We start from the raw sequence: 68,242 nt of genomic DNA on the forward strand, positions 1-68,242 counted from the left end.
GAGATAAATTAGCAGTGTTATGTAATATCATGGGTGACAAATTACTTCTTAATTTTGGCGCGAAATTTCAGCATTTTTAAAATTTATAATTTCACATGTGAAATAACAAAATTATTTTGTGAAATTACTTTTGGCGCGAAATTTCTCGATACAATAAACAAGTCAAAAACCCAGGATTGTAAGCATGACTTGTCATCCATGATATTAAAAGGAAATCAAATGGTATACTCGTGAAATTAAAAAATGAGGGCTCGGAAAATTATTAGAGTTTTTTCCAAAACGCGCGTGAAATTATTTCCTGATTTTACTCGTCGTCACCATTTGATTTCCCAGACGTATTGCGCAGTTTTAGAGAAGTTTTTTGTAATTATGGAAGGTAACAAAGTTCAATCCAGAAACTCTTTTAACTTATTTGGTAAATCATACTCTTGGAATTCCTGAAGTGAGCTGTTCAACCACAAGGAGCTTTGGGCCATTTCAATGAGGAGTGCGGGGGGGAGCACAAACCGAAGAACGTTAAAAAGCGAAGGAATCATTAAGAGAATAACGACACAAAACAAACCCCTTAGAGAGAAATTAAACGAATCATATTTCATTCGTCATATTTCAGACAGAGCCTCTGGATTAAATCTCTATCCTATTTCAGACCTAGTCGTCCTTAGAACTCTACACATTGTTTCATACGCTGGAGAGGTTTTCGGAACGCGTTTTATCAAATTGCAAATCGATCATTTTTTCCTTGTTACTTTCTACTTCTCCCCTGTTCGTTTGAAGAACATTCACAAATGTGCTGACTGTGCGAGAATTTCGAAGTGAAAGAAAATGAAATTGAACAAATTCAGCCAAAAGAAAAACTGCTCGACCCAACTTAGAACCCAATAATATGACTCAACCCTCAGGTGGAAAGGCTGTAAAAAAGGTTTTCAGTAGTTTACTACCCTAGGTGGAATGGATTCGTGGTTATGTTTTAGCCGAAGATAAGCGATGACATTTAACAAAACATGAATAGTTAAGATTCCGACAAATTGTTTAGAACTGTACCGCGATCTTCCCTTCGTTCAGTTTTTAAGCCCCGGCCAAACAATCGCAACATTTCAACGTACATTGTTGGGCGCAGCATGTTGCGCGCGTTTGGCTACCTTGTTGCGACGTGTTGCGGGGGCTTTAAAACACTTTAAATTTATAATATAAACTCTTGTTTTTTATTCATTTCTTATAATACTTCTATACCGTAATTAACCTGATGACTCCCTCATTTCCTTGTCCCTTACGCGTTGGAATGTGGTAGGCCTCGAGCTAGGGGACTCGTTCCTCACCCTTCCTCCACCCCGGGCCTGGTAATGAAGAAGCACGGAGAGTGCGCATTACATATTGCTGGAGCCTGGTCCTTTAACTGAGAACAGTGATGGATTCCCGCTATTCCCCACCACACCCACCTCCCCTTGGGATCCCCTTTCCACCCCGACCAATGGCAAAAGAGAACGAGGCCCGTTGAAGCTCAAACTCTCATTGAATCTCAACGTCGTCAAAATTTTCTTGGAAGTAAAAGAGGGATCTTTTCCGTGTTTGATTGGCAGATAATGTCAATTCTCGTCAATTCTCGTTAGCAAGTGCGCCAAAGACACTGATAGCCAACCAGAGTTGGAAAAACCGCCTCCTCCTCCTCCGGGGATGAGAGTATTCCCGTTTAAACGTGATGGGATTTTCAGTGGAAATTTCGGAAAATATCCTTGGAATTAAGGTATCACACTCCTCTTTCAATTTTTAAAGAGGTGACTCTAGTTTATTTTTACCCAACCCTAAGATAAAAACCACTTCGTGGAAACTAGATCCCGTTTATTTCCAGATACCTAAAAAATGGAGCCCAAGAAATAGAATAATATTTAGCCACTTTGAAAATTTGAAATAGAACACCCTACGCGGTACCGCACGGTTTTCAACTGGCTTTCTTAGAAAATTTTTTGTTGTTAGAGAATACCGTCAATTATAGTTTTTCGCCGATTAAGAAGAAAATTAAGGGGAAATGTTGACGCTCATAAGCTTTCATGGACTCTCCCTTCTCTCGTCTGGGGTACAAGAAATAAACTCAGTAAAGTTTGGTTTCAATTTTGTTTTTTTATTTTAAAATTTGTAGTGTTTTTTGTTTAGTATCTACCCATTAAACGCGGCTGTCTCTAGTCAGACATACTTTTAAAATAAATAACACATTGTATTTCCACAATTACCTCCACAATCCACAACTGTCTAACTTGTACAGTTGGACAGTTGGTAAAACATTGTGACATTCAACAACTTATATTACACAAAATGGTATTACTTAGTGGGCGATAGATTTGGTTTGCTAGTAATCTAGCTACAACAGATCAAATGAAAAATAGCATTTCATGCCATACTTTCATTCATAACTAAAGCATACAACTCTGTCTGAATAATGTTATTTTTTTCTTATAAAAATTTATAACTCTCGGTTATATAATAGTTATACCTTAATTTTAGATAATAACATTTAAAGTCAATAAATTATTAATATGCTTTTAATTAATTTGAAGCATGACAACGGTCTTAAATAGAAAGATATCTTTGGTTAGTCCTTAGTAAACTGGTAAACACGATGTAATTTTCGTTATGGCTTCAAGAGTGCTTTATCAACCTAAGAAATTACCGGTCGTATGATTTCTATCATTTATAAACGGGTTTAGTTTTAACTAATACCATAAATTATCTAGACTGTTCAGTGTCTCTTTGCAGTACGCGAAATCCTCTTTGAGGTCTATTTGGTCACCAGAGCATTCGAATTTTCTTCCATTTAATAGAAGATTACAGCGAGTGCACACGGCATTGCCATATAGTCTAACCTGTTCACGAATAGAAACAATAATACTTGAAACTTGTGCCAACTCTAGCTAGGTTTACTTTCGATAAATTACATTTCTATAACTAGCTGTCCTTTAATCTCGTCCGGTGTTGAAGATTCCAGCGGTAATATCGCTGGCATATCTTTACTTAAGTTCAAATCTTTATCCCAAAGGGCATTTTCTGTAATTTGCACAGAGCCATGTACGCCATCCCTGGAGAGCAAGAGTTTCTTGAGCCCGTCGTTGTTAATAGCAGTGGTCGGTGGTGCTGGCATGGAGTTGTTGTGAAGGGGTATGATGATTAAACGAGGAGAGGGCCTGGAAAATTGGCGGGAAAGCTCGGCACACGCGTCTCTGAAGAACCACAAGTCGACGGCGGCGAAGAAGACCAGGCTTAGAAAGAAGAAGGCCAGAGGAACGTAAGACATTTTCAAAAGTTCGTCAAGTGACGTCAGGAATGCAATGACAATGAGAGAGACTGGGAAGACTCCTTTTATGGCAATAGCAAGCAGAAAAACCACGACTGATCCAAATTTCCTCATTTTCGATTCCTCTCGAGGACTGGCCACTTGGCGGAAATACTCTCTCTCATTCTCCGCAAATACCAGACTTCCCTCGACAAGCAGCATGATCACGCCCATGATGGCGTTCTGTTCGTAATGCAGAATCGTGATGCAAGTTGCCATAGCAACAAGATGATGGACAAGGAGGGGCTTGAAGTGGAAGATCTCTCGATGGAAAGTGACAACTTCCGCTGTTTTGAAGATGTAATGACCCAAGGCGATGGAAAACACCAAGCGAAACGAGCCGTTGAATGCGGAGAAAGGTTTCTGAATGACGTCCGAGTTCGTTAATAGGACAATTCCGCATGCTGGTAATGCCACACAAAATACAAGGTTGGTAGCGCTGGAAATAAGAAAATAAACAATTAGTCTTAAAACATTTGAGACCAGCAATGAGAAGGGAAGGTTTCAACTTTACTATCTTGATCAATGATAGCTAGAGGAAATAATTTTTTTAATATTATAACTAGTCAAACAAAGTTGGTCAGTAAATGTCTAAAAAAAAACATTTTCCTGTTGTCATTTTTTTGGTAAACTCTAATTTTTGATCAGTTGCCTTATTTTAAAACTTCAAAAGGCCACTGATTCAATGCCAAAGAAGTCCAAAAACGTTTTAACAGCTTCGATTGGAAGTTTGCTTTGGGAAAAAAGCATATCCTTGGCACAAATACATCCTTCATAAAAACAATGACGACCAATCACTAGTAACTGGTTCTTTGGATAACTTTTATCTTATTTTTAGTTTCTATTTGAACTGAAATTTATAATATCTCACTTATTACACTTTTGACCTTGCTTTTCGTGTTATCTATTTTAAAAACATTGATTTCCATTTTTAGCCCCAGTTTGGCCAGCACCTGATCAAATCACATTCGAACAGGAAGACCAAAGAAGCATGAGTGTTTTTCTTTATGCCCACACCAATGAATGCGTCATAAGTCGTATCTGGTGTCGAAAAATCAAGTTTAACGAGCCAATAAAAGATAAAAGCCCTCCTCTGTCTGTAAATAGAAGAGTTATTTACCGTCTCGTTTTCTCAGCTGAATGAAATATGTTTTGTTCATGGTATGTCAGTTTTCCTGTTTATCCTGTCAAGCGATTGAAATTTGCCTGAAATGACGCATTAGGTCTAACAATTTGGAAAAGGTGGAGGAGGAAAACTTTAACAAGAGAGTATTAACGAATATATATCGAAGGAAGAGCGAGAAGATTGCCTTCAAATGTCACCGACTGTGAGAGAATCGGACGTTCGCGTTTTAAAATTTGAAATGTTGCCATACAGCCCATTTTTCGTGGGCTGAGACTTTGAAATGACTAGTTTTCACTTCTAACAAATTATGGAGGGTTTTGAAACTAATACGTAAAAGCGTGGGCCCATATATCTTAAGCTTGATGTTTTGGTCAGAAATATTGAATTCCTTTTTACTTCGTTCGTCACCAAAATGGTGAAAATATAACTTAAAATTTTCAAGTACCAGGCAAGATTGATTGTCAGTGAGTATTACATAACGACCAACAAATTTTGCTTCGAAGTTCAACTCTTATCATAGAAAAAGCTGTAACAAGCAAAGAGAAAAGTCGCTTTTTGAATCATTAAATTAACAAGCCATTTCATAAAAGCCGGCAGTTGTTCGTACGTTGGTTTACTTTTGCGTTGAAGAGCGAGTTTGAGTCTTCCGTTAAATCTCCCACACCGGTTTCACTTCTTCTTTTGCTGAAACTTCAGTCATGTTTCCCGATGACGAAACTTCCTAAAATCTGAGTCGAAACTGGGTAAAATTAACCGTTATATAAGTCAGTCGAAAGCGACAATGCTTCGTTGAAGGCCATGAAGTAATTATAGCATTCCTCTTAAAATAGTCCGTTTACTTAAAAACAATATGACATAATGACGAGAGAGAATGCAAAATCGGGAATATACGAATAAAATAGAGCAGAAGCTTGTAAAATATATAATAAAATGTAAAAGCACTGGGAACTTTTTATGGGATTTTTTCACTGGCAATATAAATAATGTTACTGATGATGCAACAAGGCAGATAAATGGGAACTGAAGTTACAGTTGATGCGACATACTCCTCTTCCTGTCAAATTCCCTTTTTTATTGTCACAGCATAGCATTAAAAAATTAAGAACATGATATTGGACCATCTGCTGACTGAGTAAAAACCCAGAAACGTTTCCTGTTAGGGGAATGATTTGGTTACCAATGACCAAAAACATATGTTGTGCACCGCATTAAAATATATGTTTCACTGTCAAGAAGTTTTGAAATTCAGCCATTCAAGAAATTCACTGAACCTTTGCGAATTCCCCTAACTGCAACGAAACTAACGAAGTTCTAAATCCCCTGTGAAACTGAAAGAGGGTTTCAGCGAAGAGTGCAAGATTTTCAAGCTTTCGAAACATGCGTTTTGACGACAGCAGAATTAAGCTATATTGCATTGCGCAAAACTACGGTGTTTTTCCCCTAAAATCATTATTTCTCTCGGCCTTTCCACAAAATTGGACTCAAGTTTACGAATTAAAAACCATCTCAAACGAAATGGATTTTAAAGCCAGTTTTTGATGCGAAAATTGTTTGGAGCAACCATTTCAACTACCCTAGTAACCTTTTTCCCAGCTTGTTAAAAAATTAGTGTCCCTGAACTATTAAATATGCAAGGAGATAAAAATAATCTTTGGAAATTATTCTATGAAATTTTAATTAAATTTAAAAACAGGACGATAAAATTTTTTCTGTTTAAATATGTTTAAAATGGCTGCCTTGCGTTGCTGGAGAAAACTTCATAAGTATGTAATCCTGCTGCATTAGAAATACCTGGAAATTCAATTCGCAACATTGCTGTTCTGGTACCGTGAAATTGAAAAGTTCTGTCAAGGAAAATTAAGAAAATACACAAAACTTTTCTCAACAGAACTGTAGATCGGTCGAAATAATTTTCTGTGACCTGTTTTGAATCGACTGCCGATTCATATTTGACTTTAACTGATAGAGAACAGTCTAAGCTCTTGATAGTTTTGCTCGGTCGTGTTAACAACTTCAAAACATTACCTTTAACGCTAAGCTGTCTTATGTACTGCTTAGTTCAGCGAACAATCGTAAAGACCGGAAGTGCGAACAGAGATCTAGCTATTCAACGTGCTGAGCTGTTAAATCTTTTGTTGTACATAAGACTCAATACTTCTTTAATTCTGAATGGATTTCTTAAGTAAGCTTCTCATTTCTCCTCTGAAATATTTCTCTATAAACAAAATATACTTACAATCGCCGACAGAAGGACGGCATATCATCGGCTCGTTCCTCGATTTCTTGTTCTCGCTTACGTCCAAAACCTCGCAGAACAGTTCGGCACATTTTTGGCAAAATAACACTCCATGACACGCAGAAATTTACAGTCACTGACACAATAAGAAGGATTTCTAGACTTTTGTAACTCAAAGTTTGAGTTGGGGCATTTTCTTGTGCTGTCATCTCGTCTGTCTCTCAGGTCTCTAAGTTTTCGGTCTCGCAGCCTGACAATATACGATTTAAATTTTTCCGCCTTCAAGCTCTGCTGTCTGAGGTAGAGTGGCAGTTTGAATAACTCGGGGCAATAATAACCCCTATGCAAACGTCAATTTTTTTATCAAAGCCAAAAGGGGGAAGTACCGTCATAGTCTAAATATGTCTTCTCTACTCCGAAAGAAAATCCCGGAAGCGGAAGTTGAAGTTAACGCAAGAATGCCCGCCTTTGTTATTGCCCTGTCACGAGTTACCAGCGTGGCAGTGTACATTCGAGTTCCGGTGTTAGATGAAAAAGCCTTAAACGTTTCATTTTCGCATACAGCGCGGTTTTTTATGAGCTCTTTAAAAATTCTTCCATGACCAGCGGGATGCCACTCTTTTCACCAAGTAATTGAGGAAAAAACAATCGAACTTATAAACTTAGCTCAGCCGCCCACTTAAAGTTTATATTATTGACATTGTGTCACAAAACCGAGAAAGTTGTTCTTCCCTTCCAACTTTTCCCTTTTTCAGACATCCCGTATTGACCAGGAAGTCAAGATTTATCAAGAAGCGCAAAGAATTCTACGTCGATCAACAATTCTCATATTGTTTTTACGGCATGCAGGGATCACACTTGTCCCAAAAACTGTCTAGACAACGAGCTGGCCGAAACGTCACGCAAAGTGTTGAGAGAGAAGTTGGGGTTAGATCAAACACTTTCATGACAACATTTTGCGTGGTTTGTGGGCAGTCCTTCCAACCTGAGTCTGGATGTCTTAAAAACCTTGATCGTTTCTAGCTAGCCAGAGTTTTTTAACTGCGATGGTTCGTAAGGGAGCCAGGCGAGCATATTTAGTCACGCCACGTCACTCTAATACTTGGAACTTTGCATCGCGCGTACTGAAAAGTTATTGGTAATCTAATGTTTACTGTGCTTTTGTTTCGATGCTTACGTTCATTGCTGAAGTTATAAGTTATATAACACCAAGATATTCGCCCATGTATAAATAAACTTAGATTCCGTGCAAAGAACTACCGTTCGTTGATTCTAAGCTCTTCCATTCGCAGGCATTTGACACCATTTCCTGCCCAGCCCGGGGGTGGGGCATTGTCAAAGGCAATTTGATCTTTCACTTTTTAAAATACGTACATTCTTCTTTGTTTATTTTTTAAAATTTTTAATTTCCCTCAACAAAAAAAAGCGTATAAAAACTGAGTTGATGGGGACCTCTTTGGAGTCCCGCGCTTCATTCAACGGACCCGAGCTTCACTCTCAAACCCACAGGGGCAAACATTTGGAATGCAGGGCCAGGGGCTTGGAATTGACAGGGCCATTACCATGGATAACTTCTTGTCTAGCCCCCTCGCCCCCCACCCCTCCCCCTCCCCGTCCCTCGTGGTTCAGTAAAGCTAATGTCATGTCACGGTAAAAGACAAACCAATGAGGGTAAAAAGTTATCTTCACAGACTTGGCATCTAAGCCCACCCTCATTTACAACTCGCTGGAGTTCTCGGAGGATCGCGGAGAACACCCACGATCCCACTCGCAAGCTCCTCCGCGCGGGAGGACCGTGGTCCCTGGATCATGTGGATGGGTGAACGTTAGTGGCACTCTCCGCAATCTTCAAATATTGAGCTGGGAAATTTAGATATAATTCGCCTTGATCGACTAGCCTTGCTGGTTAGCTCAGCCCATTCTTGCATTGAGTTTACCCTTGCACAAGTTGATGATTTTAATCACAAAATTTCCATTTCTTATTATAAAACTTAAAAGTTTTATAATAAGAAATGGAAATTTTGTTTTGAAACTAACAACCGCACAACAGGAAAAACTACTCAAAAAGATTATTCCCGGGATAAGTTCTCGAAAGAGAAATTAAAACCACCTTGCACAGCATGATAACCGTGCTTCATAATAGTTAGATTATTAAGCAAAAATGTTTATTTCTTTTGTTTTGAAACGAATTCACATTGCTCTGCAGTATGTTACTTTTTTTTTATTTATATATTTATTTTTGCTCATCCAATATAACAGTCATCGTGGAAGGCGGTTTAAACTCTCTTTCAGAACCTTTTATTTTAATCCAATAAATGATGAAAGTGAACTAAATGTTCCTCGTGGTGACGGGGAAAATGAAGATGACGTCATTCTGAGCTGCACGACACACCACTTTCGAGCCAGTTGATTTATTTCCACAGAGATGCTTCAGTGAGGCGTATAATTGAAGGTTGAGGTCTGTTACAGTTGTTTCAGCGTATGTCCGTATTAGGTACTGAATTGTTGGTTTCATGTGACTGGATTTGTTGGAACGAAACGTTGTAGACAGGATTGCAAAACTTGAAGCTTCGGTTACCTGATCCAAGATTGTAAACTATTCGAGTTGTTAGGACTAATAACGTTAACATTGAAGGTTGAATTGCTCAGTTGGGCGTTAGACAAAGGGCGTACAAAAGTGCTAACTACCCCCAATTTTTCCGGTTTTTAAGGGGCAAAGTGATTATTTTCATTTAGGGAAGCCACAAATTTTCCCAGATACTACGTAACGACATAAAAATGTCGCAGCCAAATCCTATCTTTAAACGAATTCGCTTCCTGCCTGTCGATTCCAAGGGAGCGAGTGTTTTGTTCGAAATTATTATTCGAACCAAACGCTTCTTTGAGCCGATTAGCTGTTCGCGAGTCACAGCACTACCGGAACTAACATTTGTTTGGGAGAATAAATTTTTTGCTCTGGAGGAAGTCATTTGTACAAGGAAAGGGTACATAAATGGAAACAGCATCGAAAACCTTTCTTGTTAATTCAGTTCCTCTCAAACCTAAACGGGGGATTCCTTTTTTTCGCTGAACGGAAGTGATTTCGGTCGACCTCGTTTCCAAGATCAGGTTTACTTCCGGTTTATTTGTTGTCGTTTTAGCGGGAAACGAAGCAAGCGAACGCACCGTCGATCGCGCAGCGTTCGAATTATCATTTTTTCCTGTTTATCTGCCATTTTGAACTCTGGCTTTCGGTTTTTTGCAGTTACGTTAAAGCGAAACCACGACATATAACACCGATGCAGAATTTCATTGGAAAAATCAACAAAAACTCTTCGAACTAATCAAAGTGTTTTGTTTGAAACGAGGCAATTTCATTCATTCATTTGCATGAGAGTTTTTCCTTTGTTGAGTTGAAGCCCCAAAATTTCGAACCTCTTTCCGCGAAAATAGGAGTTAGTGTTACGTTTTGCATCATTTAATTAGCCGCAGAGATTTAAAAGACTCTCCTGACGCTTGGTCCAGCTCGAATTCTTTTTCGGTCGTTGCTGCGAACCTGTGGTTCATTTAGTGCGCAGTCTTCAAACATGGCCCAGATTTCATTCATTCTAACCACGTGTTGGAAACTGCGCTCATAAATCGCTTGCAGAACAACGGATTTCGCGGAATTTGGAACCACAACTCAAGAATGGACGGTACAGTGTTGGATGCGGCCCGAAAATCGTCGAAAACTTGCCAAATAGAAGGATGCCATGAAAACACGGTGGGATCAAGGACAGCCCTGTGTCGCAAGCATAGGAACAATAGGTACAAACAAAATTACAAGAAGAAAAAGCGAAGAGCGCAGGGATCAGACGTGAGTAGCATAAAAGTGTTTAAATATTTCAAGAGTCATCAATTATGTATTGTTCAGAGCTTGTGATTTTGGATTTCGACAAAAAGCAACTTCTCCCTCGACACAAGTCACATGTCTTTGTGAAGCTTATTTCCATTTTTCATTTCACATTGTTTTAACACCGATTTCAATTCAATGGTGTATTTAACAGGTTTCGCTTCTAAAGTTCATTAAAACACTAATCAATCCTGGAAGTATATTTGCGCAGCATTTCCCAACCGCAGCAATAACACGAAATGTTGAAATAATATCCTTACATGCGTTAATCTGGAATTTAAATAATTTTCCAAAGTGATCTTTAATCACGCTTTTGTGCTCGTAAAGTTCGGTCTTTTTCTGTCATGAATTTTAATTCTCTGAGCATGAAAAGGAGACAACTCATTTGATTCTGAGAGCGATAGTCGCTAACAAGGGCATATGTTCCTTTAAAGCGATCACTTCGTACAAATTTCCATTGCGCACTGATTAACATAAACAAGATTACTTCGTTGTCAACTTGAGACAATTATGTGTATTTAGGCAATGATCCGTTTTTTGCCTCGCATGGCCAAAAATAACGTATTGCCATCAGAAAAGTTTTTTTCTGTTGTATCAGCTTTTGTTCCAAAAAGGCTTTAGTGGGTATATGTGGTCAAATAATCATGATCTTTGTGTGATAAGTTAATATACAATTTGTTTACCCAAGTCTTGTAATGTTTTTTTTATTACATGGCAAATTGGCCTGCTTTGAAAAAGAGATTTCTGATTGGTTCCCAAAGGGGTCCGAATTTTGGGGAAGCAGACTGCTAAGATAGACTGCTCAAAAACAATTTTGCTGAAAGGCTTTTGCAAAGCATTGTACTTAAGAAAACAGTTTGGTGTTAAGTAGAAATCTTTTTTCAATCACAACTGGTGGGTAACTACAGTTGAACTTTCACAAAAGCAATAGGAAACAATGCAAATAAATAAATAATATTAAAGTAATATTTTATACTAGGGGTGTACAAGAAAGAGACCAACATTTCCCCCATACATGTACGACCCTCATACCAATTATATGGCAAATCAGTTAAAATCATTGTCAAAAATGCAAAGTAAAAAGTTTCTTATTTATCTGTTCTTCAAGGTAGGTTGTCATGCTTTTCTTTCTTGATGTTGAATCTTCATGAGGATGAATTTTATTACAGTAGACCCTCCACTTATGGCCATGTCCTTACTATGACCATTTTTTTCCTATCCTGGCAGTCAGCCCATATGTTCACTCTTATTTTAACCTCCCGACAATGGCAACAGTCACCTAAGTGCATTCTAACCCGGCTCTTAGCCAGATGGGTGCCAGGCGTCCTGTGGACTGCCACTTATTAGAGAAAATTGTTTTATTTTTTCATATGTTGACTTATAATTGTTCATTTCAGCAAGCCCTGTAGTGCATTTTTGTCGCCCACTTTTCAAATCCTGGCTAAAAGCCTGGTTCCAACTTGGTAAAATAACCTCTGGACAATGGTCAGTTAATCCATGACTGGCAAACGGTACATACAAAACCCCATTTATTTTGTAAAAGGTTACCAAACTTGATCCATGCCACATGTCATTGACCTCTGTTACTGTTTGGTTTCTGTTTAATCAATACATAGTGTCATATTACAACCTTATCTCCCCTTAACGGCCACCTTTCTGCGTCAGCCACTTTCCCCTGTACTGAAGGTGGCTGTTGTATAGAGTTTCAACTGTAGTAACTAAAGTACACCTTTTCTTGAACCCCAAGCCCTCTATTGCTCCATAAGTAGACATGTAGTGGTGAACTACCTAATTTACAAGTGCTGATGATAATGCATTTATGTATTTAAATATCCCCGGCAAATATTTTTGTATAATTATCAAAATTGATGCATTTAGTTCCATACATGAGAATGTTAAATAAAACTGTTGGAGCGATCTGTGCTCATAGTTCTTTGAAAAAAACAGTTTAAACAGATCTAAAAAAAAGAGTAAAATTGTCTCTAAATTTTTGACCGCTTTCTGCGGTCTTCTTCAGAGAATGATGATTTTGCGCGATTCACAGAATTTTAGTAAGCTGGGATGTTATTGTTCGTTGCCCCCTAGGGAGGCAACCAGTGACGCATAAACCCTTGGGAAGGGTGCTCTTTCATTTATGGAGTTTTTTGTCTAAGAAAGAGTGCAAGGATTCCAGAAACAGTCTTTTGTTCTTGCTGCTCACACCTGTTTCAAGAATGTTGGCGTAACTAGGATGTATAGCGTGGCCCATTTCCGCATGCTGTTTAATTGCGGAATTGCCATTTCCATTGGTTCCGGGCTTGTGTTTGGCCCCCCGAGATTTCCAATTTCTTCTGCTTTCCCCGACATATGTGAAAGAACATGTCCTACAGGTCACTTTGTACACAATGCCTTTTAATTGCGCTTTTGTCGGCCGGTCTTTGGGCTTTTTGAAAACATTTCCCAATGTTTGTACTGGTTTGAAAGCTGTCCTGATGTTTTCGTGGCTCAAAAAAAGAGCAATTAAAAGGCTTATCTCACTTGCTTATTTCCCGTGATTTTTATTTCCGTTCGTGAACCATGCAAGAGATTCCCCCTGTACCACCCTCAACTTTGGCTCAGGTTTTCAAAAAGTGTATCACCTGCAACTACAGTTATGTTGAGAACTAACCTCTCCTGAACAATCACACAAATATACAACCTACAGTTAGTGTAAAACACATTAACATAGAAGGCAGGTCAATTTATCATTGTAATCATCCTTTTGTTCAGGAAATGCAAAGTGAGTCTATTGAGAGTCAACTTGCAGAGGAAAAGTGTCTGATGGAACAAAAGTATGCCAGCATGCTTCAACAAGTGCTGGCTGAAAAACAACTGGTGAGATTTAGTGGAGAAATTGTTAACTAGGTGATGATAGTTTATTGAACATTTTAGAGACTTATGGAGAGGTTTATGAATAGTCGAATGGAGTGGGCTAAATCATCTTCAAAGCCGCTCAATTTGCCAGGTGCCCATTCCTTAATGAAACCCCTGTTTAAGGTGGAGGTATGAATAACAGGATTGGTCGTGGATTATTTACATCGTGATACAGTGGAATTCCGATTTCTCAAACCCTCAATTTTCAAACCTCTTGATAACTTGAACCAAAAGTTGTTTCCCCTCCTCAGTCAAACACTGTATATTTACCCCCAATTTCTCTAACTCTTTGATTTTTCGAACCAATTTTTGTTTCCCTTGGAGGTTCAAAAAATTGGAATTCCATTGTATTTGCATTCATAAAGGATGGAGCTTGTAATCACTTTTAAAAGGAATGTGAGGTGGGGAGGGGGGGAGGGTAGGGTATTAAAGGAGTAGATATACTGCTGTAAATTTTTTGTAATTTGATAAACAATACATTTTTAAAGGAATTGTTGCAATCTGAGAAAGTCATCCAGGCATTAAAAGCCCACCAAAAGAAAGTGAAAGAAAACAAAATCAAAGAAATGCAAGAGAGAAAAGTCAAGAAGGAACAAGAACCACCCAAGGAGCCTACAGACCAAGGTAAAATACCTGCTTGTTTAATCACTGGTCTCCTGGAAAATGCGTAGAGCATGCAGTTTCACACTTAGTAATACTGTTCTTCTGAAATTTTTCGGGGGGCAGAGTGGAATCTGTGATGTTTATTTATTAAGCCAGCTGACCTTATTTTTATTATGTGGTTGTTTATTTTTTTTTTGGTGGAGAGGTAGGGGGGGGGGGGGATGGGAAGTGATAAGAGGTACCTCCAGGCAAAATTGAAATTCTCTAGATTTCATCATTTTTTCTTCTTCTGGCTTTTCTGGGTTTTATTCAGTGCTTATGAAAATTAAGGGCCACCAAGCTGAGCACCATGCTCATTTAGGAAAGAAAAGGAAACCCATGAGTTGACTTTCTCATGGTTATCATGGCTAGCGGTATTACTCATGGACATATACACATTAGACGACCATGGGGTTGCACAACATGGTGGCCATACTCCAGCCAATAGGTTGACCAAGACATGTAGCCTTGATTTATAACGTATTTCTTTGATATTAGACATCCATATTATGGTCAATTGACACCTGTCAAAATCAGGTATCCACTGACCAGTATCACATGACCATATCACAGGCTCAAGTTTAGAGCTCATCGAGATCATGTGTATAGTTTGAAGTTGACTGCTCACCTGGAAGCACTGGTTTTCAATTGGATAGCGGGCTCAAGCTAGGTTAACTTGTTGTAATCAGTGCCGTGTTGTTTGGAAGTTAGTTAACGCTAACCCTGGACAAAAAGTTAACTGAAGTATAAATTTTTCTTGTATAAAAAATTTTCTCACTCCAAAACTTGTGTTTTGTTTGGTTTGAGATTAATCAAACTCAAAACAGAAGGCAATACAATATAAGCAGAAAACCTCACCACAAAGTTACAAAAATGTATTAAATTGAATCAAACAGCTTGTGCTAGTTCTGTGTTTCCATTGAGTTATAGAAGCACGATTTTTAACCGATCGGCACACGTATTTCCTTAGGACTGTTTTCTAAATTAGCATATTATATGTTAAGTAAAACTTGAGACATTCTCTTGCTAAAAGTATTTTAAAACACCTGCTTTCAACTGTCTAAATTGCTTAAATGGTGAAATGATGAGCAAGCTTGACTTGTGGTTTAAAATATTTTTAGCCAGAGAATGACTTAAATTATGTTCTACTATGATCTATCCTGGCTGCAGTGTCTTGGCATTTTCAAAGTTATGCTAGTTTGGTATTGTGTCTCACAGGAAGGTTTTGAATATACAGATGCCTATAAATTTTTTAACAGAGCCTAGAATGAGGTCCAGATTGAGGGCTATGTTATTTGTAATATCCCTTTAAGGAGAACATTATCTTTTAGACTCATCTGCAACACTCATCGGTGAAGCAAAAGATTGCCACGTCACAGAGAAGGCTACTTCCAAGACAACGAAAACTTCCAAGAACTCTGGGAAAACAAACCACAATAAGAAAAGTCCAAGTAAAAGTTCATCTTCAAAGGATGTGCATGTTGGAAACAATCTTTCTTTTTCAGGGAGCATGGCAAATATATCAACACCTTCTTCATCAGATTTAGTAGCAAGAACTTTATGCACAGGAGTTAGCATTTCACCTTTTTTGGCAAAGAGTAGCGGAGGCTATGTTGGTCAAAACCCTTATAAAGTTTCGCATCAAATGGCTCCCATGCAGCCAGTAACCATGGCAATTCAGCATGTTCCTAAAATAGATAAAGTGTTTACATGTAGTTACCAACAGAATGTGTTGAACAGTGTTAGTAATTCAGGTGTAGCTGTGATTGACTCTGTGAAAGACCTCTCCCTTGGACCTCAAAGGAAGGTTGCAACATCTGTCGTGAGTTCTTTCAATCAGCCCAGGTCAGCTCCTGGCTTTATTAAGCAACAGAATGTTCACACTAGATTGCCGCAGAATCCACTGCCATACCAAGCAATCCAGAAGGTTATCTTCCCAAGTGCAAACATCGCCTCCCAAGCCGAACAAAGGGGGCCATCTTTTCAAAGTTTGATGTTGTCAAGTTCATCAACACCACCAACAACTGGAGGAAACCTTTCAACTGTTGTAGGAATGGCACACCAAAGTCAAATGAGTTTTCCTGTCACAAACTTTAGCCAGGCATTTTCACTGCCAACTAGTTGTCAGATTACGACTACACAGATGTCTGCACCAGATCCTCAAACAAGTCAGGTAAGTGATCTAAATAGCTTAAGCTAAAATGATATTTGACAGTTTCTCAAGTAACCCATGGCCAAAATTTTAGGTTTTATGAACAGCAAAACAGATTTCTGTTCGTACTAGATATGAACATTTTTTTGGTCATATTAGCTATGAACAGAAAATTTTCTCAGCCCAAGGTTTCTCAGCACAAAAGTTAAACTAAACTACAACAGTATCTTTGAAATTCATATATTTATTGATTTACACTTAATTCACAGTATGTGTTTAAACAAAGACACATTGAACAAAGCTGGGCAAATCGTGAATTCAAACCTGTTTCAGAACTGTAAACATAAAAGGTTTGTTAAAGGGAGGATTTCATGGTTCAGCGCATGTCCCTAAATCGAAATACTTTTTCTGCTTCTTATCAATGTTATTGCTTTAAAAACCCCATGTACTTCAGTAATCGTGTGCTATAGTTATTCGTGGCAGAATGACAGATGACCAAAATTCTCAGAAGATTTCAGTCAATTTTACCAAGGTTGTCAACCATTGAATTTAGTGTTGACCCTTATGACCCTTTTGACCCTTTTGGCTACTTGTATGCAAAATTAGGTAACTTGCTTACGATTGGTCCATAAACAACGAAAAACTGGACCTTTGTCAAAAAGCATGCACAGGCAAATTAATAATACAGACGTACATATGCTGAACGGTGAAACCCTCCCTGTAAAAAAATTGGGATTGTTGTAATATTTCGCTCGTACCCACATGATGAACATGTGAACAATGACATTAGCAATATATTAAAAATAATCTTAAATATAAGATTAGTATGATATTGTCTGTGATTTTCAATTTGTTTTGGACGAATACAGAGAACATTTCATGACTCTGGGGATATCAGTTTTATTATTGAGTGCTGATGGTATTTTTTGGGAATGAGCTCAGCAAACAAAGTTATTTTTAGCAGCAAATGTTATTTTCTGTGTGAAAAGAGAAATTCAACTTTAACTTCAAATGTGAAAGGTTAAAATAGTATCTTCATGTCACAAAGAAATCAAATCTTTAAAGAACAAGGAAAATTCCATGTGTCAGACTAGTAAATAAAGTGAGGGAAGAAGCAAACAAGTGACGTATGCCATCAGCACTTGTGAGAAGATAAAATTCGTGTCTCCAAGCGTAATGTTCTTTTTATTCTATGGGATATCAATGAAACATTCAAATCTAAGACATCTCAGATTGTTAGTAATTTTAAAAGCACTGAAAACAGTAGTCACGTTAACTGAGGTCAGGACTGTAAACAAAAATGTTCAAATTAACTAGACAACCATTTTAATGAATTGTACTCAAGAAAATGTTATTTTCTGTGTGAAAAAAGGCAAATTCAACTTTAACTTCACATGTGAAAGGTAAAAATAATACCTTGGTGTGACGAAGAAATCAAATCTTTAAGGAACGAGAAAACTCCCATGTGTCAGACTAGTAAATAAAAATTAGTAGCATTAACTTTTTTTTACAAGTGCTGAGTAAAGCTTCTGTCTCTGACTTAAGCAGGTTGTCTTGTCACAGCACTGGTCAAACCAGATTGTGCCAGGAAGACTGCAAGCTCCAACAATGCAGGATGACTTCTTGCTCCAGATGCTTCAGGTAAATGTTATATTTCAGGTAAATAGTATATTCCATTTAAAAGCTTCCTGTCCTGGGACTGACTCGCATGTTGAAGGAGAGTACACTCCTTGAAAAATTGGAATTGTTCCCTAAAGGAGATTTATCTGAGTGTGGCACAAGCCTTACTTGTCGTCTCAAAGATACTGTACCTTTCTAAAACAGGTAAACAAGGACTATGATAAAGACATTGTAAGTTATTGAATGCTTTCCTCTATGAAGAAATCTAATGAATTCCATGCCTGATATGTTGATCAGAAAAAATATTGATGTTCTGTCCTGAACAGTGGCAGATCTAGGGGAGGGGCCTGGCCCCCCCCCCCCCCCCCCTTATTTTGGGTAAAAAAAACTCGCAGAAGGAAGAAAAGCTGGTAGGGCAAGCACAACCCCCCTCCCCCCTTAGCTCAAGGTCTGGATCCACCACGCTGACTGCCCTAGGTGATACCAAAATTCACAGTTTACAAATAGAATGAAGAATATAAAAGCGGGAAATTATGTTTTCATTTTCCTCTTTCTTTAATGCAAAATGAGCAACAAATAGAGCAATGTGAGTTAGAAAAAATTCAAGTTAGTTTATTGAAGAGTCAAACTATAAGTTTGGTAAATCCTTATCACTAGCATTGAAAAGCATCTTGATTTTCAAATCATGGTGTGCTATTTACATTTATTTTTTCGGTTTTTACATAACAGGAGAACAAAGAACCCCCAGTTCAGCTTGGAGCCCAGTCTCAAGCAAACAGTGCATTGCCCAGTTTAGATCACGTGATAACTGACCCAGCCTGGACGATGGCCATTGGCATGTGACCATAGCAGGCATGGCTGCATGGCTGACTCGCCCACCTTTTTCAAGTAGTGTCTCTCTGCTTTCCTCTTTTTCTACGATTTGCATTTTCATAGAATTCTTTTAAACAGAAATTTCTTTTTAAATAACCGGTTTTTTTTTATAATACCTCAAAAGGTGTTTTTAAAGGTTATTACGTCAACAAATTTTTACTGATTTACAGCAACTTGGAACTAGACAAAATATTTTCTTACTAACAGACATTAAGTCTTACCTTTTTCCTTGATGTTTTAAAAACAAAACCCAAAGAAACCAACTCAAAGTATTCAAGGTTATCTTCTTAGACCAATCAGCTTGTTAGAAACATTTCTTTGCCTCCAAAAAAGGAGTTATTGACGCACCAAGTGACGTCACCAACTCCTTGGCTTATAATTGATGTAGTTAGGATTTTATACCTTGTAGGATTGTACCAAATCGAACGGTTACCCGGGCTCGTGTTCTCATTGGTGTGCCTTATTTTAAAATTTTCTTGATTTCCTTTTTTGTTTTACTTTATTTACGATAGCCGCCGTGTTTGTTTTGACGTGATAATTTTGCGCATGATTTCTGAGGGGGCAAATAAGTTAAAATCAGCAAATTTTACCTGGTTTCTATTATTTCAGATAATATCAACGTAGCAGAATGGAATCAGCACTCCATAATTTGGCTCTCAAAAAAGATTTTGACAGAAATGCCTCACTATTGGGACAAGGCAATTTTCCGAGAACTGTCTTTTTTCCAACGTTATCCCCCTGCGAGACCGCATGGCTAATTAGCACGATAACTTGAAAAACATTATGGCGGCTATTGTGAATATGGTCAGGAGAGGATGAAGAGTGAGAGAGTGTTTATCCCCATATAAGGCTTATTCCCAAGGTAATCCTTCTCAAGTTATTGTTATACATGGTACCCAGTTCTTCAGCAGATATTGTTACCACGCGTGTTGCGTGGATGTTTTCGTGCAGGATTAAAACGCGTGTAAAGCCGCTTGGACTGCCCACGTGAGCAAAATCCGCATCACATGATTGGATGTTTTCTAGACCCCCTTGGGATGACTGGGAGTGGTCTGAAATAATCTGAAAAGGATTACTTTAGGAGTAAGGCGCATATGGGGAATTAATTGTTATCCTTCGTCCTCTCTTGATAAGGTCTTGTGGTTTGTTTTTGTCGCGGCTGTCTTTATCGTGTCTGCCATCTTTATTGTGTCTTTTATGTGTCTGCAATTCACAGCTAGGCTTCTTATTTGTATTTCAAAGTAACACTCTTTTTCCTCAGCAGTGCTTTTGCTTGCCTGCGAGATGCGCTCTTTGCTAAGCTCATCATGGACAATGGCAAAATGCTGAAGGAAGATATATTGAAATAATAAATTTCCAAACATAAAAATATGAAGTTTTTTCATCCTTTTAATCGTCAACGTTCCTTCAGTTGGTGGCCTACTACTAATCTACTAGTCGTTTAAAACTTTTAAGTTGAAAGTAAATTATTCAAATATCCTTCATAGACATAGCGGCCGCCATTTTGCTAACAACCGCACACTCGCAATCTACAACAGAAGAGATACATAGTAACGTAGCCAATCAGAGAACGACATTCGAGATAGAACGCTAGTAGATTCATACTAAAAGGTTTCATACTCGTCCATAGCCCTGTGTAATGCCTGAGATTTTAGGTGTTTAAAAACCTACTCAAACATTTAAAATTTGTTTCTTGTTAGTGTCTTTGCATCACCGTTTGCCCAAACCGTATATCTACAGGAGAAAGTGAAGACTTGCAAGGGGAAATTTCAGTGATGTTAGTCGCACTTGTTTGATTGCTTGCTTTTGTGGTTGGAAGCGGCCATAGCTATAGGAACATATGATTGGCTGTCGGTATTCCAATCGTAGCAAACTCGTGCTCCGTCAAAGGAAGGCCGCTTTTTTCACTATTCGGGAAACCTGGGACCGAGGAGGTTTTGCTTCTTTCGGTCACGTGAAACCAAGAAGACAAAGGAGCTCTGGGTAAAAGAATGCGCGATAGCAAAATGCATGGAAAACGAAAAACGGACAACAGAATCCTGCGTCGGTTTTCAGACCGCAATTTAAAACCGTCAAAAAAAAACCTCACAGCATATAATAATAATAATAATATGATATAATATACAGTAGATTGCTTACCATTCAGCCAGAAAATCCGGAAATTCCGGTTGAAAGTCAAAGGGAACTGTAATTTTTAAGAAAATCTGTTCGGAAATTGTTGACTACCTCCAGAGATGATCTTCCTTACCATTTGCTAAATTTTCCAGTTTCCAGTCTCTCATCAGCCGAAACAATTACGGGAAATCGAGTTGTAAATGGTAAGCGCCATCTCGTTCGGTTGGTTTGCTGATTTGGAAAAAAAGCATTGCCATTATTCAACGGTGATCCCAAACGGTTCATTCTGAGAGTTGGTAAGCACCCATAAACTCAACCAAACACTTTTCTGTTTCATATTTTATTTCTCCATTATTTTCCTGTTCATCGCTTTCAGTGGGTGGCCCACAAAAAGGACTAGCTGAAAGTATGACATGTTAAACTCTCTTTTGATCTGCCAGCAAATCTGAGAGGTGAAAATTGCGTGCTGTCAGAAATCGCACTCTCACCCTCTCTCACGCACGCAAACTTGTGAAACTGTTTAACTTCTAAGTGACACCTATCGTAGAATCTGGCTCGTACCTTAGTCCACTTTCAAATGTTTTCTTTGCATTTCTCACTTTCGCGTGGCAAAGCGCAATTTGGTGTTTTTAACTTCCTTGACTTCAGATTTATCAGTGACATCTTTCACCGTAAGCGCGGCCAGATTTCAAATAATGACAGGTCGAATACATTGAACATCACAGTCACAACTTAGAGTCGTTTTGTCTTTTTAAGGCATGTTGCAGGTGTAATGTTGATACTTCACTCTGAAGAATAGACTCACAAATAGCATGCTTCCATTATCCTAATGAACACTGATTTAAACCCGCCGTGAAACTTGGGGACAAAAGATTGTATCAAGGGACTCTGCACGATTTGAGAAACCTACTGAAATCAGTGACTGAGAACCTAGTTTATTGGCAAAATTTTGATTCGCTGGAATCAAAACTATTATCTATACCGTGCATTTTGTTTTATAAACTCCACCTCGGAGATTTCTTTCTCAATCTCTCAGCCTACTATAAATAGAAGTTCCTGGTATAACGAAGGAACAATGGTTCAGTTTAGCTGGCGTTCTTCGAACCGAAGATCAACGCGATCAGTGTTGAAGTCACCTTGCTTATAGAAGTTAATCTATGATTTCCATTGTGTACCGCATTTTATTGTGTACTAAGAAAGGATTTCATGTTTGTCCTTTTCAAAGTAACATTTTCTGTTGCCATGTGAAAAGTCAGTGATTCCTCTTTGTTCTTTTTCGATGTGATTTCGCTTTGTTCGGGGGCGGCCAAGCACATTTTTTTGTCCATTTTACAGAGCATAAGAGGTGCTAATTGACTGCACCTGCCGGTTACCTCAAAATATTGGAATAACTACATCGAGGAAAACTTCCCCCTTTCATGGGATTTCCGCTGTACCAGTCATCCTGAATACAAGGACAAAACACCCAGCGGTGGAAAAGAAACCATTTTGGGTTTCTAGCTTACGAGCATCGCTTCGCGAACTAATTGAACAAACAAGATTAACCAGTTGGCCAGTTTACCTTTTTTAAAATGCAGTTGTAAACAATCAATCTTTCCTTGTTATTGCTCTTCTGTTTTTGTTTTTTCAACTGCCTAACGTTTAATAAATGTCCTGCTACGTAGTCCATGTGCTTGTTTTCGATATAGTTTTCCTTTTTATCATGTTAATTTTTTGTGCTAAACATGCGGAGCCTAACAACATTATCTCAGTTCAGGAACAAGGAAGCCGTTTCATTCGACGGGCTGTTATTTAAACTGAAAAAATAAAACGGCAAAAGAGCGTTTGAGATATTTGTCTTGAAAAGCGCGAAACAAAAGCTTAATTTAAGGTCGCCGTTTTCCAGGTGAATTAAAAAAAGCGTGTGCAATACAGAGCAACGGCTAGAATTTACAAAAACAGGTATCAAACAACGCAGGCTTTTGATGCAAGCAGCGCAGCCCCTTTTTCCCCGTGGATCCTCCGTAATGCTAATATGGATACTGCCGACATATGGAATTTTTCATTTCGAAACATCTGCCTTCAAAGCATAATATTATAGCGACTTTATTGTTGTGTTTTGAAAAGGCACATTATTGACCTATTTTCCTGTATGCCTTTGTCTTGCCATTCTTTAAGCTTGTTTTTCGCTTGAACAACCGCCATTAAAAATTTACCTTTAGTTCCTCACTGACTATAAACCGATGACTATCGAAAATGGTGCATTTTTTTTGTTCAAGAAGTCATTGCGTATACTCGATACTTTTGTCAATCAGCCGACACCACAGATCGACGCGAAATTTCGTTGTTCCTTAATTTTTCGTCGATATATGATTAACGAACTAAACAAAGACGCTATGTTGCTAAACACTCGTTAAGGACTGACACTTGACTGTTAAGGCTGTTAAAAGTACATTTTAATAATTTGTTGAAGTAATGTTGAGAAAACCACTCCTGAAATTTAAGATCAACTTTGAAGGTAGACAACGTCTTGAGCGACTAAATGATGTAGGTAAAATCAAAGTACAAAAAAAAATTCCGTGAAACCCTTCGTGATTATGAATAAATTATCGTTGAATGACACAACCTTACAAGTAATATGCGAAAAAGGTACGAAATGCTCTTTGACTATTGCATTTTTTGTCGGCTTCGATTTTTTTTTAACATGCGGTCTAAATTTATTTCGTGGGTGTAAATAACTTGAAAGAGTGTGAGCTTCTGTTTTATATGTGGGACAGAGTTTGAGAAAAGCCATTAAAGCAAGAGCTAAACATACAAAATACCACCTGCCGAACGCAATTTACACTTGGCTGCTTGTCCGAATTTTGATCGTTAAAAATAATTAGGAAACCCACCGCGTTTAGCTTTCGCTTGGAATTTTGGTGGTCGAAAATCCTTTCCGTCTCAAATAGCAGTAAATTTCCCTCAAAGTTGAGTTGAAATGGGCTTTTTCTTAATTCTCCAATAACGCAAATAACTGTAGAACGGCAAGCAAGATGAACAACTGTCTGTCACCTTGATCCAACTTGCTTATTTGTCTCGGTGTGTGTGTAGAATTAACAAAAATATTGGAGTGCAGGTAGAGTCAAAGTTTGTCTTTACAACAGTGTATAAGAGTGTTTAATAGTGGTCTTACTGAGGAGGGCAGAAAAAATATGTCTGCTGTGCTGGAATGGATAAATAACTTTATTTTCGTATCAAGTGCGCAGCAAAAACAACAAACAGCAAATAACCCAGCAAAAAAAACATGCTAACGGGCAGTCACTTGACTTTGACAAAAGTTAACGACATACTCGATTTTTGAGTGGTGAAGAACTGCGAACACCTGCCAAAGTCTGTTCTCTGAAAGCTAAAATACCCGACACAAACACACAATTTATTCAGCTTAGAAATGACAGCACCCTTGAGCTGAAAGCTTTGACAAGATGCAAATGGGACACGGTTTTAATTTTGGTATACTGCTAAAATTCAATTTGCAACAGAATAACGCGCGAACTCGCCTGCGGACAGTCGTGTGCGAATATTTGCTAAAAACGCGGGCTATTATTTTCTGCTCGTCCATTTAGTTTAAATCTTTTTCAACCATCATCTCTCGTTGCCCGAAGCGCCGAGTTATTTTTAACCACAAAATTATCATCCAGCTAAAAGTCTACGATGCATTGTCTTAATTCAATGATGTCTACTAGTTTTAGCGATAAACACAAACCATCGTGGTACCATAATTTCTTAAACTGCAGAAATAGTTTTGACAGTTCAGTTTCATCGAGTGCCTGGCGTTATTTTGGGAGAATTTTAATAACATATCTTCCAATTAACTACAGACGATCTATTGAAAGAGAAAGCGATAACATACGACGCATAAAAAAATTGACGATTTGAAGATAAAATCTTTTCCCCGTTCTTACAATTTTAAGCCTCTGCATGCACGAAAAAACAACGCTTTTAGAATGTTTTACTTTGTCTTTAGAAAGAGCATTTTCCTTGTTTCTTTCTCTCAACTGGACCTAAACTGCGCGCAAAAGGTGAACTTGTTAATAAAAACCATGTAATGAAAAATTGATGAGACAGGCCTTTTTACATCTCCACCTCGTGGTATGATAACTCTGTTTAGCGAATTGTTTTGATTTCCTTTTGTTCGGATAAACCTCCTAATCGCTTCTGCCGCTTGAAAGATTAAAGAAATAGCATTCTTAATGTCACAAATAATTTTGAGCGTTTATTTTCCTTAAAGAAACAAAATACCGTATTTATTTTGGGACAATCGTGTGCGCGTTTGAAAACTGCTTTAAACCTTGCGGTTGGGCAAATGGCATACTCCTTAAAAAATAATTACGGCTCTGAAAAAAGCTTAAACAAAGCAGTGATAAACTTGTGATGGCCATTTGATAAGACATGTCTGTGTTCGCAAGCAGCTGTACACATGCCGCAGCCAAACTGCGTCTCCAAAATTTGTGCGAATTCACTTTTATTTGGATATCAAAATATCAAACACAGCACGCACAAAAGGTCTCCATTGTCAAACTGGCCCGGTTACGCAAGAGGAACACTGAAGAAAAAAATCTTGTTTCGTTGTTTAAGTTTAATATATTCTTCAAATATTAAATACAGAGCTACAAGTGAGCTTAATAGAGGTAAAATTGCAACTAGTGTTATTTTTTAATATTCTCTCTGGTCAGAGAAAATGCTAAAATTGGTTCCTTGTTGTGGATTTCTAATTTTTCTTGCCGATCAAACATCATCTCAAAATTATAGATATTGAAATTTTCTAACAAAATTATGCTTTTACGCACGGATCTAACATAAAGTTCAATATTTCGAGTCAGAACATTGGAGAGGTCTTCTTAAAAGGTTATAAACTGGGTATGAGTGAGAAAAATACGTTTAAATTATTTCACATGTAATACGCAAATACAGAAGTCTTAATGCGTCAAGGAAATGACAGTTGTCGATCTTCTAGCGAAGCTAACAGTCAAATTTGACAACCAAAGCAACGTACAGAACTTTCCAATTCCGATATTGCCAAAGTCTTTCGTAATAATTTACAAATTAGTAAAACACTTTTTAAGTGGCGGCAAAATGGAATATCGTCTACAATTTATTGAAATTATTAAAATTGCTCCTAGCACGCGCGTTATGCTAAAAACAGTGTTCCAAGTCCTAACCGAGAATGTTTCGTTTGGTTTTACGAGAGAATATTGTAACCATTTTCGAAATAACTCGCCCGAGTTTGGTTTGCCGCGCTCCATTTAGATGCCGAAAAACCATAATTTCCCCCATAACAGGTAGATGCGTGGGTCGCCTGCCTTTGACTGTAATTTTGCTGCATGTTACAGGCAATGTCATTAACAGTGTGTGAAGTTGCGTAGCTTCTTACGGAAGGGGCGCTAAAATCTTCCGCTTTCGCGGAATTGTCGAACGAAAACGGTACGCGCTGTTCGAAAAATTCGTCCATAGATGCGAGATTATTTTCTGATTCGTCCGAGTACGGTGAATACGGATCCACTGAGGAACTGCCATCAGATAAACTGGCAGGGCGACTTGAATTGTTCGACGCACAATCGCTCTCTTCCGACCAACGCTCAATGAAATCGTCCAACTCGGGACGAAGCCAATCTAGCATTTCAAGTTCAGAGCGCTGCAAATCGTTGTTCGTGAAACTTGCGGTTGGGTGGCGAGTTGCTTGCACAGATTGACGCGATACTTTGGCTGACGATGGCTCGCTCCAAAACGACTCGGGGAGATTTCGTTTTCTAAGTGGTTGCGAAGGCGTAGAAAAAATCTCTTCGGGAAACCTCGCATCGCTTATTCGCTGCTTCCGCTTTATGTCTCTTGTCTTTCCCTTCCCTTGTTCGTGATTAAATGCAGGCGTATTGATTTCTAGCGCTTGTAACTTTTCGGCGCGGTTTTCCTTGGAGTTTTTGGTTGAAGATCGTTCCCCGGAAGAGTTCTGTTGCTGTCCCGGTTTTAAAACATGGTCGAGTACCTCGCCGTGGCTCATCCAAGAACTCTCGTAAGACATCGTACATGTTGTAGAAGATGCCTTGCCTTTGAGCTGGCGTTGAAGGTACTTTCGATGGTTCACTTTTCTCTTCGGTTTGACTGGCTTGTCCAGAGCAAATTTCAAGGTGTTGGTCGCATTGCTGACAAAATTGAGCAACGAGATTGTCGTTGTGTTTTCCTCGGCAGAATTCTTCATCTTGTGTTCTTCCGCTCCTTCCCTGCAGTTGCGATGTATGGTAAAGTACAACGGTGTCCAGAAATCAAACTCTTAAATTGTTTGTGTTTAGTGATCAAACAAGCATTAGCCCTTTGCCCATTTGCCTGCGATCTTCGCTGAGGTCACCAGATCAGTGGCGAGAAGAAATAGCAATTCGAGAATTAAACCGAGGAAATGTGGTGTACTCCGGTGTTACCGCAGCTTAAATGGCTTCTAATAAGCCAAACAGCTGTTGACTTCGTGCCAAAGGGCCTTTTAACTAAGCGAGCGTATTTTTTCCCACTCGTGGGAGGAGTGAGTAAAAACGTGTCTATTATTCACTTCTTTTTTTTTACTATGTGATACGGGAAATTATCAGCACGCCATTGGTCAGTTATTTGTCAATAGCTTTTAAACACGACTGAAGCCTTAAACCTCTCATTTATATGTCAAAACAACTGTGTCTTGGATTGAAATTACCTCAATAGCTAATAAGTCGACCAACATTATCATAAATTACCATTTTTCAAATCAAAACATTTGTTTTAACTTCCCAAAACTGTTTAAAATACGTTTGATGAATATGAGGGCAAATTTTTATAAGGCTGTCCTATCACACTTCAATCTGAAGTCGGTTCTTTCTGATAACAATCAACTTCCTCATTTTCTGTATTTCCCAGCTGTACTTCTTACGCATAAAAGCGACTCGGTGAAGACTTTTATAACATCACGTAATTTTTCCCAATTATATTTAAGAGAAGAGACTGGGTTTATTTAGCGATTTTCTGTTTTTCTTTCGATAAAAACACTATCTAGTATCTTGGGATTCGGTGTTCCACATTGTTGTCACTGCAGTCACTTGCGAGTCTTGCATCGACTAAACGAAACCCTCACAATTTATCTCCGAGTTAAAAATGCTCTACAAAGGCAATTGACATTTAACTCGACGAATCGCTTTGTCTGCTGTCCGAATATCATTGGACAGTATGTTTACTTTAACTTTTAATTCTAGACAGAGTTATTAAATGGCCATTAACAGCAAGACGTCGGCCAGTACTGCACAAAGCAAGTGCTTAATATATTCACGCGCGCTCGTCGAAATGATTAAAATAAAGATTTTTTTCCGTAATATGCCTGCACGAGATCGGGTGAGATGCTTTCTTTTAGCTGTGGGTGTATATTTGGACCTGTGGTTAACACTTTAAAGTTCGTTTTTACTCTTTTTTCGTCTTACCAGGTTGTTGGTTTGCGTTCATGCAGTTAGTTCACTGCTCTTTCGCCGGACCTCGCTACCATCTTAACGGTCTCTAAGTAACATAATATCAAACACTCAGTTTTTGAATTAAAAGGCAAACGACGTTTTACCGAAATTTCATCTTATTGAAACAAAAAACCAAAAACAATATTTCCATCAGTCGAGCTTTAATCTTATTGTTTCCAGTTTAAAGGTGACGCAAGGAAAGGCAAAACAATTCTTTATGGCCGACATGCATGTTTTTCAACTCACGAATTTCGATGAATTTTTTTATGTCTGAAAAACGGTTTTAGGTCAAGAATGATAGAATTGTCAGAATGCATAAATCTAGCAGTGAAGTATTTAGCTATTAGAGAGACTTTTTGGCGTCTTATTGAGAGAAAAACATTTCTACTGTCAGAAACATCTGTTGGGAAAATGAATTGGCAACCTGTCTAAGGTTTTGAGCAGTGATCATAAATTATGTCTTAATGGCCTAAAACGTCTCAGCTTCGTTGTCTATTTTAATTACAGTTTTTTCTTAAATTTTATGGGGAAAAATGTCTGAAGATTATAACCAGTAAAATTTGGGAAACCCTTTGAAGGCCGGGTTTTGCTATGAGTTTTCAGCCACTGAAACAATCTGATCAAAAATTTCATACAGGTATGAAAAAAGTATTGGTCAGTTTGAAGACGGAATAAATCATTTTTTATTTGAATTAGATGCGTCGAGTCTTTTCAAAAGAGCAGCACTATGTTTTAGGTGAAAACGAGACATGTTCACTGATCTAATCCTAAAACACAAAAGAAAAGAAGCCAATATCTAACGCTTGTCATTTGCTCGATTTGACTGACAAGACGGTCTTACTTCATCCCAGCTCGACAAAAGCAAAGCAATTTCTGTTCTACCTTTTAAGCAGAGAATAACGTCTCCCGCCCAGATAATTTGTTGTTTATAACATCGCCGACGGATGTCAAAAAGTCTGTTTAAACCTGGTGTATTCTATTGTCAGTGTGTGCTAAGATTATTTTTCCCACAAACTGCGAAATTTTACGCAGTATTAAAATTCGGCTGATGGTTAATGCCGTCTCCAGAAAAAAACTCTCGTATGTATGAAACGCTTGCTTGCAGAAAAAGTTGAGTGTGGTTGGAAATTTTCCCTAAAGGCAAGCCGTCCATTAGGGCTTTACATAAATATCCGGATATTTTTTGGGATATTTAGAATTTTCCGCGATAGTTAGAAAATATTAAGATATTTAGAAAATTTGGGGATATTTAGAATTATTCGTAGCTTTTTGTGGCTTAGTCCTCTGTTTTCCTCGCTATTCCCTCGAAACAAGACTTAGTTTTATGCCAGAAACAATCCAGCTCAGCGATTTCCCACTCAAAAAATGTATTGGATATCACTAATAGCGCTGAAGGAACAAATTTAACAAATGGCGGATGCTCGTAACATCGAAGCGCCTGAATCTTCTTCCTCAACTCAACTGTCACTGCAAGAAATTGTAAAAATTTCGGCCTGAGTGATTCAAAATCGGTACATTTTTACGACAAAACTGAGATATTTAGCGGGTTTTTCGAGATATTTAGAAAATTTTTGATTATTTATTTAGGAGATTTTTTGAGAATTTCCGCAAAGATATCTAGGCGAACGTGATATCTGAGGAAAGGCCTACGGCGTCCATACATAAAAATTCACACTTGACAGATGTAAAATAACGCATACACGCACGCTAACTGAAGGTAGTTATTTAATGATTCGCAATAACGCAAAGGTCTCAGTTGTTTGTGACTCATATAATAATTTGAAATCAAAATTTAAATGTTTTGGAATTCTTCACTGTTCTGTAAAGCGGTGATGAAAATTCGGCATGCTCTATGGTAAAATGACTGTCAAAATGCAAATTTAACTTGTAAAATATAATTGCAGGACGTACGCCCAACTTCCCCTTCTCTCCTACAAAAGACCTATTTTAACGTTGCACGACGACCAAAAGGAAGTGTGAGTCTAAAATAACTTCTATTACGACTACTTATAATTTGAATTCTATGACATTTGCAACGATGACGAACTGAACACAATTAGAGATTTAAATATGGATTCTCAACCTTTGATACAGACAAGCAACTTTTTTTTTCGTCCAGCTAAAACATGTTATATTGATAGGGCCTGACACAAGGTTAATTCTCTAAAATTTAATTATTTGTTCGCTCAGCTGAACCTTGTCTTTTGTTATAACGGAGACATAAGCAATTTTTTTGATTAATTTCGATCATTTGCCAAGTTTAATCAACGTCCTTGACAAGTGTCGAGTTGTTTCTGTTTGGCTAGGTCGGCGGACAAGCCGCGGAAAACTTTCAAGGGCTTATACGCTCGAAATGAAAATTCGCCATGGTTAGTGCTCGTCTTATTGTGAAATATAAAGCAAAACAGAACTATAATATTCCTAAGCAATTTTGTAGTAATTTCTTGTCACAAATTGTCCCAGGCGAGAAGAAAATACTACCACTAAAGCAAATAGCCTAGGGGACAGAGGTAAACTTTTCACTTCCTTGAGAAAATAAACGTAATTTGCGCGACCCTCACTGAATTCCTTCCCCCGCAAGATGACAGCTACGGCTACTACGCATCGAGAGGGTGTTTCCTCAGGGCGTACTTCTACGAGCACGTTTCACGGATCCTGAAAAGTTTTCGTTTTTCAAATGAAAAATGGCCCGTCGTGTCAATGGAAATTTGTTCTCCCGCTCACACACGAGGAGGACATCAATTTGTTGAAGGAATTTTTTTCAAGGAAAACTCATGCGTGGGGCTGAAAATCTGCTGTATTTTTACAGTTCTCACTTGCGAATGTAAAATCTATAAGTCGTTTTGAACCGCAAGAATGACGGAAAACTACTGATGGTAAATTTTCGTTTGTTCAGCATCGTTCACATTTTCCGCGACAATTTGCAATTCTATACACCATTCAGCAAATCACATACATTTACTCTAAAAATACTTGTTGTCTTGATTGGAGCATCAAAATTTGAAAACTCTTTTTGACGCCGAAAGATCGCATAAATTATTGTCAACTTTTGTTAAAGTTCATGGCAAATAAACGCGTGCGACTTTTAGATGTTTTAGTGACTTAAAATTTTGACAGGTATTTAAACGTGCTAACGGTTAGGTCCCGTCTACATTACGCCGGAGAAATTTAAAAACAGCGTTTTCACTCTGAAGACGCATCAAATGTTTTCCGTCCACACTACGCTGGAGGAAGTTAAGAACGCAACAATAACGGGTCATTTTGGATTTGTGTTTGAGGAAAACTCGGGCAGGGAAATCACGTGATTATCGTGACGTCATCGTTTGAAGAGCGTTTTCGAAAAGCTCTGTTTTCGTGACGGATTAGTGTGGACGGTAGGCCTAACCGTAGAAGTAAAGCTGCGTTTTCAAATTTCTCCGGCGTAGTGTGAACGCTGCCTAAACATACTTGTTATATTTCTCAGTTACTACGCGTATTGTGATTGGTCAAAATTTGAAAACTGTTTTTGACGCCAATATAACGTTCATGTCAAATAAACGTGTAAAACTTTTAGTTTACTTAAAATTTTGACATGTATTAAAACGTGCTAACGACTTAGCAACTAATTCGAATTAAGTCGTTTTGCTTGTGACCTACGTCAGTTATTTAAAGCCGTTCCACGTGACTTGAATCATTCGACACATATCTTACTATCCTCTTCGTCTCGGTCCGTACTATAAGTTACAGATCCTCGTTTTTTCGCTTCGATTCATAAATTGTAGGGAAAACAACTCGGTTCGTAACTTACTCTCGAATCGGTCAGTAAGAGGTATTTACAGTTTATCTGGGCGTCTTGTGAATGAAAAACGTTCCTCAGTTTGCCGTATACATTTCAGTGGTTTTTGTCCTGCTTTGTCGTTTATTCTCGGCTTTATACGTCAACATCGCATTTGGGCGCGGGTGTTATTAAAAGAAGAATACAAAAGCAAAAACCGACACAACGTAGGATGATTTTTTGAAGGTGTACTATATTTCGGCTGGCCAAACCAGCCTTCTTCAGGTACAATGAAAATTTTACATTGGGACGTATTTTTATGTACCTGAAGAAGGCTGGTTTGGCCAGCCGAAATATAGTACACTTTCAAAAAATCATTCTACGTTGTGTCGGTTTTTGCTTTTGTATTCTTCATTTTATATGTAGAGCCGATTAGATCACTATTGATCCAACGTATACCAGCAGGATCATCGTTCCGGTCGCTTGCTTAAACATTTTATAGTTATTAAAAGGGTTTTTCAAGCTCGCACTTTCGTGGATAATGGCTCAGTACCTCGGCCGGTCTTGGAAAAAGTTCTACGTTACGTTTACGGGAAAGAACTTGCTCAGAAAATTAGTTTGATATCTACACCTAATCGTATCTTTTTGGTACGCTTCGGAGGATTATCAGGCTAGTTTGATCGAACCCACGGTTCGATGACTACGTCACTCCACGGTACCCATGGTGAGACCAAACGAGCCAGATAAGCCGCCGGAACGCACCAAACAGGTACGATTAGGTATTTGCCGAACCCAAATTCTGCCAAGTGAGCATGATATCAAAGCTTTATCAGGTCAGTGACTTGATATCGCGGAATATCAGGACAGTAGATGTGGCTTCTGATTGGATAATTGCGAATTTAGTTACGGTAATGCAGAAAAGGGGCGACCTGTACCGTTTACAAGCTTCTTTGTATTTGGCCAATCGAAGCAATAGGTGAACAACACGAGCAATATCCCTGGCCCTAAGAACAAAAGAGGTACAAATTAACGAGAACGAATCAAAATAGAGCTAAAAAAAGACAGGTGCAGGTCAACTGGCGAGAAAGCCAGTCAAATTTAATCACGCCAATCACGAAAATAGCGGAAAAAAACCCCCGAAAGTATCCAAGAGTTGGCTGATTAAAATTGGGATATTTTTAGTCGTTAGTTGTTTCTTCGGTTGCTTCAAAATTCGTATGCATTTTTAGCTTTCCTGATAGGCTAAGAAGTTGGTAAAATCAGTCCGAAAGAATGTAAAACGTTTGAAAGAATTATAAAGCAATAACAGTAGATTTACGTCTGGTCCAGCAAAGACAATTTTACCAAGGTAAATAGTTGTCTTTTTATTTAATGAAAGTGTACTTCATAATTTACAAAATTTGTTTCATTATATTTAAGTGTGTTTTATCAGACTCCCCTGAAGGTTTTTCAGACCAGAAAAAGAAAGAACATTTTTACTGTGAACATTATTAAAAACAAATAAAGTGGCAAGGTAAACAGTTGCCTTTTCGTTTATTGCAAGTGTACTTTATTGCAAAATTTGTTTCATTGATTGAAGTTACACTCCACACACTATTCAGACTTTGAAACACATTCCTCTTAATCTTCAATTACCAATCTAATATTATATTACAATACGTCTTATCAGACTACCCTGGAGGTTTTTTAGATCACAAAACGAACATTTTTTACTGCTAGCTGAGTACAAATAGCATTTCAAAAACAAAATAAAGTAATACAGTCGAACCTCTCCATACGGACACCTCTCAAATACGGACAGTACAAAATTCTCATAAATTTCCTCTAAAATTCTCATATATTTCCTCTAAAAAAACCTCTATAATACAGACCCTCTTTAAAACGGACAACGGACACCAAATCTTGGTCCTGGCCTAGGGAGCAAATTCATACAAATTTAAACTCTTTATTACAGACAATCCAAGGAGCAGGTGTTGATAATTTGCAGTACGTACCATTTCCTGTCGGCGGTTACACAAATATTGACACTAATTGATACCAATACCAAAACATGTCAAAATGTTCAAAATGTCTCTTTTGGGCCTGATTTAAATTACTAAACAATCTAAACTGTCAGTGGAGACTTGAAAGTGACATCATCATACTGACCTCTGCAATATGGACACCTCTCTTATACGGACACTTTGCTCTGTCCCTTCAGGGCCCGTATTAGGGAGGTTCGACGGTACTTTAAAACAAAGTTTGCATGTTCTGGCAAGTTATTCAAAGGATGGATGGCGTTATCCACTGGATAAATCACTATCCAGAGAATGGAGTAGTTTGTCTTGACAACATTTATCCACTAGATAGCAATTTATCTGTTTTATAGCCTTAACCACATTCTGAACAACTGGGGCTGGGTCACACAACTGTTTGTAGTCTCATAGGCATGCAATACGTGCAAAGAGCTGCGTAACTCCTAGTAGTTTTTGGAACGTATTGATGATAGCAATTTTTCACCAGACTATTTCTTACTATAAAGCTCGCAAACTAATCTAACAAATGTACCTTTTTACAAAATATTTATCAGAACAATAATATTACACTATGTCGTATGGCAAACATTGTTAATGATGTTGGAAGGTAGCTGGGCATTTAATCTGTAACATCAACTTGCCAATGCAAAGGACACCACCTTTAGCAGTCAACTCTCAGTAACCCTTTCTTCCCCTGAAACGGGTGCGAAAATCCAGCTACAAAGAAAAGAAAAGAAAGGTTGAACCCTTTCAGAACTGTTAAGTGATATCATTAATTACTGCAACCATGATGCAGTTGCGCTGAAACCAACAAGAGACAAGGTACAAAATCCTTTAACAGAAATAAATCTACATGCAACCATGACGAATAAATTTTGTAGTTATAAAAAAATAAATTTTCAGCAGTGAGGAATATAAAATTATTTGTAGCCATGAAGAATAAATTTTCAGCCACAAGGAGTATATTTGAAACATGAGGAGAAATTTGTAGCCATGTAGAATAAATTTTTAGCCATGCAGAATAAATTTGTAGCCATGCAGAATAAATTTGTAGCCATGCAGAATAAATTTGTAGCCATGCAGAATAAATTTGTTGCCATGCAGAATAAATTTTCAGCCTGGAGGAATAAATTTGTAGCCAAACGGAATAAATTTGTAGCCATGCAGAATAAATTTGTAGCCATGTAGAATAAATTTGTAGCCAAGCGGAATAAATTCGTAACCAAGCAGAATAAATTTGTAGCCAAGCAGAATAACTTTGTAGCCAAGTGGAATAAATTTATAGCATACAGAATAAATTTGTAGCCATGCAGAATAAATTTGTTGCCATGCAGAATAAATTTTCAGCCATGAGGAATAAATTTGTAGCCATGTGGAATAAATTTGAGTCAAGTGGTCAGGGTTGGAGCACTGGCCATGTTTTTCATGTTGTATTCTTAGGCAAGGCACAATTTTTAAACTTCCTCTCTCCACCTGTAAAGAGAGTAAATCTAAACTGTTAAGGGAACAGGGAGGGACTCCCATGTGGCAGGGCTGGGGAAGTTAGTCCAAAAATTTGGATAAGACCCTAAAGGAGACATTTCTGGTTGTTATTTATGCTAAATTGGTCTTGACCACCAATGCAATGCAGTAGGAAACTACTTTTAATTTCTTCACATGCAAACCTTCATGATACCATGATTGTTAAGAATACTGACTATCCACCCAAACATACCAACTGATATCAAAATCTGCAATGAACAAATCCCTAAGGAGAAGACAAGCATCCCCTGCCCCCAGTCAGCATGTTACCTCCAGTCTGCAGTCTACAGTCTGCAGTCTACATTTTACACTGACAGGCCAGGAACCAAAATTCCCTGGGGGAGAGAGGGGGACTACCATATAAAAAGGAGGGGGGAGCTTGTCGTACCTTTTAGGGGTTCAAAAAGTGGGTTTGGTACCTCTCAGCATGTTAAGCCTAAAAAGGTCCACAGGAGTAGCTTTCATGGTACCTTTTGGGATATTGAGCCAAAAGAAGTCAACATCATTTACTGTGTTGTTTGAGAATTGATATCTCTTAGGGGTGAAAAACTTTCAAGCCACACCCACAAAACAGGATCTAATTTCTGATGAGCACCCCTTTTCGTTTTTGTCAAGGATTCCCCCTCTGGGCAGAATTCCCACCAAAACGTGCAAAAGGCTGACAAAAAAAATGAAATATTGACCTGAACAATGATGTCAGTAGGGGATGTTACTATCTTACCAATGATCTTTTGCACTCAAAGAAGGCATGCTGAACACCTCTGCACTTTTCATCAACACCTTCTGCATTTGCATGTAAACAACTTTCCGGTTTGATCCCATGCTGCGTAAAACAATAAAAGAGTTGGAAAATAATACTAAACAAACAGAGGTTATGCCAGTTAAGGTTGTTTCAAGAAGTGGTTCTGTTAAAGTAGGTAGCAATCATCAGAGATGCTTTCCATTTGTATAGAAAAATCACTTTTTCTAATGGAAAACCAAATGGAATGGGCCTTTCCAATGGGAATTTTTCGGAAAATTTGGAATACCTTCAGAGATATTTCACTGCACTCATTTTTAGCGGATATTTGGAAAATCACTGTACCATTTGCATTTTCACACTTCCGTGGGAAATGAAATGGATCAGTCCTTTCCACTTTTTCTCACTGATCACCAAATATAAACTTTATTGTGAATATTTTGTAAATCGTGTGATGCATTAAAAACAAAACAAAAAATTTTCAAATATAGGAATCAATAATTACAAATCAATGAAAAACAATAGAAATCAATGAAAATCTAAAACCAGTCAACATCACGACTTTGATTCTATTGATTTCCAAAATAAATCAGTTAATCATTTAATTTCATTACTATTGATTGTTACTGATTATTGATTATACTTGACTGGTACATCTCGTCGAAATGAGTTAACAGCGTCTTGTTTGAGAGTACAAAAACATGCAAATAAGCACACAAAATGATCCGTTTACCTTTTTAAGCAGGTCATTTTTTTCCAAATCTTACAAAAAAATTTAAAGAAGAACTAAGAGAACTGCAAACACAATGATCTGCAAATCTACATTTCAGATTTGAAAACTATTACAGTTCAAGTGCAGAATAATTTGTACATTTTACAGCTTGGTGTGCATTTGCCCCTCAACACTAAATACATGCTAAATAGCGTGTATTCACTTAAATTTTACCTTTTTAACACAGTCACTTTCTAAAATACATTCCTTTAGCTCCTTTCTTAGCCCACTACAAGGAGCACGAGGCTTTTGATCTTCGATATTTTCCTCGTCCAATTCCATGTTTTGCTAGTCCGCCATCTTGGTTTTGTTTGTGTTGCCTCTGACTGACGGCGTGCAGGCGCAGAAAATACTTCGAGTGTCGAGTTCTGAGAAATGTCACGGTTTCTTTGCCCTTGTCTGCCTTTGTTTCGATGTTTCTAGATTTGAATGTGGCCGAAAACCTCAGCCATGAATAATTAGGAGTCATTGAATTTGGTTTGTTCCATATTATTGGCGCTATTATCGAGTTTTCGATGGCAGAACTACCGCGAGGGCTAAGTTGCTCCGTCTGCTACAACAACTTCAAATCCGACGAGATTCAGTATGTACCGAGGAATTTGATCTGTGGACATACATATTGTACAGGTATACAATTTGGGTAGTGTTATATATCTACTTTAAGGTGCCTGTTAGGTTATCGCAGTAATTTTGAGAACAGATTCGTTAGTTTTAACTCATGACGAGATAGGGAAATTACTTTCTGCAGCTCAGACTGTCGGTCACCGATGTTGCTTGCCTTGAATAATTTGATACCGTTATAACTAAAATTAATGTACGCGTTTTCTATGGCATTGGCCTCGTCCTCAAAGCTCTGTGTCTCTATTTCAGGCTCTTAAAATGAAACTTAGGGCCGGGAAGTAAAATGAAATAGATTTAGTATTGTGTTTGTGTTAATGACCGATAGGCAATTTCTCTTTTTCCAGGAATTGTTTGTCCCATCCACAGACCCTCTAGTTTGTCTTGAGTTCGCCGAAATTGCACGCAGTAACCACGGGAGATATGAGCAAGTCAAAACACCAGGGGGTGGGTCTGGTAAAGGACAAAAATAGCGGGTCTCACTCTGTGGACTTCTTAACTTTTGAGAAATTGATTTCCCTGTTTCCAAAGAAACAGAAAATTTCTATTGGCTAAAAGGCCATCAGCATGTCTTCACTTTGTCAGTGTCCCATTACATGCACATCATGCAGTTTTCACTTGAAGCTGCTTGCTGTGATCTCTGGCTGTGATGGAAAATTTGCTTGATGACTGTGTTAAAACGTTTCCCAGTATTTGGTGCTAATGGGAAAACAGAGGCAGGCCATCTTTGAAGCAAAGGATGGTATTGCTATTCTTCCCACTGGTTTCAGAAAGAACTTAATTTATCAAACAGTTATATTTGTCAGCAACAGATAAAAGATAATGTTGTAATAGTCATTGCATCACCTTTAGGAGTATCATGAACTTCTATAGATGATCAGATTGACGAGATGCAAGAACCGGGCATTTCAGTTGTTACATTATAAATCCATTGATTCTAAATTGCTGGAATCACAAACAGTGAAACCAAACTCGAATAGAGCATCTGCCAGGTTGCATTTTGCAATGCCTTTGCGATTACTTTCAATAAATGAATTTTCTGCAGAAATATATGATGCCCAGCCAAAAAGGCTTGACTGGATACCAAAGAATATTTGCTAAGTCTGTAGAAATTAGACAGTGCTGAAATCATGTTTCTCAGATTGGTACAGTAAGACTGACTGTTTTTCATGACTTGTCTTTAAAGGATGTTTGAACAAGTTAGCTTTTCAAGCCCGAAACCCTGGAGTGATTTGCTGCCCTACTTGCAAAATAGACACAACACTATTTCCAAAAACATTTGAGTCTGTCAGAAATCTTCCCAAAAACTTTGGAGTCCTTGAAATTCTTGAGGGGAAAGAAGAAGCTCAAACAGATGGAATTCAGAAAGAGAAAGAAAAGAACAAATACCTTTGTCCTGAACATGATGAAGCTCTGAAAGTGTATTGTTACACAGATAACTGTTTGATCTGCATCTATTGCCAGGTATGTGTAGAATAATTATTAGTTTATCGACACTGTTGTCATATTCAAGGTTAAAAAAATTACTCCTTACTTACTGAGGTCCAAATTACTTGTAACTTTGTTACTTGTTTTAAATATAATTGATGGGTCACAAAGTCAGTATTGTTTTCGTCTGTGTCTTGTGACCTTAAAGTATTACAGTTAAGGCAGAAAGTTAAGTCGTCAAAAATGAGGAAAAATTCACAAGGACCTGGATAAACACCTGGTCTGTGTAAATGCACACCCAGGGGGGGGGGGGGGGGGGGTGGGGGGTGGGGGAGAGGGGGACTCCCATGCAAAAAGGACTGGGGTGCTTGTTGGAAATTTTGAAAAGAACTCCTAAGAGGTACAAAGATCCTGTTTTGTGAGCGTGGCTTGAAATGTCTTTCACTCCTGAGAAGTACCAATTCTAAGACAACTCATTACCTCCTGTTAATTTTTTTCTGCTCAATACCCTAAAAGGTATCGCAAATGTTCCTTCTGTGGACCTCTTGAGGCTGAACGCCCTAAGAGATACCAAAACAGCTTTTTTAACCCCTAAAAGGTACGACAAGCACCCCCGTCATTTTTATATGGGAGTTCCCCCAGGGATACAGGGTTTTCATTAATGCCAGGTGTACAAGGCCAAGTTTTAAAGAAGTGGACTCACTCACCGTCTCTGCTCGTGTGAGTGGAGCATAGGGCTACAGAAGTGTCCCTACTGTTCAATCATGAAAATACATTATTTTTAATGTTAAGTGATGGCCAGTGGATTCAGTCTGCTTGGAGTGTTCTTACAAGGTGATGAACTTTTTTCGTACAAAAAGTTCATGGTTTGACTACGATGTTAATTTTATTTACTGGTAGCTTAAGGGAGGGGGCTAATTGGAGACAGTGCACTAGGTACAGGGCAGTTATTTATGTTTGAACATACACATCTGAATGTGAGACAACGCTTTAATGACAAAGAATATATTTTTTAACTCAAGAACTGTAACTTACAACATAGCTCTTTGCAAAGTCCTTACACCATTTGCTTTATTACTCCAGGTCAGCATCTTCAATATTACATTACGATGAGAAAGAAGACTACTTAATTCATTCATCTAATCTGTCTATTCTATGTGAATATCTTGAAAATGTTTCTTTTGTGATGGGAATACTTATTGAAATAGGGGTGCCTACCAAAAAATGGAGTGCTCATTAGAAAGAGATGCTTATTGGAAGGCGGTGTTAGACTAAGATCGATATAGTTATGTTAAATTAATCTTCATATTTTCGGAAGTTTGTTTTATTTGTCATCATCATTGTGCCATTCTCCTAGTGAAGAATTGGGCTGTCGCCTCTCTGCTTCCAGGCTTTCTTCATTCTGCAGCTGTGTGTTTTACATGTACTTTGTATCTATCAGGTATATGGCAAGCATGTAGGTCATAAATGTGAGCTTGCCACAAACATTGCTACGTCAACCCGTGAAGAACTCCGCAGCTTGTCCAAGAAATTGGGAGATCATTATGATACGATCAAGAAAGCTAGAAGAAAAGTGATTGATACAAAGGAATCCATACTAAACACTCAAGATTATGTGCGAAACAGGATCTTCAAGCACATGGGAGTGTTACGAGCTTGCATAAGCAGACGAGAAACAATGCTTAAGTGCGACGTCGATGAAAGAACAACTAGGAAGACAAAACCTTTGGATGAGCAGGAGAGGTACAAACAAAGTTGCATTAAGTTAAATAGCATACTATAGACCCTTTTCATAAATGGTTGCTAATTATAAATTCTTTGGTAAGTATTAAAATTAGCCTTACTAACTTCGTTTTTAAGTTGATAATTCAAAAGAATTTTTACTCTCAAACAAGGTTAGAGAGGTTAATTTAAATGCATACAAAAGAATTTTAAATTGGCAGCCATTTATGAGAAGGGTTACTATTATGTTATTTATACCATTCATGTGGTTTGGCTTAAGTAGTTATGGTTAGCTCGCTTACCATGCATTTTCGTCTTGCACTGTAGAAATAAGGCACCGAGGCCCAAAAAATCCAATACACCCTGACAGGTTACAAATTTGTTAAACTTTAAAATCTCTGTTACCAGCCCAGGGCTTTCTTGACTTTTTAAGGCATTGTTGGTTGTTGTTTTTAGATATAATAAAAATAACATCGAGAGAAGGTATAACTGGTATTAAACAATATTTGGAAATGAGCAGACAAGAACTTGCAGTAACTAGGTGTGACATCCAGTAGACTAGCAACTTATTCAGGTCCAAGGTTTTTTATAACACAGAGACTTGAGTTAAATGCTGGTTATTAATAGTACTGTAGGCTGGTAAAAGTTATAATCCTAATATTCAGGAGAGTCAGAATTTTCATTGGTGCTGGTGCTTAAACACATAGTGAGTGAGACTATACATGTATAACAAGTCTGAGGGGTTCAGCATGCCAGCCTTAAATTCCTGGTTTTCTTGAACCTTTCCCAGAAAATTTCCATACCATTTGTCCCCATTTTGAAATTTTTGGAATTTTTGGTTGAATGGAAAGTGCCCTTACAAGATCTGTTCTTTTAAATGGTAAAGGTTAGAATAAAGTGAGATCTCAGAGAGTCAGAGACTGTAGACAAACCGTGGAAGATCTCTGATGCCATAATGACTTACATACAAACCAAGCATTAATCGGAACGGGGTGCTTAATATGAAATAGGAGCTCTCATTGATGTAGAGGAGCTTATTAGTAGAGCTGGGTGCAAGTTAACAAAGTCTTATTCAAAGGTGGTGAACATTAGAAATGGAGTGGTTATTGTAAGGAGGATGTTGAACCAAGTCATCATGATGGTAAATTTATTGTGTAAATTAAGATGTTCTGCAAAATTCTATAAATTTTACAGTTTTGAGAAAGTAAGAAACTTGTTCTTTTTTTCTCACTGTCTAGTCTCATGTCAGAAATTATAAACAAGTGTGACTTGGCGTATTCCATGATCCAGAAGTACCAGGATAACGACAGCGCTTTGATTGATGAGAAGCAGAACATTTACAAACTTGTTGATGAGGTGTCGACTCTTGTGGAGAAGTGTGAACTAGAGCCTCAAGAAGTAGACAATCTCACATATTACTTTGAGTATGATATTGCCTGCACTCTGGAGACTCAAATTGGTGAAGTGAGGTATCTAAAGCCCGGTGAAAAAGGTTGGTTCATTTAAAGAAGGTTCGCATTTTATGGTACTTAATAATGTAATATTAACAGCAAGCAGTATGCTATAAAATGAGAACATGTTATAGGCAAACTTTCTAGTAAATAATTTTGTGGCAACATTTTGATAAAAAAACATCAATTAACACTTGAGATGTTATAAAATGACTTCACAGTAGTCAGTTGTAGCTTAGCCTGCAGTGCAGGCTTTATTTTGGCACAGAACGCTTGATAAACCAGGTTTTCGATACCGCCATCTTGGATTGTAATTGGATGCTTGTCTGGTAGAGGGTTGGCGAAGAGGTGGGATGGGGGGGGGGGGGGGGTTGGGGGTTGGGGAGCTTGAAATATTTTCCTTTCCTTCCCTCTTGCCCATTTTTTCTACTTCACACTTACTCCGGCAAATTTTTTCCTCACCCCAATCCTCCATAGTTACCAAATCCAAGATGGCAGTCTGAAACGAAAATGTACACTCGCACGTTCAAAATAGTTGTTGTTGTTTGTCTGGGTTTTACATTGATGTGTCTTATGGTATTTATGCTTACTTGATGGTACAAAAGACACTGTCTCACTGAAACTGCATATGACAAGATACACCTGTACAGGGATGTGTCAATCAATTCTGTGAAATTTGGTTTTTGGTTGAAATAGTCAGTTCCAAAAGCATCAACTACTTGCATTCCATGTTATTTAATATTGTTGTTAAAAATATTTACATTATGATGTTTCCAGAGAACCCTTTTGCTGGGCTGAACAAACATGAGTTGTCAAAGAAGAAGATATGTCATGATGCAGAGTCACAGACTGAAGATCTTCGTGCAGATAGGGATCACCCTCTGTTTGCAAGTTTGTTACAAGGGCTAGAGGAAATTGTTCATACTGGCTTGACAGTGCAATCATGGGACAACAGACCGGCCCTTGAGTTGCATGTACATGAAGCTGATAGTTCTGATCATAGCAGCTCTGAGTCAGCTCTTGAGGACATGGGTGAGCATTAGACAGGGGTTTCATTAAGGGATGGGCACCTGGCAAATTGACTGACCGTGAGGGTGATTTTGCCTGCCTGGTTTGACCATCTAGTGGAAACAGTTTGTTATAACAAAGTTCAGTTCAAAACGTTTTGCCCGCCTGTGATAACCAGTTACAGCTGTGCACTCCTGCTGAAAACGTTAATGAAACTCCTGATTAGAACTAGAATTGGTATTTAGAGAAAGGTGGTACTCAGTACTGAAAAAATCTCCCAACATCTGTATGACGGTGACAGGTTAATCAGCTGAGGCGATCCATACATCAAAACATCACACCAAGACGTCAAATTAAATGTGGTGATCTTTAACATGGGGCAACACATAAAAACTGAAATAAGGATGTAATAACCAACTAAAACTTAACTATAGCTTAATTAATCGAAGGCACAATAACATGCAAACAACATGCATGGGAAACCAGAAATATACAATAAGACTCTAAAGAACTTTGGGTGCTATGGTAGTGTAATGGAGCACCGTTGACAACTGAAAGTATGAGGTGGGCACTAAGCATACCGCGCATGACTCATGACATGACCAAACTAAGTAACGCAGGGTAATGCTACAATCAGTATAACCTATGCCTATCTATAGAGATTTGATTTAATGTGGCATTTCGAGACAGAAAATGATTGATTCCTTTGTGTTCACTTATCTTGTTGGACACACTTTCAAGAAAAAGTCTGGAAGAATGTAGAATGTACTTTGAGTTATCCCAAATTTGCTAGTTTGTTTGTGCTGTAATTATGTTATTAATAAGTAAACTCACATGCTTGTCTTTTATTTCTTAATGATGAAAGTCAATTACCACTTACCATTTTCACTTTATCTTGCAACCAATACAGCTTTCTGAGGCAATACTATTTTCACTTGGCAATGAAAATTGCTGTTTTTGGTAATTAAGGTTATTGTAGACTGTTGTACTGTATATACCTAACTTAATAAAAAATCTGATCTTCATGTGAACATCGTTTTCCAATTCTTTAGATGGTCCCTCTGCTCATTCGGAAGATGAAGAAAATGACGTCAATGCTAATGACAATGATGACGATGACGAGAGTGAAGGTGAACTTGAGGGAGCGGTAGGAGGGGAGACATTGCCTACCGTGCAAACAGATTCTGGAAACAATGAAGAAAGAAGAACAAGTCTACTGGATGAGCTGCAAAAAGAGATAGACAGATTACGGCTTCTCAGCCCCACTGGTCAGTCAAATAGCACATTTTTTATTTTTAATTTTAATTTTAGTAATACATTTACCTGCCAGTAAATAAATGACACATTCCTGAATGAAAGCTGAAGTGATCTTTGGAAGCAACTAAGAGGATTTGTGAAACAGACGCGTGCTTTTTTAAATATCACATGGCAAAAAGTTTTGTTTTTTTGTTTGAGATTTTTTTGTAATCAACATAAAGATACTTAACAGTCACATGCTCAATACTGACCTACTTCCACATGTGTGACTAGCTGCTGAACATCTTATCAATATTACTATTTTCACTTCACTGATATTGCTTCAGAAAGCTTTGGCCACTTCTGTTTGATTTTTTGACCAACTAAATAGAGGATATTACATGGCCATGCAGAAATACAAAATTTCTCTTCGAGTGTTGAGAATATTTCACAAGTGAGTGCAGCCAACGAGTGAAATATTTTTCAACACGAGAAGAGAAATTCTGTATCTTCAAGTGGCCATGTAATGTTATAATATAATATATAAACACCAGTGAAATCCCAACCCATTTCACTTTCGCTGCGAAAGGCGCCTTTTATCAAGTAACCATAGTAATGGTGATGTTTTCACATGTGAAGATATCATGTGCTCACCTGGTATTTTATTGGTTTTTATATAATAAAATACGTTATTGTGAGTGTGGCATTGGACTGACCTGGCAGAACCAATCATTGTGCCACAATGCAATAATATTCATTTGGTTCTATCTGTGAGATGTGTTACCACAAAGTGTTATGGCTGAGCAATAATTGCTGTAACACACAGCAACTTTAGAAGGTCTGTTAACCATGTGCCACTGTGATACTGTACACCTATAAACTGGGGTTTAACAGTCATTGAAAAAGTTATCAAGAACTGCCTGCCTGTGGTTAGGCTATTATTTCAACATAAAATTGAGATTGTGGGCGCAAAAAAACAACACAGTCTGCCATATTGATCTGGAACTACGGTGCCTAAAGAAAAGCAGTAAAACTGCCAAAAACATTACGTTTTAAAAACATTTTAACCTCAGAAAAGTTCCATGAGCACAAGATTTACAAATGTACTTTATGCCGGTATATTTTATATAGAAACATGAGAGGTTCTGAAAGGTTCAGAAAAACTACATGTATTAAAATTTTGTTTGTTGTGTAAATGTAATGATGTTTCTTTGTGTGTAGGGGATGCCATTTCCTTGACAGATGGAGCAACTGAAGCAGCTGCTAATCACACCAATTCAGAAGGTATGATACAAATATTATCAATGATATCCAAAGATACACATGGCTAGTAACTGATAAAAATTGTTGTAATGTAAAAGCGGGAAGCACTTGGCATGTGAACAGTGATCAGGGCTTCTCAAGCTCATTAGTAATTCATCAAGATTAAACAAAGGAAACTATGACCATGACAGTGTTTGGATATCTGATCTTAATTAGCATAGATTTTTACGATTTTAATTCTCCATCTTCTCCTTAGTTTTAGTTTCAATTGAGAGGATATATCAAACACTCATGACAGTGTTTGACCAAATTTCCAAAAACCTTAACATTCGTCAAAAATACTCTAGTGTACATTGTATTCTCAACTCTCTTCTCGGTGTTTAAAGATGTGGTCGAACATGGTCTTTTGTGTTTGATATATTTGTGGAACATTAGACTTCTGGATTACCACACCTTGTTCTCACATACTGGCAAACATTTCTATTCTTAAACATGCTTAAAACTGGCTTTCAGATACAAGTGATGAAAGTACAAGACAACCAAATGCAAATGATGACTGGAGTCTTACAGTTTCCAGTCCACAGGAATCACTCAGCTTAGACAGCAGTACCTTACCTGTCCACGGACAGACACATGTGTCAACTGATGGGCTCAGTCTGGACAGTCAGCAATGGACACCTAAAGTCAGGAGCCAGTGCTCAAATTCCAACTGCCAGACACCTGGCGCACATGCCGCCCTTAAATGCCAACATTGTCGCCGTGTCTTCTGCCCAGCTTGTGCATCCATGTCTTGGTCGTGCCGCAAGAATCCAAATGGGCATCGCTTTGTGTCAAACTTGTCAAGAAATCGGAGACCCCAACCCAAGGTGGGGACAAGGAAGCCCAAGAAAGAAGAAGGGCCCCCCTGGGAGTGTCAGCAGTGCACCATGATAAATGGTCCTCAGGTGTTGGTATGCCTGGGATGTGATACACTGCGGGAAGTGGAAGCTCAAGAGGGGCGCAATGTATGTCCAATGTGTACCTTGGTTAATGAGCCTGGTAAGACAAAATGTGAACTGTGTGACACAGAGCTGGTTAGTCAGCAAGAAGCGAGTGCAGCTGGAGGTGACTCGTCAGACTAGCCTCCGTAGTTCTGGACAGAAGTCACAAGGAATAAACTGAATATTGAGAGTCGCTAAATTCAGACTGTAAAACTATAAAAAGTAGATTAAGTAATGGTAGAATAACCTGAGCCATAGAATCCCATATATATATGAAGTTTTTATTGACAGAAGTAAGACTCTGGCAGGTGCGAGTATTTACAATCGAAAGATTGTGAAGATTTATAAACCTTGGGTTGATACACATTAGTCAGGTTTTGGTTGGTTAATACATGTAGCTGGAGTGGGGCAGGGCTTGTAATCGATATTAGTAGACATCCAGCATGTTATATTGGAAATCCACGATTGTGATTGGTTCTCCCATAATTGTTGTCTATAGAAAATAATCGTGCATGTGCATGTTGCTCTTCAAAAGAAACATTATGCTTGATTATTTTTTGGTGTAAAATACATAAACTTGTAGGTGTGGACTATAATCCTTGAGAGTGTCACTAAAACAAGTCCACGTGTTCTGCAAGCAATAGTTAAATTGTTTAGATAGCATGCAGTGCAGGCATATTTTGGGCACGTGAGTGCACATTTTCGTATTTTCGTATTAGGCGGCTATCTTGGATTTGGTAACTGTGGAGGATTGGTGCAATGAAATATTTGTCGAGGGAGTAGGTGTTAAGTGGAAAAATGGGCAAGGGGGGAGGGGGAGAGGAACGAAAATGTTTTAAGTGCCCCACCCCCATCCGCCACTCTGCCTCTGCACCAATCTTCTACAGGTCAAGCATCCAATTACAATCCAAGATAACGTCATCGAAAACCCGCTTTAACTAGATAGCGTTCCGCTCCAAACTAATGTTTGCACTGCAGGCTATTGTTTAGACTTCAAGGGCAACTTCGAGACTTTCTGTGCCTACAATCTGACTGTAAGGTATCTCATCTCATGTCCTTGATTTTCTGTTAAAATTGTTATTTTTTGACATTTCTTTACCCTTGTAAATATTAATATGCGAAATAGTTGTCTTGCAATAGCTTGTAAAGCACAATTACATGTAGTCATAGTACGGTCAGAGAATTAAAGAAAATGGTACAATAACTATGATTAAAAGCAAATATTTGTTTATTATGGTCTGTGTACTTGTTTCTTCTTGTCTGTGAAGTTCCAAGACCTTCACCTGATTTCTATTCTTTTACTGAATATATCCACTGGTCTGAATGAAGCTACATTTCAGAACATGTCACATTATTCCAAAGAATTTATTTATGTGTAATTAGGGCACAATAATTGTTACTGTGGTTATCAGCAGTTTGACTTTACGTAAATGAAGCGAAAGGGTGAATTCTGCTTGTTGTTGCATTCCCCCCCCCCTCCCATTAAACCACAGGTGTCATATTACACCCCTACCGCCCAACAACGGCCACTTTCTCCAAGGTGGCCGTTGCGACTGTAAAGCAGAGAATGTAGCCAAATGGAATTTTTTTCATGTCGTTTGTTTTATTTGATCCAATCGTGACTTATCTCATATAATTTGACAAAATAGAGTCAGATGATTTCCGTGTTTTAACATCATCTATTTAACTTTTTACAATAACTGTCTAATTTCTCGCGCACTGATTGGCTCCTTTTTATCATCAATAAGAGTACAGATGGATAAAACTTTAATTTATGCAAGCTTTCAAGTTCAACTTTCAGCTGTCAAACTATCAACGTTTTAACCAAAGAGATTTTATGGACTTCTTTAAGTAGCCAATCAAAAAGCGAGAAAAGCTATTGACAATGTTGGCGTCATTTTGAATAAAATTCACTTCTCTTTGTTTACGGCAAGTTAACGGCGTCTTTTCCCCTCATTTATTCCCGGCATTGGACCATTTTGGGGTCTTGTTATTGTAAAAACCAAATTGACCTCATTTTTTTTATTCGTCTGTCCTGTTATTGGTGATAAATTTCGTCATAACATTGTCAAATCTCAGCATAAATTTTACAGCTACGCGGGGGTGGGTGTACTTGAAGGTAAGACATTCACCCCAGCATATATTTTCTTTTCAAACTCCCCACTCCTTGGCATTTGTGGCTAGGCAAAAGAACAACCAAACGTCTTTCAAAATTTATTGAACTTAGTCGAAATTTTCGTCACTTTCCCCGCCCTCCCCACCCACCCATCGCAGTGAATTCACGAGGGAGACTAGGACTGCGTTTAGACCAGAACTCCGCGGGAATTTCGTGTCATCCTGTCGTTCGATCCAACATGGCGCTTGTGGCGTCTGGAGGAGACGTGATACAATTTTCGGTGCAAAATGCGATCAACAGTGACGAAAAAAATATTGGAGTAGATGTCTTCCACTTTTCCAAATCGTGCAGAACTTTCACGAGAACTGTGAAGAAACTGTTGCCTCTTGGCCTCTCAGGATCAAAGTTTGAATTTGTTTGTGCGAGGTCTTTGCTAAACTCGACCACAGGAATGTACCAGACATGTTTGTTGTTACGCCACGGCCAGGGTTATGTGAAGCATGCCAGTACAGGAGAATTCCATGTTTTACTTCTGGAAGACTATGATTCACTGTTTTTGCTCGGTAGTTTTGAGATTCAAGCCTCGCAGACATCAGATATTGAATTTTATTTTATTGATGGACCGGCAGTGTGCTGGAACTTTCAAGGCTCGGTCTTCTTCGCGCGATATAATTCTACACTTGAGGAGTTTACAACTGATTCTATAACCGTGGATAATTCGATGAATGAACAACTGGGAGTAGAATTTAATCTATTATGGTGTGGGTTAATCAAAAACAAAATGATCGCCATGGGATCAAGGTCAGACGGTAAAGCAAGATGGACATGTGTCAATCATCATCAAAATGATATTCAAGAGATCCCATTAGTTCCAGATGTGTATGTTCCCATAGCAACGTGCTGTCTTGTCAGGGAACCCTTGCAGCTGACATCTGGATGTTTTAACTCCATCTTTGATGGTTTGGATGTGTATTTAGCAACCAATAGAGGACAGCTTCTGAACTTTGTAAGTGGATGCCTCAAAAGTTGTTGGCAGTTGCCATTCAGTGATCCTTGCAGAATTTGGACGTTAGAGGTAATTTTAAACTAAACAGTTAAGCATGCCTCCCCTCCCCCCTCTTAAGCCAGCCTGCCTCCTCTCCTCTTGGAAGGTAATGATTGGAGGAGAGAGAGGAGTATTCCTTGGAAATTATTTTTGGCAGGGGGGTGTACCACCTTGCCCCTCAAGTCCTAGCCCTATTTTAGGCTAGTGTAATTATGTTACTTTCCGTAGCTGTTTTCAAAAAGTCTGTCAAAAACGGTGAACACTTTGATCTGATTGACAGGTCATTTGTGAACTGAGTAATCACAATAAAGTCCAGGACAGGCTAGCAAACCTCGGAACCACAGACTAATTACCACTGCTGTTTGTGGCTTAGTTTTCTCATGACAATAACATTACATAAATACTTCTGACATTCACAGTTTTCTGAGTTTCTCAGTATAATTTTACAATCCTGATGATTTTATTTAAATGCTTCTCAAATCACATATGGAAACCTCTGCAGCTTTCACCAGATGAAGTCATGGTTATGGTGGCATCGAAAGCAAAGAAGGTCTGTGTAGTTGACTGCACAAAAAGGAAGGTAAATTTTATAGTCCAAAACAAAATATATCAAATTTTAAGGGATCCCCCTCCCTTTGTAAGGTGACAAGTCAAGATAATAACCCTTTTCACAGTTGATTTTTCTCATTTTACATAATCCTATGTGGTTGTGAGGCAATTTCAGGAAGAAACTACAAAACTGCCCAAAATTTTCTCACATACATGCTGGGTTATATTCTAATGCAAATGAGAAAAGTTAACTATTTTAATAATTGATCAGAGGTAACTACATGTGATGTACATGTTTAAAAATTAATCCTCACCCTAGTATTATTCTGTCCAGTTGTGACATTTTCCCTCAGAATTTTGCATGCAGACTAGTTGATTATTTTATAATTTCAGAGATTTCAAATTAAGTCCTCTGTTATACATAACACCTCCCCCTCTGTATTCAAACTGTTCTGTCAAAAGGCCTTGAAATGAGTTAACCTCTCCCTTTAGGTTTTATTAAGCTTTTTTAGTATAAGTTCAGAAGTAAAAGTATGATTAAACCTGAGTAGGCCAGTCTCATTATATTAAATTCCCAACTAATTGACTCTCAGGCTTAGGAGAATAAAGGAAAACAAAATACTTCCCTGGATCTTGATCTGATTTCTTTTGTTTTATTCCCCTAAGCCTCAGAGCCAAGTTACATGTAGAATTTTTATTTATTGAACTGAGCCTAAATCATATTATTTTTTTGTATGTTTGATTTTCAGGTTTTAAAAGAATGGGATGATATTGAGACTGTTCTCATAGATGATTTCCAGGGAACAGGAAATGAAGAAGTTCTCTTTCTTCCACATAATCTCACCATTTCTGACAGTAAGGATTTAATAGATTGTAGATGACAGATTGTTCTTGTGGCCCTTTTTTGAACACCTTTTTTCCCACTTTTTCAGCAGGGGAGTTTTCCAACTTTTGTCTGGTAGATGTAGCCAAAGGAATGTTATCCATTGAAGGCAATCAGGTTGGTTTATCAATGATGCATAATTAGTTAGTTTACCAAATATACATCATTTACTTGTACATGGATTTAGTCAACCATATTTTGTTACAATACTGTAAAAATTCAAGTTATTACACAAGGCACTAACTCGATTTTGGAAGCTCCACGAGGATATTGTTTTGCTGTACAAATTTTCCAACCACATTTAAAAATATCTTTGATTTTAAGTTTCAATAACAACAATAATAATACTGATAATGATAACGATAATGGTAACGGTAACGGTAACGGTAACGGTAGCCTCCCAACTGTTGGGAGGCTGACCAGTTGGCTATTTACACAACGCAGTCAAGGAGTTTAACTCGGGACTACCGAGAACAAATTCAGATAGCGGTAGGGTGGAGGATTTGAATCAGTGACCTCCAGATTTCAAATCCAGCGCCCTAAACCACTTGCCCACATCGCCTCCCCAAAAGTAAAAATCTCTGAGTTATTTTGTTACTCAATCATGTTCTGTATTTTTGTTTTGTCTTATTTTTTGTTTAAGGTTTCCTTATCTGCCAAATCACAACCAGTGACAGATTCACTGCAGAAAACTGTGAGAGCTTTAAGAACAAGACTGCAGGTTAGCTAGAATGCGCCATTGGTCATGAGAATCTTTGGTGTATTTTTCTTAGTAAGACGTAGAACTTCCTCCTCCAGCTTGTGTTCCAGCCCACTGCTCAGTCCTGGTAACATTGTTTGCAGTAGATTTGTGGGCATAGCACTTGTGTAAGTCTGGGATGTTATCTTGATGTGCGAATGAATGGTCAGAACAAATATGAAGAGAAGTATATGATGATAAATAAGGGGCATTCAGATTTTGACCTTGGGACCTTTGATTTTGATCTTTAATTTTGAAAAGAGGATAGAGCCCTCACAAGCCTGGAATTTCCCAACTGCTGAAGCTGAACATGGTTTCTCTAACATGTAGCAACCAGGATACAGATACTGTCCCTGGATGGGATGCTAGTTCACTGCTGGGTAATACCCCCCCCCCCCCCACCCCCACATTAGGCTTTCCAGTGCCCATTTATACCCCTGTGTGGAGAGAGGCACTGAGAGATGGAAGTATCTTGCTCAAGAACACACTGCAATGCTGTCAGCCAGGGCTTAGAACAGGGCTGCTTCCTCTGTAGTCCAAAGCACTAAGCATCGCACTTCTGCGCGAAACTTAGACATGCTTGTTCATGGTTTCCTTTTAGGCAAGAGCATCCAGTCTACATGAAGCTAAAATGGAGTGTCATGAGAAACTGAAAATGGTGGAGCAATGCTGTAAAGTGTTGAAAGATATAACCTGTTCTTATCATCCGAACAACGAGGAAAATGTGAAAAAGGTAAGAATGGCAAAGAGATGTCGAAGGGACTTGTAGTTGAGTGATGAGTGATGTGAAAGTAAAAGACATGGGCATAGCAAACAAACACTGTCAGGATCCAAGAGACCTAAGGTTAGCATGTTGGACTCTGGATCTAGCAGTTTGTGTTGAGCACTGGGCAGAGTCACTGTGTTTGTTGGTCAAGGGAACAAACTTCTGATCAGCATACCCATATTGATTTTTTTAAATTTCTTCTTTAGAGTTCAGGTCTGCATTGTCTTCTGGAAGGAGATCTTGGTGAAGGTAGGTTATATCTAGAACGTAATCTAACCTACATTGCACTTGTATTCACTAAATAATATGCCATGACTACCTTGATGAAGTATGGTAAAAGAGCAGTTCAATTTTAAGATCAGTTCTGTTTTCTGGTCCTTGTTTTACAGTCAAGCAAGATACCAGTAACCCTGTGCGATCAGTGTCAATATCAGCACTGACTGTGAAGGAAATATGGCAGCGTATTGTTTATGACCAGTGGATTGTTGGCATTGATGTGCAGAACACCGGTGAGAGGTACACGTAACGTCTTTCTTGCATTTCCTTTTAATTTTCAATTGATTAAAATCTAATTTCTCCTAATGATAACGATAAATTGCCCAGCACTCAGATTAAAGATTTAAGAAAATCATCAAGCTGTGCATTATTTTATTTTGATGTTGTGATGCACCACAAATGTCTCATTAATGATCTGGAAAAATGTATGGTAATTGGTAAAGAGGGTAAGTGGGATTCAAACTGTCAACTTGATTGGGACAAGGATTACCGTCTTGCTCTGTCAACCTCTCCTAGGTCATAAGCCTGGAATACTTGTGGATAAATATGTTGTTATTTTGCGTAACACAAGCAAGCAAAATTTACTTAGCTAGAAGTTGAACTAAGGAACAGACTAGTATTTATACTTTTGAGGTGGGGTAGGTGATTTTTCTGAGCCAGAATATTATTTTCAGCATCAGATCCTGCAAGAATTTTTTGTATACATGTATATATTCCATATGTTTCTTTTGCATGGCTTGCTTTTTTTGTCACTTTTTCTCGCACTAGAATTTGTTTGGGTAACTGCCCAACCCTCAAAAGTAGAATGGTACCTCCCTAAGTCATTATATTGTAACGTGACATTCTTTCCTTATGTCTGGTTTTTTATCTTCTACCATTTCAGTGCTGTGTCTGATCTCACACTTGGACTCGTGAGCTGCCAATCAGAGGACACTTTGTATTCATCAAAGACTGTGATTTGTGGTAACGTTAACCACCATCGCAAGCAACCTGAAAATTCAAATCTCTCACATTCGCAGACATCACCATCCTTGAAGAGAATAAGACTTGGCAATGCAAAAACAGTTCTAAATGTCAAACAACTGTTACCAGGCAACCAGACAAGATTGACAGCAGTATCTTCCATACCAAGATTCACATGTGTAGATAATTGTTCAATGTCTGTTGTCGTCACATGGACAAGTTACACTAGTGATGGAAGCCTTGATCGTCATTCAATGCACTGTGGATACATAACATTGTTCACTGAACAAATCATGGATGGTAGACTAAGAGCTAACAGCAATTTGGATCCCAGATCAATTCAACAAGATATTGAGGCCTTGAAATCAGTTTCCATTGAAACAGAGGTAATAAAAATACAGTACTATTTCACTTTTTTATTTGTTTATCATATCATGCTCTTTATATTTTGGACCTTCTGGTCCATATTTGCAATTAGAAGTTTGGTTTCCAGGTCCATATAATTGGCTTGCAATTAAAATTTTCAAGATTTTAACTCTTAGGTGTCTAAATCTGCTAGTAGATATGGCACAGTAAGCTATAGGTGGTCCAAATCATTATGACACTGGACAAGACACAGCAGACCTGTCCGTAGTAGTTAAAAACTGACATTGCATATGATGTCTCTCTTCAGGTAAAATCTCAGGCTAGGTGAGGATCAAAGCAAACAGCGACAATATTTTTTATGAATGTTGTAATTCTTTTTCTCTTTTATCACGCAAGCTTGTGTTACAGAGCAGTATATCCAGACCACACTACATCACGGCAGTTCTGAAGAGTTCAATCAGAGAAGTACCAATACTTCAGATTGGAACTGGTGACCAAGGGGACATATTTGGCCATTTTCTGTCTGTTTTTAAAGATAACGGCCCTCTGGTTGGTGCTGGAATTGTTTTAAAAGATGGGCTCAGCGAAGGGAAACTAACACTTGTAACAAGGTAATGTTTCTTTATTCACCCCACAGTTGCAATTGTGATTCATTGTGTTCGTTAATCTATCAGACGCAACTATCGAACACAACTAACAAACACAACCAGCAACACAACTATCAAACACAACTAGCAGACACAATTGCAACACAACTAGCAAACACAAATAGAAAACGCAACTAACAAATGCAACTAGAAAACACAACTAACAAACACAACTAGAAACACAACTAGAAAACGCAACTAGAAACACAAGTAGAAAACACAACTAGAGACATAACTAGAAAACACAACTAGCAAACAGAACTAGAAACACAACTAACAAACACAACTAACAAACAACTAGTAACACAACTAGCAAACACAATTAGAAAACACAACTAACAAACACAACTAGAAAACACAACTACCAAACACATCCTTTTATCTCCTTTTACTCATCCTTGTTTCGTAATCGCCTATTAAAATAACTCTGGGATGCTGTTAAAAGTACTAAACATGACTTGCTAAAATTATGCGGGTAGCGTGGTCTAGTGGTTAGAGCGCCGGAATGGAATTCCGGAGGTCGCGGGTTAAAGTCCCGCTCTGACCACTAAGCTGGAGTTGTTTCTTGGTAGGCCCTAGTTCAACTCCTTGGTCTGCCTCCTGCCAACTGGGATTTTTAAGTCTATTATGTTTAGTTGATATAGTTGTTTCTTCCAGTTTAAGTGGCATGCCTGTGAACTAGCTAGGTGTAGCTAAGCGCATTGACCACTATAAACAACAACATTTGAATAGATATTCTTTTATCTTATTAAATTCAACCTTTTAGAGACAAGAATCAAGTTTACCTGCTGCTTCATGCACTTCGTCAAGTTCTACCGGATGATGTTCGAATTTTACCCGATCCTGAGCTCGAATTAACTGGTGTTAAAACCAGCCTGTGCGCCCTTAATCAAGAGATCACAAACTTACAGCAAAATCTTCAGAGCCTTTCGCATAACTCGGGTAAATCCCATGCAAGGTTTTACACCAGTGACGGGCGTGCCCCTGAATGCAAAGTCGAGGACGGTGATGGCGTCAGAGCTTTAAGGGAAGGGTTTGAACGAAAGAGAGAAAGAGAGATGGTGGAAAAAGAAACTCTGAGTGGGTTAGTTGGCCTAGCAAGGCTGTGGAGTGATTTTGTCGAGGATCAAATGTCAGTCGACGTTGTGGTAGCAGAGACTTGAGGCAGATGAAATGAGATGATTATAGCCAACGAGGCACGTCTATCTATCATGTCATATCCTATGCACGCTTCTGGAATAATAAGCACTTAATGACTGACCCCAAATGAAACAGTGAGTTTTGTTTCTCAGAGACCACAAATGAAATGAAATGAAAAATATTGATTTGCTTGACGCCGGCTGGCACAACAAATTTGCCGCGGTTTCGAGGGGCACGACCTGATCACGTGCGACTCGAAAGTTCAAGTTTTTTTTCCATGAGGAGATAGTGAGTTTTGTTCGCCCGAAAGAGGTAAGGTGGCTGAACACAGTTTTGATACCTGTGTTTCATTCACCGTTTTCTCCAAAACCCTTGATCTCTCAGTCGCCAAAAATGGCAGCAAGCAAGTTAACAGCACAAACTTTGGTTTTTTGATGGTTAAGCTGACGCATGTGTCGTTGCCATGGCAACATGAATAAATATAAACAGGCCTTTAAAATCGGTTTTGTTTATTTGTAGAAAAACTAGTCATTAGATTTTCTTTATAATTTGCATGCAACAAGCTTGTAACGATTCTCACAAGTTGACACCATTTTGCTAATCATTTAACCGAGAGATCTTTCATTATCCCTTGTTGACGGTTCACTGGAATATCTCAAATTTCCTATGTTAAAGTTCAGTTATTTTCAATACTCCAGTTACTTATTTCCTAAAGTATTCTCGTGCAAAATTTCGTGAAATTCTAATGAGCGGTTCTCGAGAAATAGGCGTATTTCCGAGAGACCGAGAGTGCAATTTTTCGTTCAATCGCAATTTTTTGACTTATTACGCATGCGCTGCATTTAACTGGGTTCTTTCGGTAACAAAGAAAAAGCTGAGAATTGCTGGGTTCTTTGCATCGCTACCTTTTCTAACATATCTTTGTGATAAAAGACTAAAGCCATCAATACACTGCATTCAATTATAGAGAAAAATAGCACAGTTAAGGCGAGTATTGAGTAAATTGATCGCTCTATTGACGGCATGTTTGTTTTTTGCAATACTTGTACGCGCGCTGAATTGCATAAGCAAAAGCGCGCGCCAAAACTGTGTTCGGCCACCTTAAGTGAGTTATGACCCGTGGCACGTGACACGTGACATGTTCTCCTCCAATCGGAAAATGTATTTGAGTTTCGAGGTATAAGTTTGTTCAAGCTATGGTTCGTGTTTTGGTGGGATACAATCGAGCCAAAATCAAAGGCCTTTTGCTTTGGGCTGCCTCGTGTCGCTTGTTTTAGAGTGCGAAGAAATCCACTGCCAAACCAAACAAGTGTAATGCAAACATAACGCTAGATATAGTAAACAAGAACACATTTTCACTTCCGGTATTCATCTGCATGTACATCTACATTTAATAATTGATGACGCTTTCGTATCCAATCAATTTAAAGTAAAAAATAAATAAGTACAAATTTATTTTTACGAATACAATTCGATCTGACTTGATCTGGCCTGAATTGGCCCTTATTGACAATTAACTGTGATTTCTACCTGTTTGCTTATTCTCGGAAAGTGCGCATTATATAAAAGTTTTTAATCGGCTCATCGTGATCCTCAGAGTTTTCTTATGTTAGGGTTTCTCTTATTTTATCTTTGATCAAAAGGGTTTCCTAAAACAGATTGTCACACAGATTAGAATTCCATTTCAGGGACTAGACGTTTACGCGGCTCTGTAATAATGCTAACTTTATTAAGTTTGAATCTGTTGTTAGTTGCTTCATTTTACGGATTAAAGTGATCCCGACACCAGAGGCAGCGCGAATCAGTTCCGGGTGATTCGTCTTCGAGTGATTCGACTGGCTTCTTGGTTTAGCACAAGCAGCTTTACATTTACATTTACATGTACACTCGGATTCTTGTAAAGTCACCCAGTGACATGAGAGCAAGATTAAATAAACAAATTTCAACGTTAATATATAGGGAAAGCTCAGATGAACTGGAATAAAATTACAACAGAAAAGTAGTCAGAGATGGTGGTCTTTTATTAAAACGTAACTCTGTAAAAGCACTAATGCAGAAGTTTTAGAGGTCAACAAAATGGACGACCAGACCTTTCGGAGCCTCAGTTTTCTCGCGCCAAGGCCCCGCCGGTTATCAAAGACAGGCTGCCCTGGGACTCAAATTAAAATTTGCATTGCAAAAAAGGCTACCACCTTTGCTCGAGGTTGCTTGGAAGTTTCTTCCTTGAAGTTTTGTCTAATGCTGTGTGTACATTGCAAGAAATGCTCCCAAACGTGTCTCAGACACAAACGTTTGCTGGTGGAACAAACTGGAGAGAAATTCGCTCACTTATTCGAGTGCCAGAAACAAAGCGACCTGAAGATAGAAAGTGTTGTCTTTGAAGTTCCTCGGTATGTAAGCTTACATGTAAACTTAAGCTTAATGAAAGCTTTTTTATTGCTACTTTTAATTACTTTTAAAAATGGTTGAAAAGACTTTTACATGCTTTGAGACATTTATTTAGCCAAAGTAAATCGATGTCTAAGCTCGGAATGTCTCGAGGTATATGTAAGCTTAGTTCACCAGCTTACATGTATTTATACGGTTTGTACGAGAAGGAAATAAAAATCATACAAAAATGTAAGCTATAGGATAAACAAAAACGAAAGAAATTGTTCTCCCTGATTGATGTGTGACACTTAAATGGATATAAACGCTCAAAAGAAAAAATTATTGAAAGCTGATAATGAAGAAAAATGTCAGTGTCATCTTGTGAAAAATCACAAACTTTTCACTGAAGAAGGGCTCAGCCCGAAACGTTTGTAATTTTTCACAAGATGACAATTTGACATTTTTTCTACATTATCAGTTTTCATAGATGGTTTCAGGTCATGATTTCATGATGTCACAGTTGTCAACCTAATTTGATGGCAAGCAGCTTTACTTCTTGCAACTAGTAAAGCATTTGTCCAAGCCTGTTCAACATTTTTCCTCCTTCGCTGTTTTGGTTGTCCCTTTTTTGGGAATTTGTCCCTCCTCCCAGCCCCCACCCCCAATAATAATCTGAATAGTGGACTACCCCATATTTGAATGTACAATTTTCATTGGCCTGTACTAAATTTACACGACTGATTGATTGTTTTAACATTGTGGGCATAATGTTACATATTCTACTTTTAAAGGTTGACAGTACGTCCCTTATTAAAGACAGTAAATTAATGCCTATGTTACTTATCAGGTAAAACATGAAGCACATGAACATTAAGTGACAGGCGTGGAGTACTGAAAGGCCAATGGTGAACGTCAGAGAAAGCTATTAAAAAGGTAGGTAATTTTGTGTGGAGGCAGCTATAAGTACTTCACGTAGTATTGGTTGGAATTGATCTTTCTGTTAAAAAAAATTAATGAAGGGGATGACGCCATATAATTTGAACTTGACACCATTATCTTAGTGTAGAGATGTCAGGACTTCTGTATTACAAGTGCTAAACTTATCTTGATGTAAACGTTGAATGTGGCCTTTCTGAAGCATATTGAATAATCTTGTAGGGTTCTTTCAAGTGGGGTGTTAATGTACTCCGGTCAATGATGCAATGGATTGGTGATTAGGCTTGGGAAATTAAATTGACTTGATAATACAGTATTTTAAGACCTCATTTAAAGGAACACTAGGTTATCTTGGTGTGTTGAGAAGGTTGGAGAATGCAATGCATTATGGGTTGCTGGAAAAATGTAAATTATAAAGCTGCTGTTCAATTGATCACTTTTATTAATACAGCATTTTTAATGCTATTTTTAATGTTGCATGTACATGCAACAACTTCGACTCAAAAGTAAAAAGCAACTGATAGGTCTTTCATTGAAATATTTTCATTTATTATCAGACAAACAAAAAGCAAACAACAACCTATAGGACAACTAAGATCAATGGAAGAGACAGATCCAGCTAGATCAGGTCAGTTTATATTTCTGGTATCGGCAATGGTGTTCACAAGTGTACCTACACTTGTACATCTTATTACTCTTATGAGTTGTTATTCCATCAGTTAAATTTACAATGCTAAATTATACCAGCAGTAAGAAATTGTAAGTAACTCAACAATATGTTTGTGTCTCTTATCAGGGCAAGCAAGAAACATCATAGACACAACCAGTGGACGAAGTGAAATATATCAGACATGGCAGGTCAGTCAAAGTTCTTTATCTGTAGTCAGTGGACCAGAGTATCACTATAATTTTAATCACTTTGAAGAACAGGTACAGTGTACCATGATAGGATGGAATTCAGTCTTGAGAAATTTGGTTGAATGACTCTTGTAGGTGTCAAGATTCTTTGGGAACATCCCAGGGGTTTCATTAACATTTTCAGCAGAAGGGCAACTGGTTGTCACAGGTGGGCAAATCTATTTGATCTGAACTTTTTTATAAAAAAAATTTTCCCCTGGATGGTCAAACCAGCCAGGCAAAATCATCCTCACAACTGGTCAATTTGCCCGGTGCCCGGCCCTTAATGAAACCCCTGCGCATCCATGCCTTTTTTGATTACATGGAATGAGTCTGTAGTTCTTTGGGAATTTTTGCAAGGATTTGTCAACTGAAAGCAGTGCTTCTTCGTCATACTACAAGCAAATTGTGTGAAGCTCTAGTCAATTTTTAAAATTTCTAGTTTCTCCTGAGGTTCGAAAATGTTGACCTAGTTCTTAAACTGTACAGGCCTTGAATTGCACAGGATCAAAATGATTATGAATTCTCACCTCTTATTTCTTCACCTTATTTTGGGGATGTGAGTTTTGAAATTTGCTTCCTGTTTACAATATTTCCTAGTTGCTGATTAGTCTTGTTCTCATCACTTGAATAAGTTTCCGTTCGATAAAGTATTGAAATGCATGTAATTCGTAAGAAGAAAATTATTGACAACTGACATGTGGCTCCAAGTTTTTACTGACAAATCATGCTTTGATCTCAACATCCACACCGACAACTGACAGATCATTCCTGACCAAATTTTATCTGACAAGTTATGTTTCCATCACAACATTTATACTGACCACTGACAGATGATTCCAAATTTTAACAGACAAAATCATGTTTTGATTGCAATATTCATACTGACAACTGACATATGATTTCAAATTTTACTGACAAATCGTGTTTCGAGCTCAACATCCTTACTGACAACTGACAGATGGTTCCAAATTATTTAATCCATATTGACCACTAAAAGATGGATTGGAATTTTAAGTGACCATTCATTTTCTTTTGCTACATCCTTACTGGGACCACAGAGATGGCTTGAAAGTTACTGATGGGCAAGTCCGGTTTTGATCTCAGCATCATTGTCAACAATATTATTATCAGATGACTTAAAATTTTAACTGACAAATCTTGCCTTGATTACTACATCCTAACTGACAATTGACAGGTTACTCCAAGTTTTAAGGTGATTTGTTAGAATTTCATTGTGCATCCCTACTGTGCATGATCTTTCAAGTTTATGACTTTACCACTCGCTCATAAGTGTGTGTACATACACAACAGCAAGAGATTTCCTTCCAGCTAAGCTCAAAAGTGAAATAAATGCTTGTTTTCGCTCAAATGAGCAAGGTGACTTATATTTTTTATAACATAATTGTGGTGTCTAAATTATCCTCTTTTAGTTAAAAAATTTTTTAAAATGTTTGTCACCAGAAAGTTTGTTTCACTAGGTTTGCAGAGCAAATGTAAATTGAGAGAGGAGAGTACATTACACACAACACCTTTATTGCAAATATTGTACACAGAAAAGGGAAGCGTAGCAACGATAACTGTTGCTGAGGTCTGTTAATCTTCACCTGGGTACTGTTTACAAAGTCTACAACTTTATAGAACAGCAACAACAACAACAACAATACGAGCAACAACATGAACAACAACTTACAGCAGCATCAGTTATTGAATCAAATATTGTCACAGAAGCATTGTTGGTCTAGTAACCAGTCTGCAAATTCAACTTTTTTCCTCTCTGTTTAAAGAACAACCGAAATCAAGAATTACATCATAGCATTTGTTAATGCAAATAATGTTGAGGTTTTCTGATCCACTAGCTTACAAAGTAATCGAAATCCAGTTTCTCCTTACAAAATCAGTACATTGTCAAGCAAATAGGTGATGAGAATAAAGACAATCATCAATACGGGAATTCTGTAGCCAATAGGTATGGAATAGGATGAAGAAAGCTTCACGTAGTTGCAAAGAATATACAAACACAGTACAAAGCTTCAGTATGATATATATCAAACATTTTTTTCTTTCTTTCAGGATTTCTCAGTGACTAGACGGTTGACGGAAGATAAAGGCAAAGACAAGACACTGGAGGCAATATTAAGAAGACAGGACACTTGGGACAAGACATAGTATGCAAGGGATAAAAGTAAGATGAATTGAGAGATTTTTTCCAAGCCAAAAATTAGGACGTGAAAATAGGATTCTTTTCCGTGGACTAAACGTTAGGATCCTCACAATTAAATAGAAAATGAAGGCTGTCTATAAAATGATTTACAGTTAGGTTTTGTAGAAAATGTGTCGTCAGCTTTGCGTTACAAATTTTTATCCAGTTTTAGTCTTTTCGTCTTTGTTCACGATGCGAGAGCTTAGTGGATTGTGTGGCTGACGCGTACGTGACTCTTGAGCATCAGCACTGTTGCGTTACACTTGCGGCCGTTGAGAATATGTTTATGAGGCTTTGTGCGGGAATTTCAAAACACGGCATTGTAACAGGAGATTTAACTGTTAATTTAGCAAGTAAAGATCGTGAAGTGCCATTTAATATTTTGTTGGCTTGTTTAGACAAACGGCAAGGCAGCTGGGTACCAAAAGAAACTTTCTTTTCTTTATTTTCCGAGTTCGCAGTTAAAATACTTCAACATTTCCTGAATTTGTATAATTCCCGTGCAAAACTTTATTGACACATTCTCAACGGCCATTCGTGTAACGTAATAACACTGTTGTTCAATAGTCACGTACGTTTCTATCATATGATTCACCGATTTCTCGTATCATGAGCTTCGAAAGTCTCTAATTTCCCTTGCGAAGCAAATTTTTATAGTTAGCCTTCGTGTTTAGAATCACATCTTTCTGCTAGTTTTCTTTCACGGACCTATTTCAAAATGGATTACCTTGATTGTCCAAAATCTCTCAACCAAAAGTGACTTTAAAAAGTTTTCTTGAAACCAGAATGTCGCTGCTAAGTTTTTGTCGAGTTATTTTAAACGTTTTCCATCAAGTTAGTATTGTACAAAATCAATTTCTCTTGTTAATTGTTTCTAAAAATTGTCTTGACTGCCTAAATTTACTCTTAGGGTAACCCATGTCAAAATTTAAAATTTTCCCGCCAAAAAACTTAGAAAAAATACGGGCGCTTAAAATACGCATGCGCCATTTTTTTTTTTTTTTTGTATTTTTCTGTGTCAACCTTGTTGAAAATTTTTATTTTCCCGCCAAAAAACTTAGAAAAAATACGGGCGCCTGAAATACGCATGCGCCAATTTCTTTTTAATTATGTTATCTTATAATATTTTTTAATTAGTGTGTATTATTATTACTTTTAACTGTTATTCAATGAAGTATTATTTCATCCACTCAATAAAAGTAATAAATACAACTCTCAAACTTGTTTTGTTTTCTTTTGTTTCTTTTATTGACACATAATTCTAATTAAATAATGACAAGTCAATAACTCACAAGTATTGTTTAATTAGTTTATTGAAATTCAATTCAATTAATTACAAAGGTGTCAACAAAAAAGTTGCCCTATATATACTAAGACTTTTGGCGGGAAAATTGGAAAAAATTTGCACAGCGTTTCCCCTGACAACTTTTTTGACAAAAATTTTAATGGGGTACCCCCTGTAACTTTTCCCGCCAAACAAAAATCAACATATACCATGTTGAACACAAACTAACGAAAAAATCTGTCTCCAATCACTAGAGTTTTTCAAAAAACTAAGATTTTGAATCTGGTAAATATTGTTTGTGTTCAAGATGGTATATTCCATGATGATATCTTGTTAAATAGTCAACCGTAAAACGACGAGCAGCTAGGGACCTATTTACAGATTTGAGAAAAGCAAGTTAAAATTTCTACAGCTGCAACGTTTCTACAAAACATAGAGAAGATAAAAACATTTCAAAATCGAAATATTTAAGAAGTTTATATAGCCGGGTAACTTGCTCCTCAACTACATAAACTCTCTTAATTATAGCGATTCTAAAATGTCGCCACCTTCTCGAATGTTGTGCAGAAACGTTGAAGTTGCAGATATTTTAAATGTCTCGTCTCATCTCTGTTTATAAATTTCTAGCTGTCCGTCATTCACAGCTTAGCTATTTAACGTGATATCATCAGCAATATATTTCAAGAAGATAGCAAAGGCAAGCCATGAATCCGGTAACTCTTACGAAAAAATACAAAAACCGCGAAAACTTCAATCCAGTCCTAGCGTTAGAGAAATTTTAGAGCTTCCGTCACTTTTAGCCGAGATGAAAAAGCAAAACCCGACAAATTATAGGCCAATTTAACAAAATGTTCATGGCTTGCTTCGTTATCTTCTAGAAATTACTTCCAGCGAGGTGTTAAAGAATAATGTCAGGTTATCAAGCTTCAAAATGTTCCACTATATACCGGTATCCTATGGCTTTTGTTATAAATGTTTTATTAAATCTCTGTCATTTGCGAACGAAAGCAGTAACATTTTAGAAGAATGAGGCAATTGAAACTACAGCTTTGAAAAGCAATAGAGCTAGAAGCAACTGTTTGGTAAATGTTTGTCCGTAGCAAACGATAGCAATAATTAAAATTTTAGAAGGATCAGACAATTGGAGCTATAACTGTTGAAAATCAAGATGTAATAGGAATACTTTTAGTAAAAATGTCTGTCAGTTGCAGACGAAAGCACAATCATTTGGAGCTTCTAATTTTTGAAAATCATCAAATCTATTCGTGAATAATTTTGGTAAAAAATGGTCATCACTCCAAATAGTAGCTTTAACGTTTTAGAATATTCACGCAATTGAAGCTACGTTTCTCAAACTCAATATATCAGATAGTATAAATATGAAAGCCAAACCAATTTGAAAAAAACAGACAATTAGACCAACATTTTTTTGAACGAGTTGCTTGATACCAGACATAATTCATTACAGCCTCGCTGAAAGTTAAACAAGAGGATATATTTGGTTTCTGATTGACCTTTTTGCGCTTAATCCCCTTCCGATGTAACGATATAAACCGAAAGTTTTCCGTACAGAAATGTATAAAAGAATATCTGCCGATAAATCTAGTATTTCAGGAAACGAAGATCAATTCAGAAACCCAATATCCTCCTCTAGAATTACTTATTTTCAAGGTGGCTCTGCATGTCAATACGCGATAAATGTCAAATGACACGAAAAAAAAAATAAGAAAAAAGAAACACGAGCGGAACAACGAATAAAAAATTTTAAAATAATATGTTGTGATCATGTCAACAAATGTTTGAAATATTCAGAAATTAACTTGAATTAAGTTGCGAAGAAATTCAGATTTACAAAAGGCGAATCGTTAACGATTCCTGGAATAATTTGAGATATTTCATAATTTCAAATGACGAAGAAAGAAACGATAGAAATTGTTTCATAGTTATCTGAACACTTTTAATTAACTTCAATACATGCTGCAGCATTTTCAGATCATTTGTTACATTAAATAACTAATTTTGACCCAGACTGAAATTGCACTTTTAACTTACACAATTCACATCAGATGAATTAATTCGCGTGAATGTTTGGAAAAAGGGGAAAAAAGTATTAACGTTACGTTCACGTCTATTCGGCTGCAAATCGAAGAATCGATAGAGACACTTCATTAATTTCGCATCTGAAAATGCCAAAATTTTAAAAGTAGAAATAATTCTATCCACTGAAACAATTTTCCACGACCAGTCATTTAATCTTGTTGTTGAGCAAGGGAATTGCCCTCCAACAGACAATTCAAATTATAAATTGAAACTTGCCCTTCATAAAACTTAGTCCTGAATGCGATTTTGGAGAACCAGACAAATTAAATGTTTATCGTGGAATTGTTTGTCAAAGTTACGTCAAAACAGAATTTGCTATTATGATTGACATGATCACGTAAACATTAGTTGCTCCGACGGTTTGATTTCAACGTGCAGTGCCACCTTAACATACTCTACAAAGGTCATCGCCTAGTAACAGGTTTTCAAACTTAGGAGAGTTGAGCGTTTGTACAACTATTTGGAATTTTCAGAAAAAAATAATACTCGACTTTGAAAAGATACACGTAGTAAAGCATGCAAATGCCGAACCGATAAAATATAATTTATTAATCACGATGATCGCTCGAGCAAAAAATTAAAACTCCCCATAACTTGAAAACATGAACAAAACGAAGCTCGAAAGCAGTAGAAACCTTTCCTTCAAAAGTGGCAGGGTTAATTAACAATCACTCTCGAATTAATTTTTTTTCGCGCCCTAATGTCACTTCAATGCAAATATTTCAGCCGAGAAAAAAAATACAACTTTGGACAAACAAACCGATTTTGAACACTATTATATCTTCTTTCATAGTTCAGACTGCCACTTCTTATCGGAGAGATTTCAATGTAACCAAATTCTCAAATGCTGTTCTTAACTTTGTCTTCATCCTCCCTGCTTAAATCCTTTTGATCTCCTTGTGTTTTCCTGATTTTCCTGTCTTCAGTCGTTTACTCCCTGAAAATAGAATAGATAAAATTACTCAAGGAACAAACCCAAGTGTAGAAACAAACAAGTAAACGAAGAGTAAAGAATTCACAGGGAATTGTTAAGCAAGAGTGCGCGTTGACAAGTACAAAACAAAGTTTGACAAAGAAACTACACTTTCATGAAGAAAGCCAAACTCTCGTAGGAAAGAACCGCTAACAACTTTAGCGTCGCGTATGGTTCCTGAACTACTGCTTCTAATGTATTTTTTACTCGGTTACTTAACTACCATACGGTTGTTCTGAAGTTTCACACGAAATGTAAACCGAGTCCGGCGAGAGCACGTGGTTGAAATATTACTTGTGAAAGTAGAATGCAAAGAAATTGATACTAACCATCGGCAGAACTGGCTGTCAACCGACTTCTCTTCCCCAAACCGTGCTTTCGACGCCATTTTTTCCTCAAAGTAAGAATTTGCTTCTAGTGTAGAAGGAACGTGAGGGTGCATATCTTACTCCGACGGCAAACATCTCAAAATGACAAACAAGCACCTCAGATCAGCAAAAGTTATCATGAATATGCAAAATAGGATTAGACCAATCAGCTAAACAAATACGTCACGAATTTTTAACAAACGACACCTTTTGCACGCTTTCTTATGCTACAACTTTGCATTTCCCTTGTTTATACGGAGCCTACGTGAACCCGTATGGAGTGTATCAACACAAATGGGAATTTTCCAAATATTCTTAAGCTTTTTTTAAAGTTCTGGAATGCCACGATCCGTTCATCTTCATGCCAAAAGGCAACGTTGTCTAAGTAGTTATCAAGGCAGAGTCTCGACGAAACATTCTTTCTTTTTGATTAAGTTATCGCTGGCCAGTTGTTGCCAGTCCTTGCGTAACTAGTACTAGTCTTAGGCGTAGAGAGTCGCGCGCTTGCGGGGAAATTGCACACCATCAAAACCTCTGCTTTCCCCATCATCGTACCTTTCCATGCAAGGGAGCCGCCGAAAACCCAAGGGAAAAGCGGGGATTACGAATGGCAGAGCACACGGAGAAAGTGCGATGAAAGCTTTAATTAATACCTGATGACGTTTTGTTCTGGGCCAGAATAAAAAAAATGCATTCTTTTATTATTCGTACAACTTATGTGAATTTTTTTTAAAAAAACCCTAGAATATTCTTTTCAGGATTGTATTTGGTTCTTTGGGACTTCAGTAT

General features: G+C 37.8%; 7 protein-coding genes and 1 long non-coding RNA gene across 15 annotated transcripts in view; 4 read left to right on the forward strand and 4 right to left on the reverse strand.

The window, feature by feature from the left end:
- Positions 1 to 398, forward strand: part of LOC110048688 (inverted formin-2-like) — a 37,374-nt gene extending 36,976 nt beyond the window's left edge. For all 6 annotated transcript variants that reach the window (XM_089273291.1, XM_089273292.1, XM_089273290.1 and 3 more), the window contains exon 17: positions 1 to 398. This exon is cut by the window's left edge and continues 2,675 nt beyond it. The gene's annotated coding sequence lies outside the window, so the exon portion shown is untranslated.
- A 1,697-nt stretch (positions 399 to 2,095) lies between these two features.
- Positions 2,096 to 7,033, reverse strand: LOC110048679 (uncharacterized). Its single transcript, XM_020754456.2, has 2 exons — positions 6,685 to 7,033; positions 2,096 to 3,761 (listed from the first exon to the last, which is right to left on the reverse strand). Exons 1-2 carry the CDS (start codon positions 6,891 to 6,893, stop codon positions 2,924 to 2,926), a joined length of 1,047 nt encoding a protein of 348 aa, XP_020610115.1. The 5' UTR covers positions 6,894 to 7,033; the 3' UTR covers positions 2,096 to 2,923.
- A 2,788-nt stretch (positions 7,034 to 9,821) lies between these two features.
- On the forward strand, positions 9,822 to 20,103 carry LOC110048675 (uncharacterized). 3 transcript variants are annotated; one of them, XM_089273189.1, is made up of 6 exons: positions 9,822 to 10,519; positions 13,304 to 13,408; positions 13,936 to 14,071; positions 15,421 to 16,262; positions 17,787 to 17,882; positions 18,591 to 20,103. In XM_089273189.1, the coding sequence occupies exons 1-6, from the start codon at positions 10,352 to 10,354 to the stop codon at positions 18,702 to 18,704; spliced, it is 1,461 nt and encodes a 486-aa protein (XP_089129315.1). In that variant the 5' UTR covers positions 9,822 to 10,351; the 3' UTR covers positions 18,705 to 20,103. The 3 variants fall into 3 exon arrangements, with proteins under 3 accessions (XP_089129315.1, XP_089129316.1, XP_089129317.1); XM_089273190.1 differs by having other exon boundaries at positions 17,790 to 17,882; XM_089273191.1 differs by having other exon boundaries at positions 17,805 to 17,882.
- Positions 20,104 to 25,426: 5,323 nt separating this feature from the next.
- LOC110048674 (uncharacterized) lies at positions 25,427 to 27,540 on the reverse strand. The gene has a single exon (XM_020754451.2). The coding sequence runs from the start codon at positions 27,061 to 27,063 to the stop codon at positions 26,050 to 26,052; it is 1,014 nt and encodes a 337-aa protein (XP_020610110.2). The 5' UTR covers positions 27,064 to 27,540; the 3' UTR covers positions 25,427 to 26,049.
- Positions 27,541 to 33,594: 6,054 nt separating this feature from the next.
- On the reverse strand, positions 33,595 to 37,443 carry LOC149102683 (cytochrome c oxidase assembly factor 5-like). Its single transcript, XM_089273075.1, has 3 exons — positions 37,300 to 37,443; positions 36,336 to 36,437; positions 33,595 to 34,810 (listed from the first exon to the last, which is right to left on the reverse strand). Exons 1-3 carry the CDS (start codon positions 37,405 to 37,407, stop codon positions 34,769 to 34,771), a joined length of 252 nt encoding a protein of 83 aa, XP_089129201.1. The 5' UTR covers positions 37,408 to 37,443; the 3' UTR covers positions 33,595 to 34,768.
- Positions 37,444 to 37,451: 8 nt separating this feature from the next.
- Positions 37,452 to 48,062, forward strand: LOC110048673 (uncharacterized). Its single transcript, XM_089273074.1, has 8 exons — positions 37,452 to 37,752; positions 38,930 to 39,207; positions 40,613 to 40,914; positions 42,132 to 42,385; positions 43,122 to 43,376; positions 44,405 to 44,620; positions 45,810 to 45,872; positions 46,365 to 48,062. Exons 1-8 carry the CDS (start codon positions 37,641 to 37,643, stop codon positions 46,970 to 46,972), a joined length of 2,088 nt encoding a protein of 695 aa, XP_089129200.1. The 5' UTR covers positions 37,452 to 37,640; the 3' UTR covers positions 46,973 to 48,062.
- Positions 48,063 to 49,161: 1,099 nt separating this feature from the next.
- Positions 49,162 to 59,623, forward strand: LOC110048659 (Fanconi anemia group B protein-like). The gene is made up of 12 exons (XM_089273371.1): positions 49,162 to 50,022; positions 50,495 to 50,572; positions 51,291 to 51,396; positions 51,474 to 51,541; positions 52,068 to 52,145; positions 52,765 to 52,896; positions 53,136 to 53,178; positions 53,319 to 53,445; positions 54,089 to 54,554; positions 54,931 to 55,145; positions 55,948 to 58,711; positions 59,539 to 59,623. The coding sequence occupies exons 1-11, from the start codon at positions 49,186 to 49,188 to the stop codon at positions 56,342 to 56,344; spliced, it is 2,547 nt and encodes an 848-aa protein (XP_089129497.1). The 5' UTR covers positions 49,162 to 49,185; the 3' UTR covers positions 56,345 to 58,711; positions 59,539 to 59,623.
- A 4,200-nt stretch (positions 59,624 to 63,823) lies between these two features.
- On the reverse strand, positions 63,824 to 67,577 carry LOC149102684 (uncharacterized). The gene is made up of 2 exons (XR_016201965.1): positions 67,415 to 67,577; positions 63,824 to 67,049 (listed from the first exon to the last, which is right to left on the reverse strand). It is a non-coding gene; the product is annotated as an uncharacterized LOC149102684 (long non-coding RNA).
- Positions 67,578 to 68,242: the final 665 nt, after the last annotated feature.

This window comes from Orbicella faveolata, unplaced genomic scaffold (assembly GCF_042242905.1).
Source record: "Orbicella faveolata isolate gen_17 unplaced genomic scaffold, um_ofav_v1 contig_35, whole genome shotgun sequence".
NCBI classification, from domain to species: domain Eukaryota; kingdom Metazoa; phylum Cnidaria; class Anthozoa; order Scleractinia; family Merulinidae; genus Orbicella; species Orbicella faveolata.

Bases quoted from the DNA above. Each gene is read 5' to 3' on its own strand.
- LOC110048673 (XM_089273074.1), top strand. From the start codon at position 37,641: ATGGCAGAACTACCGCGAGGGCTAAGTTGCTCCGTCTGCTACAACAAC. The intron at 39,208-40,612 runs GTATGTGTAGAA...TGTATCTATCAG, and splicing joins TGATCTGCATCTATTGCCAG to GTATATGGCAAGCATGTAGG. The intron at 40,915-42,131 runs GTACAAACAAAG...CTCACTGTCTAG, and splicing joins CCTTTGGATGAGCAGGAGAG to TCTCATGTCAGAAATTATAA.
- LOC110048659 (XM_089273371.1), top strand. From the start codon at position 49,186: ATGGCGCTTGTGGCGTCTGGAGGAGACGTGATACAATTTTCGGTGCAA. The intron at 50,573-51,290 runs GTAAATTTTATA...TTTGATTTTCAG, and splicing joins TTGACTGCACAAAAAGGAAG to GTTTTAAAAGAATGGGATGA. The intron at 54,555-54,930 runs GTAATAAAAATA...TTATCACGCAAG, and splicing joins CAGTTTCCATTGAAACAGAG to CTTGTGTTACAGAGCAGTAT.
- LOC110048674 (XM_020754451.2), bottom strand. From the start codon at position 27,063: ATGAAGAATTCTGCCGAGGAAAACACAACGACAATCTCGTTGCTCAAT.
- LOC149102683 (XM_089273075.1), bottom strand. From the start codon at position 37,407: ATGGAATTGGACGAGGAAAATATCGAAGATCAAAAGCCTCGTGCTCCT. The intron at 36,438-37,299 runs GTAAAATTTAAG...TGTTTTACGCAG, and splicing joins AAAGTGACTGTGTTAAAAAG to CATGGGATCAAACCGGAAAG. The intron at 34,811-36,335 runs GTAAGATAGTAA...TTTTCTTTGTAG, and splicing joins TTGAGTGCAAAAGATCATTG to CTGGATTTTCGCACCCGTTT.
- LOC110048675 (XM_089273189.1), top strand. From the start codon at position 10,352: ATGGACGGTACAGTGTTGGATGCGGCCCGAAAATCGTCGAAAACTTGC. The intron at 13,409-13,935 runs GTGAGATTTAGT...ACATTTTTAAAG, and splicing joins TGCTGGCTGAAAAACAACTG to GAATTGTTGCAATCTGAGAA. The intron at 14,072-15,420 runs GTAAAATACCTG...ATTATCTTTTAG, and splicing joins CAAGGAGCCTACAGACCAAG to ACTCATCTGCAACACTCATC.
- LOC110048679 (XM_020754456.2), bottom strand. From the start codon at position 6,893: ATGACAGCACAAGAAAATGCCCCAACTCAAACTTTGAGTTACAAAAGT. The intron at 3,762-6,684 runs GTAAGTATATTT...TCTTATTTCCAG, and splicing joins CCGTCCTTCTGTCGGCGATT to CGCTACCAACCTTGTATTTT.